We start from the raw sequence: 72,089 nt of genomic DNA on the forward strand, positions 1-72,089 counted from the left end.
GAAAGAACACAAAAGAAGTTAATGTTTTTGCTTACATGAGAGCTTGATATGGGTATTCAGTGATTAGCTTTTCATGTGATAATGGGAGGTACTAGTTTCTTTCTGTCTTGTGACTCCATCATCCTTTAGGATGTTTGACCTCTCTGCATTTAGGCAGAAGGTAGCAGAGAAGTGTAGAGATGACATACATTATTTCCACTCTCAATCTATTAGAAGAGCTAGTTACAAGACATGCTGAGATGCAAGTGTTACTGGGAAACACAGCCTCTGTCTAAGTAGCTGTCAACAACTCTGAACTATAGAAACAGGATACAACTCTATGGATAGATTGTTTTTGGTGCCACATATGAATTATTTTTGGGGGATGTAAAATAAAAAGAAAAAAGATTTTCATTGGTCTAGAAGGTAATTAAGGATCAATGAAAATCCCATCTCCATTGTTTAATGATATAAATTCATATTATAAACTTTCCTTAGGAAAAAAGGGGAAAAGATGGAAAATTAACAAAGATGTTTCTGTAACATGGAGAAATACGCTTAAACCAAGGAATCATCCTAAAACTCTGTCACAAATTTTCAGGGTAACTTAGGTTTGGTGATTTATATTTATTGGCACTTACTTTTTAAATTAAAAAAAAGTAAATCCCATAATTTTTAATTCAAATGCTGGAAGAAAACTTAAGAAATAATTTAGAGAAAGACTGCACTCAAAAAATAAATATACTTAAACTTGTATATAGTAGGGCTAATGGAATAACCAATGTGGACCTATGTCATGGGCTAAAAAAAGATTTTGGAGTGGAGCCTTCAGGATGGGCCTAAGCAACATGAACAAGAAGAAAAGAGCCACTAGTATTTAAATGGTCAATGGTAAAGACCTTATGATCAGCTCGTCTTGCAATTCATAAATAAAACTTGCTGATTTTAGTGCTGACCATTGGCTATAACAATGGGAAAACATAACTAATTTGTGTTTGTTTTCTTAATAGTGGCTGCTTTTAGGAAAATATTGAGGTATCTATATCTATATCTATCTATCTATCTATCTATCTATCTATCTATATATATGACATATATCCATATATTTATGGAGGACAATAGAACTACTCTTTGAACATTAAACTTTTAGGTCATAAACAATATTGATATATATTAAAAAAGCAATTATAACAGATGGTGTCATTTTCAGCCCTTTAAGACTTACATGTATCTCAGTCAAGTATTTTCAGATCTCTAAAGAAAGAATATGTTCATTAAAATGGAATTGGTCGCACGGAACCACAGAATGGGACCAGAGGCAATGTGGAACAGATTCCAACAAAGCCCTGGCCAAGAGCAGAGCCCTGTATTCAGTGGTTCCAATGGGCAACGATGCTGCCTCCAGCCTGTACACTTCCATCAAGCCCTTCTAGCCGGGCCAACTTGTGACTCTACATCTGCCTTCACACTCAACGAGAAGTGATCTAAATAAGAGTTTGCCTTCTAGGTAATTTATGAGAATGAAATACACTGATCTGCTGATGTGCATATTGTAGGCTTGGAGACAGTCATATTTCTCATTATAAAATGATAGATTTTTTTCAGACTTATAGATCAGTCTTGGTTGATGAATGCATTCTTAGTGTGCTGAGCAAATAAAATCCAACCCTACAAGTTTGAGGTCCAGATTCTGCCTGGAGATATATTGATTAAGTTAATAAATGACAAATTCCCATATAGGTGTTCTGGGCGATAGTATACTTATAGCTCTCTTTGAGCTTATTAAAATCTTCTTTGTATCACTACAATGGCTTAAACATTCATTTTTATTTTTATTTCTTTTTAATTTATAAGTTTTAGAGAAGTCTTAACTCTCATTTAATGCCAAGGTCACTTTACCTAAATGAAAAAAGAAAAGCCAATTTAGTCATTTCAATTGAATAAGAATGCCAATAACATATGTTTCAGACTTTACTCCTTATTCCATTTTAATCTTTAGAAAAGTGTAAATTGCCTCTCGGCAATATTTACCAACGAATATGTTCATGAATATATTTTGTACAGTATGTCAAAGCAGACAGCAGCGATAACTGTAACATTTTGCCCACTTTAGTCTATAGAGAAAAGTTTAATTTATTGCCAGTTACCTTGCTTAGTGGCAATACACCAAATGTATTAAATGAAGTTGCTAATTTTTAACAAAACCATTATTGTATCAGTGAAAGTACACATTCTTGTAGTGGCCCTCATTGTTGAAATAGAAGTGTCCCTTCTGAGTTATAACAGAATTTGATTACAGACACCTCTAGCTGTCAGGGACCTCATGTGGTTTAGGGACTACTCTGGATTCTGAAGCCTGAGTTCACGTCACAGAAGAGGGAGAAAACCTGAGCAAGTACGGTGTAAATTATAAAACGCCTGCACGTGAGCTGCAAGCTCTCACGTCAGCAAGTGAGTGTGTGCTCCAGACGAATCATGAACCTGTGGCCCAATCCAATTATCCTATCGTTAGTGGGAATCCAACTCCCTCTGACTTCTCATCACTCCTAGTCACCTAGGAGACCCACCCAGGTTCTCTTGCCAAGAATGTCGGAGCTTCTATTTTCACGATGATGGAAATCAAACAGTCACTATCCATTCCGTCAAAAACATTGGTGAGGCTAATATCAGAACACTGGTGGTCAAGGTCCCACATGGCTCTAATTTCCATGACCTCCATTTTAAAACTCCACATATAGTCTTAACTGTATGGTAAACATAGCTGTGCAGCTTTCAGTTGAGTATGAAGAGTTGCGAGTTCTATTCCCGACTGTGCCTTTCTTGTGTTATCTATAAAATTAGTTACAAATTGATTTTGGTTCTGAAAATTTTGACCATTAAGAGTTTCTGGTATTTCCCTTCCTCCATAGTTTATAGAAACTGTGGGAGGTGAGAGTTGGGGGAGTAATATTTATTATCTGCCACACCAGACACTGTACATATCTATTAGCTGTTTTTATTCCCATGGTTACCCAATGAAGTAGGTAGGCTTATCTTCATTTATAAAAAAGAAAACTAAGTTTCAGAGCGGTCTCAGGATAAAAAGCTAATAAGTACTCCCGAGGCTTTGAAATTCAGAACCCATATTCTTTCCACACTACAAATTTGAAAATGAACTATTAAGTAATTGTCAAATAATTTTATATTTCATGATAAACATCAGTGATTACCATGATTTAGAATTTCTGTACAGAATGTGATAATGAACTGCATGATGAGAAGAAGGCCTAAATGACTGCGCGAGCTATAAAACAACCTTGTTAGGTCTAGAACTATTGGAGGGTGAAGATAAATAATCTAAGGGAAGGAAGGTGTCATGAATGAGTTTAGTCAAAGGGATGTCCTATTTCAAATGGAGTCATTCTAACTTTTGAGTGTGAAATAGATCAATGACGTGATCTGATTAGTGTTTTAGAGAAGATGCTGGAAACTAGAAGGCCAATAATTAACCCTCTAGTTCAGGGCAAGCAGTAATGAGATTCTCAATAAATTCTCAACCTATACAAACATATCTGGGGGAAAACGTACTCATTTAATTAGGTATTTGAAACACTAAAGTAGCTTACAGTTGGGGCAATTGGGTAAGGCACTGCAAAACACTATTATAAGATAATTATAGATCCAGAAAAAGTTGTGAGGAAGTGTACAGGAAGTACTGTAAACCCTTCACCCAGCCTCTCTTAAGGTAAGCACATTGTAAAACTAGAGCCAATACCTTTTTGAAAGAAAAATATGTTTATCCATGCATGCTTTACACTTATACCAAGTTTATCATAATTCAAAAGTAATCATAATTTTAAAATAAACAAAAATATTATAAAACTACTAGGAGAAAATAAATGTATAGTCTCTTGAAGAACAGTTCAAATGTTGTACAAAAAGCAAACACTATGAAGGAAAAAATAGATTATAATACCAATATTTTTGGAAAAGTTCTTTGTGTTAAAATGCAGATAAACAAGCCAAAACCTTTGTGTGATATTTTCAGACCCTACCATAGGCAATTCCAAAGATCTCAGGGGGTAAGATGGCCCTCCACACACCAGACTTGGTTCACAGACAATGCATTACAGCCTCTGAAGGGAACTGCAGTCAAGGGCTTAGGCTCCCCTGGCTGGTCAGGTTCCTCTGGACCTTACATTCCAGAAGTAAAAAATCAGTCATTACCTAGAACAATCTGCAAATTGCTAAGGTGCTATAGAAGGGAATTTCAAGTGTTGAGAGGCCGGGAAGCGGTTGTTACCAAGACAGGGAAGTCGAGTATTTTCTCTCTGAGAACATCTTCCACGTAAGAAACTTGACGTGTCATAGTAAACAAGAAGAGAGGAGGAAAGCCCATACCGAGCAATAGGGACAGAATACAAAGGCCTGGGGTTGGGAGGGGGCGTGGAGACCAATGGAGGGCCAGTTGATGGGCTGGAGCACAGAGTGGGGGTAGAATAAAATTTCAGCAAGGGCAAGATGGTGCTCAGGAGGTAGATAGTGGCCAAATTGTGTAGCTGAAGGGGAAGAAATAGGCTATGTTTAGAAAGGATAGATCAAAAGTCCCAGCATTTCCCAGGAGGTACAAATTTAGGATTAATTTTGGCCATTTGAGACACCACACAAGGGTAACGTCATCAGCTCCACATGCGTTTCCAATAATACCTTATGGACTCCTGCTGCTCTGGATCGGCAATCTCAGTGATCAGATTCTGTTGGTTTATTGCAAACAGTAGTTCCCCTTTATTCATGGTTTCCCTTTCCGAGGTTTCAGTGACCCAAGGCCAACTGTAGTCCAAAAATAGTAAATGGAAAGTTCTAGAAATAAACAATTTATACATTTTAAATTGTGGGCTGACCTGAATAGCTTGATGAAATCTCACGAGTCCTGCCCTGTCCCACCTGGGATGTGAATCTCCCTTTTATCCCGCGTCTCCATCTACAGATGCTTCCTGTTTGTTAGTCTCTGAGTAGCCATCTTGGTTATCAGATTGGCTACTGCAGTTTTGTGGTGCTTGTGTTCCACTATCCCTTATTTTACTTAATAACGGCCCCAAAGTGCAAGAATAGTGATGTTGGCAACTCGGATACGCCATAAAGAGGCCATAAAGTGTCTCCTTTAAGTGAAAAGGTGAGTACAATGCAATAAGATATTTTGAGAGAGAACATGTTCAGCTTTTATTACAGTATATTGTTAAAATTGTTCTGTTTTATTATTAATTGTTAATCTGTCACTGTGCCTCCTTTATAAATTAAACTTTATTATGGGTATGTGTGCACAGGATAAAACAGTATATATACGGTTCAGTACTCTCTCTGGTTTGAGGAGCCACTAGGAGTCTTGGAATGTATCCCCTTTGGATAAAGGGGAATACTGTAATCAAGTGTTAAGATGTGGCTTGTTATCCAACTGCAGATCAGTTTGTGTCTCTCCCCTGCAAAGAACCAATTATTGATTCCTTAGCAATCTCAGAGTAAAACACTTTTTTAGCTTGGCATGTATGGCTCTAATGATGTGTCCCTGCTTACTGCTTTTGAATCATCTGCCACTCACTCTTTGCTCCATCCGTACCAAGAATTTAATGTTTTCCCAGTGTGTCAGTCTTTTCTTTTAGGTAGGGCACTGAGCTTTTGCTCATGTGTCCTTCATCTGACCCCGAAGCCCCTCCCTGCTTCCTCCTAAGACATACTTAGTCATCCTTCAGTAAATCTACTCTTAGAAGCCTTTCTATAATCCACTTTTCACCATGACACCAAAACTCTACTTCTATTTTCTTTCTTTATATATTGTATCTAATATTAAAAATGTTTTTTTCTCTCCCCAAATCTGTGATAACGTGAGAAAAAAATGTATATTTTTATATTTATTTCAGTGTCCATGCTTAGCATGATAGTTGCCTTATTTTGAGTGAATGAAGAGTATCTGTACATATATATTACATATTTGTTCCTCACAATTTTCAATTCAACGCACTCCCATTTTATTACTTTTGGAAGTGGAGAAGTTCTGATTAATGTACTATTAATTGTTTTTGCATAACTACATCTAAGTATATTTTAATCATTTCATTCTTAAAGTGTTCGTATGGGTATTATGTTTTTATGTACATGGTCAGATTTAAGATGCTGGAGGAAAACACCACATCAACTTCATCTCTGTATTGCCAAGTAGAACCAACCTGATTATCACATATATTTCATGCTTTTCAACTATTGCTTTCTTTTGAAAAATACAAAGGTAGAGATTTAAGTATGGGTTTTTCACATCTGATATTTTACAAAATTCTTCTCATATCTTTTGCTCTTGGGTTGAGTCTCCACACCAGAGCATTTTTTTCCTCTTTCTACAGTGAAGCTGAAATAGAAATTTAACTCAAACTTTTTTTCTTGACATCCCTACTTAGGCTGTTCTTAATAAATACAGTTGTTATTTCTAAGCCAGTTGTTGTAATTATATTTTTGTTGGCTTTCTTCATTATGTTTCTTCTCCAGATGGTCCACTATTCATATTTTTGGCTTCCTTCCTAATATCAAACTATAGGAATATTACACCATCTTCTTTTAAAAACAAATCTCAATTGGTTTCTTATTTGCCAATGGCTAGACCTTTGAAAGTCCTCCTTCTGGGGCCCTTCATATCTCAATGATTTCATTATAGAAGAGAAGCCCATGGGAGATCCTGTTTTTCATTTCAGTCTGAACAAGGTTCTGGCAAAACTCTGATACCACGGATTAGTTTTTTGACATCCTTACTTTTATATAAAGCATTACAAAACTATTCTCTGAAAATCCTGCTGAATTGAAACTCATGAACTACCTGACTCATGAACTACCTGACTCATGACAACATTCACTGGAAAACAAGGCCATCTTTTATAAAAAAGAGCAAGAGTAGGGATGTGCAGTGTGAGAGCCTTTGAAGAGTTTGCAGTTCAAACAGTGAGAGGTGTTTTGAGGACATATGTCAATTTTAAAGGACATCCAAGTCCATGTTTATTTGTTGAACACAGAAAGGCCAACACACGGGTATCCATTCTCTGTACTTCAGTTTCCTTTGCTTTTAAAATAGAAATAATTATAGCACATATTATCTAATTATTTCCCCTGAAAATGTAGTAAATTCATCAATGTAGTAAATGTAGTAGTAATGTAGTAAATGTAGTAAATTCATCAATGTAGTAAATTCAACAATACAATTAATCTTAACTATTAGTAGTAGTAGGAGTATGTATTTATGCAGTATGCTAGCATTAAATGTTGGCCATAGACACAAAATTATTAAGTGTTTACATGTCATCAGTGGGATTTGCTTTGGGTGATACCTTCTTGCCTCTCTTACAGAGAAAATGAATAGTCAGAACCACAATCACATGTAGTTTTTTACATGTTCAGCTCATTTTAATCTTAGTTCATGCATTCAAGTTTAAGTGCTGCTCTGGGTAAGCATTTCAAACTTTAACAATTTAACAGTGAGGGGCTAACTGGGAAATAAATAAAAGTTCCTGGCAGGAGAAAGAAAGAAGGAATTGGGAGGGTAAAGTAAGAAAAGCTCACATGGCTTATAAGGAAAACACACATAAAAAAAAAAAAAAAAAAAACTGGGAGAAGGATTTCTTGTCAGTGTGCATACCATCTTGACACTCCATGATTTGACTTCGGACAACTGTCTTTGTGACTTGAGGCAACTTCCAGTAATTCAAAGAAATGGTTATCTGAGAGTTGTCACATAAGGAGATGACAGTGTCATTTTGTACAATAGAAGCTACTGTAGGTACCTATAATGATGAATATCATTGTGGTGAGTCCACACCAGTTCTATGAACCAGCATATTTCCTGCCATTAGAGTGGTACCTGGCCCATTTACTGAGCTGGTGATCAATACTTGTGGAATGAAAGAGCAGAATAATGAATGTAAAAAGGATTAAATGCCATATAATTCCAAATATTTATACACACTTCACAAATTAAAAGTGGTAAATATGGAGACGGTGGTTAAACTTAAAAAAAAAAAAATTCTGACGGTCAAGCTGTGCCCCAGATTAAGGAAATCAAAATATCTGGCAGTGAGATGCAGGTGTCAACGTTATTTTCAATAATCTTTCCAGGTGTTTCTGCCAGGTTGCTTAAATTAACAACCATTGGTATAGACCAAGATCAATTGAACATGTGATCCAAAGAATGACTGACAAAAGGAATAAAAGACTGCCTCATGGATCAATACTATTGAAGATGATTGTAGTTTCAAGTTATTTTACCAAATATTTTTATATCTGAATGTCCACGTTCTAAACCTCCATATTTTAGGAATGATAGTGACCATTTAAAGATGTGTTGAAACTTAACTCCGGTAATTAACGAACTTAACGCACAACATTGAAGTGACAATAATTTGTAATTAGCATGATGCATAAGTCTTGCTTTTTTCTATCCTTTGTATCCAAGGGCGTCTTAGCTTCCAACCTTCAAAGCCTGTTGGAATAGTGGGCCATGCTTTGCTTTCTTTGGTGTTTTCTTTTCTAACAAATTAAACAATAAGCACAGGGCTAAATAATAAATAAGAAATAAGAAAGCAAGCATACAAATATAAGAAAAAATTGTCTTTGTTTGCAATGATATGATCTTTTATATAGAAAATCTTACAGAATTCACCAAAATGCTATCAGAACTAATCAAAGAATTCAGTAAATTTGCAGGATACAAAATCAATATACGTAAAACAGTTGCATTTATATACACTATCAATGAAATATCTGGAAAAGATTATTCAGCCATGAGAAGGAAGGAAATCTTGTCATTTTTGACAACATGGATGAACTTAGAAAGCATTATGTTACATAAAATAAGTGAGACAGACACAGATCAATACTATGAAATCACTTTTATGTGGAACCTAAAAATGTCAAACTCATAGAAAGAATAGAGTGGTGCTCACCAGGGATTGGGAGTGGGATGGGGAAATGGGGAGGTGGTTTTCAAAAGGTACAAACTTCCAGTTATAATATGAGTAAGTTCTGGGAGTGTAATGTGCAGCATGGAGATTATACTTAATAATACTGTATTATATACCTGAAAGTTACTAAGAGAGTAGATTTTAAGTGTCTCACCACAAAAAAGAAACAGTAATTATGTGACATGATGGAGGTGCTAACTAATGCTATGGTGGCAATCATTTTCCAATATATAAGCATATCAGTGTGTGTACCTTAAGCTCATACAATGTTGTGTGTCATTATATCTCAAAAAAGGTGGAAAAAAAGTATTGGGGCAGGTGGTAGTGGTCATTGCAGAAGAAGCTGAGGGAGGCATCACTAGGGAATACAGTATTGTAAATATCTGAATAAAATTAGGAAACAAAAATGTAGATATTTGAAGAATGAGCATTTTTGACAGAAGTAATAACAAGTGCAAATCCCCTGAGAGAGGGCTGAACAAAAATAAATGAATGCTGAGGCAATCAGTAAGGAAAAGACTAGTAGGATATATGTGAGAGCAACAAAAGTGAAAGAGCAACTCATGTAAACTTTATAGACCATTGTAAAAGGACTGAGGTTTCTACTCTGGGTTAGGTGACAAGCCGATGGAGGTTTTGTGTGTGTTTATTTTTCTTCCTAGAAATAATCACTGTTTTATTACTAACACCAAAGTTTAATTTCCCCTGTGTTTATACCTATATAATTGGGATTATATATGATATGCTTTTTCGTATCTGGCTTCTTTTATTCATGATTATGTGTTAAATCCATCCATGATATTGTGTGCAGTAGTATTTTCATTCATGCACATTACCTTATATATTCAATTGAATGGATATACCATCTTTTTTTGTATGCATTCTAATGCATTTGATTATTTAAGTAGATTACAGTTTGGCAATATTGGGAATATGTACTGTAATGAACCTTTTTTGGTGAACAAGTTTCTGTGAAGTTTATTTGCTAAGAGTAGGATTTCTGATTTAGAGATTCTGTACATATTTACACTTTCGTCGTACATGCAGCTCAGTGGCACCAAACCAATGCCTGGGAAGTCTAAAATTTGAGAGACGACACTGGGCCGGTAGGCAGGCAGGGACTGTGATGTCAAGGAGCCAAGTAGTCTGATTTACTAAGTAACGGAGGGTCAAAAGAGGGTTTTAAGAGTTGAATGACATAAGCAGGGTTATACTTAAATAGATCATTTTGGCAGTTAGGTAAAAGAAGTATTGAAAGGAACAACTGGTTAGGGCACAGCTGTACTTGTCTAGAGAACACAGGTGGTAGAGAAACAAAGGAAGCAGCAGCTTTGAGAAAACCTTAGAAGGTAAGATAAGGGCCTGGGTAACTGATGGAAGTTGGGGAGGAGTGAGTAATGGAAAAGAGACTCCCTATCCTGTATCCTGAGTAGCTGGGCAGGCTCAGGGTCTAAACAGATGCAGCCTATAGAAGGGAGTATAAGTACAAGGAGAAATTAATGAGTGCAAAGTTGGACACATTGAGTTCAAGGTGTTAGCGGAATATTGTTGAAGTCTAGCAGGTTATTTGGATATAAAAGTTGGAAGCCATATCTCATAGACTGGCTAGTAATAGAGGGTTTAGAATCATCAGTACAGGCTTGTTTCAGAAACGACGAGGGTGCTGAGGTGACTTGAATGATTGCACAGAATCAGAAGAGCACCAGCCTAAGAGTAGAAACCTAGGGAACCACAGGGTTTACTGGGTGGGCAGGGGAAGAAGCATCCACAGAGATAGAAAGGCAGCTGTGGGGAGGAGGTAAGAGGGTAAGCTGAGCATTTTAAAGAAATGAACATACTGACAAATGAAGCAGAGAATGGATTCATGAAAGATAAATAGTACACAATAGTCATTGGATTTGACATCTAAGAATTTAAGGCTGACTTTAGTGACAGCAATTTTGCTTGATTCGAGGGGTCAGTAACCAATTTAATGGCTGTAAGTGAGGAAATGATGAAGTGGAATGAAGTAAACTGATGGCCTTTGCATGAGAGAGGCAGAGGAGAGTTCGGATGTCATTAGAAGGACATGTGGGATCAAGAAAAGGTTGTTTGTTATTCTTTTATCTTTATTTTAGACTTAGGATGGTGGACATGAGGGTGCTTAAAAAAATGAAAGGAAGGCAGGACCAGAATTGCATGAGAAATACAGGAATGATACTCGGAAGGGCTGAAGAAACAGTCATGAAAAGGAAGTCAGGACAGTTGGTGTTCCTATCACTGTTCAGTTCATCCTTTTATGATGATCTCCATCAATCTCATTTTTTAAAATGTATTGGGTGACAATTGTTAACAAAATTACATAATTTCAGGTGTACAATTCTGTATTACATCATCTATAAATCCCATTGTGTGTTCACCACCCAGAGTCAGTTCTCCTTCCATCACCATATATTTGACCCCCCCCCTTACCCTCATCTCCCTCCCCCCACCACCCTTACCCTATGATTTCACTGATATGTGGTATATAAACCAAAAACAACAAAAGAACAAGACAAACAAATGAGAAACAAAAACTCATAGGCACAGACAATAGTTCAATCTCATTTTTATACGAGACCAACCTCACTCATGTACGTTACCTGACCTGGCCCTTGTTAGACCATATAATGATAAAAACATTGACAAGAGAATAAACTGATTTAGTACACCTTGGATTCCAGGTCCTGTGCTACATGTTTTATGTATTATCTATGATTAAGAAATAACCATTCAACTCAAAAGTATTTAGCCAAGTTACAAATGGGAAACTGAGGCTCAGAGAGTACTATAAATAAATCACCTCAGGCAACATTGAATGAATAGCTACCAGGATTAAACCCAGTTCTGTCTGTGTTCTGTCCAAGAAATCAGGCTGACTTGCCTCCCATAATGTATATTTTTAAATATATGTATGCCACCTGAATAAGGATCTGGCAGTGGCCAGTCCCCTTCTGAGCTGGTGAAGGAGGGAAAGCTAGGTGTATCGCATGTATCTGCTCTATAGCCTGAAAAAGAGAGAGATCTGTAATGTTCATTGTTCCTTGATGCACTGAAACAGATTTCACTTAACTACATCTAAGAACGGTTCCTCTGTCCCTTTCAACCATCCACAGCAAAGGACTTGATGCATGTCTTTTCTGAGCTTTCCTTATTACTAGCTATTAAAGAGAACGGCAGAAAGATTGGCTATGTGGGGTGGCTTTCTAACATAAGACTCTACCAGCCTTAAGATACAATAAAGCATGGCATTACATTTATGGCCTTAGTTTATTTGAGTTTGGCTTGGCTGAATTTTAGCTAATATACTTTGCAAACAATCTGTATTTTAAGTAAGTACCTTTTAAAATTTCACTGCTGCTGCTTTATAGAGGCATTTGGAAGAGCAAAGGGAGGGCTGTGTATATATGAATCATGTCATTAGAGAGATTGTCCTCTGACACAGGCAAATTGTACATACTGCAGCGAATGGCCCTCCCTTTGAGGGTTACTGACATGTTTTACCAAAGATGCTCCTGGGGAAATTAATGGGGCCAAATGCACTCTCTCTGGGAAAGGAAATCATGCTGGGGAGATCCAAGCGGAATATAAATGTTGACTGGTCCCCTTGAGTAGCAGATATAGCAGTCTCCCAAACCCCCTACTATGACAAGTTGTGTGGGTGGACATGCCTGGCCCTTGTGACCCCAACAGCATCTTGATGGCCTCCATTTCAGCTGCACCCTCTCCAATTCACTTTCAGAGCGTGTTTATTGATTTTCAAAGAATAAAGCTTATCAAGTGAGATATTGTTCAGCTCTGGTTATGATGGTCTTTAAAAAAATAAAAGCATATCATACCTTAATACTTTAGGTGAAAGGATGCATAAAAACCCTCATTTGCGTCTACCCTGATCTGACACTCGAATTGTAATATATTTTAAAATGTTCTTTAACTTATTTAACAGATATTTGTTGTCTCGTGTGTTAGACTCTCGATGTACAGTGCTGAATGAAACAGATTGAGATCCTTTCCTTGTGAATGTGGCATTCTTGTTGGGAATTAATTTTAAGCAAATGATTGTAAAAATATGTATGACATCAGAAATTGTGATCAGTGTGGTGAAGCGTAGGAGGCCAAGAGAAAGTAAAACGGGGGAGAGACAATTTTTATTAATAAAGACCCCCTGAGGAAGCTGGCATGTAGAATGAAACCTGGAGTAGGTTAACCAGGCCAATAGTAACTGAGAACTTCCTGTACCATGTGGCACAAAATTCAGGAGAATCACATTTTTAGTGCAATGAGGCGTCGTGTTTTGAGATATTCTCTTTGAAGGAGTTCGATGTAAGATAGAAATCAACATTCGTTGCGGGTACTATTATGTGCCAGAGTCTTGCCACATATTATCTCATTTGTGCTTCACCTTAAGCCACTGTGTTGGTGTTATTATCCCCATTTTCAATACAAAAAGAAAAAAAAGAAAAAGAAAAATTGAGGTTCAAACTGAATAGATTATCTAATGTTAACATTTTTAGGAACTGATTGGGAATGCCAACAATTTCTTTATGTTACCAACATAGATCAAAATGTAGTCTGGTAGAACTTGTTTCCTTGTGAGTTAACATTACACATAAACACACACACTCACTCATTCACACACTCACTATCGAGCACACACATACATACACATTAACACTTTGGTTTTCTTGGGCATTTCGAAGGTAAGCAAAGGTAACCCAACATGTGGCACAAACAGGTAAGCACTGTGGATCTTCAAGAAGAGTGTTGGAACTTTAACAGGGTCAATAAAGAACACTGCATTTCCCAATTCAAGTTCAAAACAAATTGAAAGCTAGACGCCAGAGGCATATAGATGGCAATCAAAATATCAGCTTTGCTACGTCAAAAGCTGAATAAGAGGACGTGGCTTTAGATGTGAGGCCCTGCTGGTCTTGCTAATACTTTACCTCAGAGTTAGACAGATTTATCCAGCCAGTCTACAAGTAGGCCACGCCTATGAGGCCCAGCCTATGTAGAGACCAAGACCAGAATGGATCTTTCCAGCAAAGGTACATACGGGAAAATAGCAGAGACAAGGGGCTTATTTGAGAATTATCAGCACCTTTTCCCAAACACATTATTCAGAAAGTAATTATTTACCCAGAGACTAAGGAGGCAGAGGCACAGAGAATCTAGGAGTGTTGTTTTATTGTTAAGTTCGTCCATGTAGAACAAAGTAGAGGGAAAGGAGTGTTTCTACTTACAGGAGGTAGAGTGTGTACCCCAGATTTTTTAAAACAGATTTTATTCTTAGAGCATGTTTAGGTTCAAAGAGAAATTGAGCAGAAAGTATACCTCCAGGGTTCACATTTTTTTTCTTCTGTATTTCATGATAAAAACAAACATTTGAATACTTTGTGCTACACACCATTTTATGCATTAGTTAATTTAATACCCAGAGCCTTATAATAGAGATACTATTATTCCAATTTTACAAATAAGGAAACTGAGTCATGGAAAGGAGAATTAATTCAGGGTCAGATGGCTGGTAAATAGCAAAACCAGGACTTGAGCCCCATGAAACCCAGGTCCAGAGCCCATACTCTCAGCCAACACTACCCTGCCTTTTTTCTGGAACTTAAAACTTTAAAATCTTTAGTTTTGATGAGTTTTTTTTTTTAATCATTAGTTTCATAATTTAAAGAGTCCATGACCATAGATAGACACCCACTATTCAGGTATCACTAGCCTGAACCCAGATTGACTGTCATAGGGGTGAGTCTCAATAGATATCACCCTTGTGTGTTTCTACCCTAGATGTTTTATGATGTCATCCTTTTTTGAAGGCAACTTTATAGTCTTTGTTAAAGCATCTTAAGAGACATTCTAGAGGTTTGAGCATAATGAATGTCTGTCTTACTTCTCCAATGTTCACATTACCTGTCTCCTGTGGTACTTTTTAAGTTGTTTCTCATACTTCTAGTCTGATCCTTTTGAAACTGGTGATGACAACCTTGGCCAAAATAAGAAAATTAAAAAAAGCATAATTTTGTAGCACAGGTTACTAAATTATTGTACATCCATTTTCTCTAGGAAATTTAATTAATTATTGAATAAACATGGCTTCCTATTGATTCTATGTTGATTACTTTCTAATGTGAAAAATGGATCCATGCCATAATGTTATTTGAGCACAGCAGATTGGGGGCTCTATTGCCGAACAAATGAAATAAAAGATATTGACATTTCTGTAGAAGGAGGGTGTCTGTCGCTATGTGAAAGAGGCTAGCTCTGTACAATTTCAAAAATAAACAAATTGTGATAGGAAGGAAAAGTCACATTAGCAACAAGGTTTGGATGACATAGAGGAAGGGCTTCATTAGTCATTGATCTTCCTGGTGATAGTGCAGTACCCCTTAACTATTATTAAAGTCTATTTACAATAAATGACTACTTGGAACCAGCTGTAAATGCTTCATGCAACCTCTGATTTTCAAATCAAGGGAAACAGAGAGTAATAAGAAAGTTTTACCGTTATGCAGATTAAACAAACTCCTTCAGAAATGTATCTTGTGCAGCAACTGCCCCTCTAGCATCTGTGCTTCTGTGTGTGTGTGTGTGTGTGTGTGTTTTATAAGGAAACTTTATAGCACAACCACATGAGCACAAGGCTTTACCAAATGCTTTACCAAATTGAAAAATAATCCAAAAGAGTGGATCCATTGTAATAAACATTTCAGGGAATGTTTTGACGAACTTTACACACAACTCTGCATTCACCTCTTAAAAGAAAGAATCCCCTAAACTTATTCTGAAGGCCAAACCTGAAATGGAAGAAAAAGAGCATCAAATGGCTCTTATGGAAACATACCTTGAGCATATAATTATAAATCTAGCAAAAATGCATTGATTCACTTTCCGTTGAGTGACTAGGTCTGCAGTTGCATTTTATTCTTTCTTGAAATTAAAATGTCAGGAAAAGTCTGAAGTGTTCATGGCTGGGACTTTATTTTTATTAAGAACTGTTCAGTACACTTGTATCCAAAAAATTATTGCTAAAACTTCATGGTTTATATAAAGTAAAGGGGGATTTAATAATTAAAGTAATTCCTTCTAAGCTAAAATGTGCTTTATTACCCAAGTCCAGACAACATAGGTATATTTTTTTACACATTCATAAGAGTTTTCAGGTTGAATATTGAGGAATGTTATTAAATTCAAAACATGATTTGGAGTGAATGAGTAGTGATCTCTAAGTTGTACAATTTTAAAGAGACACTACTTATTTGTAATGGGAACCAACCAATTTTCCTTCTCTAAAAATATTATTGTTTTGTAGGGTAAGAGTAACACAGCAATATGTATGTAAAATAATTTCATTGAAACTACACAAGCAAGATCCAACAAATTTTATATCAAGCATAACAATTAAATTAAAATAGATTAATAATCATTAATAATTTAACATGCGAAAACTCACATTGATATTATCCTCCTTTAATGTGTTTTGATTTGCTCTTTTCCCAGCTGTTTATTTATTGTTAATTTTGCTTTATTGTTATTTTTTTTAATTTTAGTAGTGAGTGGAACATGTTTCTATTGCTTTAACATCTTTAGTATAGATCAGAGTCCCTTATCTTTATTTTTCCTGGGGGCTTCAAAGCTTATTAATTTTTTTGTTCCATGTAATTTTCTAATACATTTAGTTAGTGTGAACTTCTGACAATTCAAAAACCAAAGTGCTCTTTCCATGGTATGTAGGCCCTGCCTTCCCTTCATACCTCCCTCCTCCCCCCCCCCTTTTTTTTTTTAGGAAAATGAAGTAGGTTTGAATTCTTAAGCTTCTTTATCTCTAAAATCATAATTCCCTCCTTTCCTTTTTGAGCCTTATTCTTTTGGACCTGTGAGGAGGGTTTCAGCTGACAACTCTTGTTAAAAAATGGTTAGCACTAAGTTGCTGGTGAATAGTTACTCACGTGGCCTAGGTCCTTTGAGTCTGCCAGAGGTACTAGCATTGTTCCTAGGGGCATGCTAATGTATATTTACTCATTGATCTACAGTCTCATTATTACTTAACACAAAACAGACACTGTTGAAGCATTTGAAGTCATTCAAGGTTACATATTTCTGATTTTTTAAAAACATGGATTTGATATACCTGGAGAAAGAAAATTGAAACATAATCATTTAGACAAATAGAATAATTAGAGTCCACAAATGAAAATAGTGGTGGTTATTTTAAAGGTAAAGCACATCATTTAATGATTGGGGAGATTTAATCTTGACCAAGGTCACTTACAAACTCATGGATAAATTACTTGAAATGTACCCATGTTAAATCAAATGTAAATAGGTACTGTTTAATATTAGTAATATTAGTAACATATGAGGTGTACAGGTCTGTTTTTTCATGGTGACTAGTAAAGGGTTGACCAGGGTAAACTAGACTTACCTCATCTAAAAGCCCCCCAGTGTTTAAAAATTAAATAAGAACTAGAGCATCAACTCCTTCCTTGTGTTTGAAGCTATTCGAAGCACTGATATTCTGACTTGACTTAAAAGCCAGTGTTTTTACTGTTAACTAATTAAAAGGAAGGTAGAGTCACAAAGAATGGTCACTTTTTATTCTTATACTTCTTTGTACCATCCCAGAGGAGTTGGAAGACAACTGAGTCTGGTAGCAACAGTTCCCATCAGCTGGTGGACAGACGGACCAGGCTCAGTGTCCCAGCCAAGGATAGTCGAGTTCCATCTTGGTTCCCTGGCTGACGAGTTGGGCTTCAGGATTGTAACACACTATGTAAGAGATGTTAGTCAGTTTCATAGTAATGAGGAATTAGTGTGGCTGACAGTAGCAATATTACTTATCTCTTTGGGTCTCTGATCCATTATTTGTGATTTTGAAATAATCAATATTGGCTTCGTATGCTTAACAGGACTTTTAGGAGTATAGAATAAAATGATAGAATTGAATGTATTTTGTGAGAATTAAAATATATGCCATAAAAAGCATGCAATTAATCATTGTACTGTGATTAGCACATCCCCAAAAAGCTTGCAAGGTATCTCTGGTAGATGCTGTCTTTCAATTCCAGGAAGAAAGGAGCACTGATTTTGCTCTCTTAACATGTCTTCATAATCATTTCTTATCCTTCAATTTGTTTTTGTTGGTTCCATGAAACACAGGACTGAAAAATAGATATCATTTTATTTATGACCACATTATGCATAAGCATCAGCTAATCTTGGAAAAAATGAGATTTAAACAAACATGGTGGCATTGGTGGAGTGGTATAAGTTAGGGATATGCCTTTTTGGTTTTGGAAAGGAAGGGTAACTTGCAGGTTTCACTGTCTCCTTAAATTATTATGTCCTTGAGAATGCATTAAAAGTAGGAACCCAGACTGTTTAGAATTGATAGCTAGTTTGTGACGGTGACAATTTCAAAGCTCTATTTTGCTCTTCTCATCCCTTACTTTTGGGTGGATCAGGGAGGTATTTCAGCCATAGTGCTGGCATTTCACTGTGGTTACAATGAATTGCAGCCATGATTGCAATTGTTTTGTGATGCCTGTGGTGTCATTACCAAGATGTGATTACCAATTGCTGTATGAAATTAGTTATGCATGAAATGAATAGGAAGCATAAGTACTAGGAGGGAGAGTCTGAACACAGACTTCATCCTCATTGTCTTCCAGACCCACTGATGCTTATGCATAATGTGGTCATAAAACTTTAATTTATTTTAGAGTCATAGGACTTAGAAGGGATCTTTAAAGGTCATGTAAGGACATGCCCCTGTTTCCAGGCCCTTGAGCAAACCTAAAAAGATAATGAATGAGCCCTTTTTCCCAGGAGCAGATTAAAATTCTTCTAATTATTATAAGTTGAAATGAGGCAAGTGGTGGTAGTAAGAGGAATTTCTACCATGTAATAATGCCTGGCATTCATTGGGCAATGATTGCAATGTATTTTATATTTGTTATGCACCAAATTAATGTACAGATATATCGACTGGCTTTTAAATATTTTAATGTTAGAATACAATTTTGGCATAAAACTTTAGGAAATTGTCATTATATGTCATGTTCTTTTTAAGGAATGACATGTTCTTAAAATTTTGTATTAATTGAAATTTCCCAGTAGAATAGTTAAAATCTCAATAGGAATAGTTTAAAAGCTTTAGAGGAATATACTGCATGCGCACACACACGCGTGTGCGCACACACACACACACACACACACCTCACACACTTCAACACAGTGAAATTGCGCTGTAAAGTGAAGCAGTTTAATAAACTTCCAAAACTTCAATTTTTGTGTATTGAATTCACTTAAAATAGGATATACCTGTGTATATTTCTGAGATGAAATAATAATTCTAGTATTCTGCTCAGTGGAACAAAGTAGAGATTTCCATTTCTCCTTCTTGGATATTTGCTATGGAATTAAATTAGTATGGTTAATGGTTTGGTGTGGAAAAACCAATCATGCTCCATATTTTATCACCCAATTCATGTCAGTAATTATAAAAATAAATCTCTTTGAACTCCTACTGTAAGATGATGTCCACCAGAGCCAAAAACCTTTGAAATCATACCATGATGCTTCTTTCCCTTTGTAAGATGACTGCCTTTGTGTGATGGAGCAAACATTGGGCCACTGTGACTCAGTGCTCTGCTTTATGTCTCAGTGATGCTATTAGACTTCAATAGGTCACTCTTCTCTTGGACTCAGTTTCTTCCCTATAAAATGGAAGCTGTAATTCTCTCTCCTCTATTGCAGTGAGCATTAAATAAAATAACACATTCAGTTTTTTAACAAATTGTTGAATACATAATCCATGGTCTACAAATGTTAGTTCACTTCCTCATTTCCTCCTTTAAAATGGAAGACTACAAAGGATTCTGATATACAAAAACTTGATGATTATCTGAGCTCTTTACTTGGGGCTAATGGATATAATCAAATAAAGAAGTGTCAGGGCAGAAATGTGATCCAGTGTCTCAGCTTCAGAAACTGGTGTACTGACATAAGTGTTTGGGGGAAAAACAAAACAAAACAAAACAAAAGAACTATGTAAGAGACAATTATTTTTCATACTTCTATATGCATTATATTCATCAGTAGTAATCCAGAATCTTAATATAATTATATATTGAATGCTGAATCATACAGTGTGCCAGTATTTATTCACTCTCCATGGTACATCATTCTTCTACTCTACACTTTTTTTCTAGAGAGGTTAAACTATCGTCCAACATCTAGTCTCCAAGTTGTGGAGTCTTTAATGTTAATATCCAAACTTACATTATTTTCCTCACTAATAATGTTGAGATTCACAGAAAATTCTTTCAGAGACACATATGCAATATTTGCTACTTCTTATTAACATGAGAATGTTGTGGCATTGACCTTTATCTTTAGGAGTTTAGCATTGGTATTTTGAGTGCTGATTGTCAAATGATTGAAATTGCTTCTTACTGCACTTACATCCCTGCTTTGCTACCGTGGAATATACAGATGAGGATGAGGATGGTGAAACACATCTGCAGTGTTTGTGGAAGTAACCTTTAGGGAAACCAAAGGAAACATTGTTGGGAAGCCTTGGACACAAAGGACATGAAAGGGTAGTGAAAGGATAAACAGCTGCTGAATAGAATAAGGAATAGAAAAATGATAATGTATGGTAAGACAAAGGACAAATTCATCCTGTTGTAGCTCTATTGGGACTGAGATACTCTGTAACAAGCATATTCCTTAAGCCAATCTTTCTTTCTGAATAATAAGACATGCTAAGTATAATGGGGAACAACTGAATGGTTGAAAGCAGGCGAGTAGCATGTAATCTACCTTTTAATCTACTTCTACTGCATCATTGAAAATAGACCAAAAAGGGCAAACGTAGAAGCAGGGAGACCAATTAGGAGACCCTTGTGACAGACACTTAAGAGATAATCATAGTTTGAGGTGGAATTGTCACAGAGGAGGTGGTCATAAGTATCTGGATGTAATGTATATTTTGGAGTATTGACCAACAGGATTTGCTATATATTGATGTTGTGTGGAAGAAAGAGGGGAGTGAGCTAAGGATGGCCCCAATGTTTAGTATCTGTGCAGCAGAGTAAGTGGAAATGCCATTTGTGGAAATAGGCAGCGCAGATGGAAGTACAAAGTTGGAAAAGGAAATCAAGAGTTGTATGTGGGACTTGTTGAGTTTGAGAGGATGACTGAATATCCAAATGGAGATGTCATGAAGGCAGTAGAATGTGAGCCAGCGTGCAAAGGAAAGGTAAGGGTTGAAAATAGATATTCAGAAGTCATCAGGATACTGATAATATTTAAAGCCAAGGGGCATATGAGATCCTGGAAGTCAGTGCAAAAGAGCAAAGTCCTGAAGACAGTGTTCATGTCAACATCTATACATCAAGAAATTACCGGACCTAGCAAAGGAGACTGAGGAAACGAGAGGTCAGAAAAAAACAGGAATGGATGATGTTCCAGAAATTGAGTGGAGAAAGCATTTTAAGGAGTAGATGATAAACTCCTAAATACTGCTGATAGAGATTAAGATGAAAGGTAGGAACTGACTATAGAAATTAATAATTTGGATGCCATTAGTGACTGACACAAGTGAAATTAGGCAAAAGTGTTAGAGATGAAAACTTAATCAAATATTATTGAGAGTATTGGTGATGAGAATTGGAGATGATGACAAATATTTTGAAGAGTTTTACTATAAAATGAAGGAAGAGGGAAAGAGCAGGGATAGTTGATCTACTAAAACAAATAAAACAAAAAATCACCTCTTGGGGATGGAGAGTTGGTGGGAAACAATTAATCTACTTTAGGTCTCTGTTCAAATTTTGCTTTATCCCATTCAGTCTTTTTTCAATGAACACAGTTTTCGATTCATTTTCAATTATAAAAAGTCGTAAATATTTTTTTGTGTTTCAATTTGAGACAACATTTTAGGACTTGGAATTGCTTTAAATCTAATCTCCAAAAATGCAGAAAGTAAGGCAAATCAACTTTTAATTTATTGGTCATAGTTATCCTAGAATCTCAAAACAAGCACTAGAACTAAGATCTAGCAACTTTTTTTCTAGTCAAGCAATCAAGTATTGTTTTTCAGTGTCATGATTTTAAATTTGGGGCTACCAGACCTATTTTTGAGTGCTTTCCTTCATTAATGCAAAAACAAATCTGAAGCTACTTAGGTATGAGTTGTGTCTGTTTTTTTATTTTTGCTTGAAATGTTAATAAAATTGTTTAAGTGCATTAGTAACTAGTCTGCCTGTCTGTCTATCTGTCTGTCTATCTGTCCACCCATCCATTCGTTAAATCCACTGTATACCATTTAAGGCAAGTGTCTAAGGTTTTCTGTTTTTCCCTCCCATCATTCTCAGAACATCTTTTGCATAAGAGTGTCTCTAATGACACATTTAAAACTATCTTAAAACACACTATCACAACGTTCACTGTGTAGTCTTTTGACTTGAAATCGTCTATGATTTTAAAGCATTTAACCCCTTAAATGTCACCCCTTTATATGATGCTTGTTCTGGAAAGTAAATTACTCTCCTATCATTAGAACTTGTCTAATTTCTTAAAAAGTAGCCTAAAGGTTGTATGCTATGAACACACTTGCAGTACATTTGTAAAGAGATTGCAGTATTTCTCAGAAAGGTAGGGACTGAGTTTTATGTGGTTTGCTGCCTCTCGATTACAAATACCTTGATGGTGCTTCTGTCTAGTGTACAAATTGTGTATCCCTTTCATTTAACCCATTAGTGACGGAATATATTTCTCCCAAGACAGTCAAGCTTGTAACCAAAACAACATCCCTTGAATTGGTACAAGTCAAAACACCTTTTAAGGAAAATCTGAGAAAGAGAAGTGACAATCTCAAATTTTTGACCTGTCATTTGGAGAGCACATTTAAAGGGATTCATTTACCAAGCTGGCATAACATGATATGTTGTGCTGCAAATTTGTGTTGTGCTGCAAATCTGTGTGAGAACAAAATGTTCAGACAATTATAATTAAAAAGAGAATTCAGCAATTATAATGATGCAGTCACTTTAACTGTTAAGTTCTTTCCATGAGATCAGGTATTATATTTCATAAGGTTTCCGTAAAGCTTTTATTTTGGACAGGAACTCTTCTAAACAGTTTACAAAGATTAATTCATTTAAACCTCATCACAATTTTATGAAATATTAACATTACCATTTTAGAGATGAGGAAACTGAGGCAGAGAGAGTGAATAAAGTTTTATAATGTTTTATGGTGTGAGCTTTTCAGCATAATGGCCTGGGTTCAAATCCTCTCTGGGTTGTTACTAGCTTTGCGATCATGTGCAATTTATCAAATCTTCCTGTGCTTTAGCTTCCTCATCTGTAAAAAAGATGTTAATATATGTAAAACATTAGAATGTTAAGTAGCATATAGACAACATTTATAACCAGGAGTTTTATTATTATTATTATTATTATTATCTGATATTTGGCTTTAGCTTGAGAAAATAATACATGACTGATTAAATGGTTGAATTTTCAGACATGTATTTTGACTTCCCGTTGATATGCCTAAGAGGAATTATGTTTGGGGGTTTATAGTCTAGCTGTGGGGAATGACATCACATTTTTAAAAAGTGGAATATACAAAGATAACTAGCCTTTCGAATATCCCTTACAGTGTCCATTTTTAATAAGCCTTCCTCTTTCTTTAGGACAGGTGGTGAATTTAGAATGTCTAAAGAGCTACCTCACAGGTGATTCCAGTATCTGTGAAAGGGCAGACCTTTGTGTTCATAGAGTCTAATCACAGCCTGTTAGGTAAGGCTGGAGGAATGAGTTGCAGGAGACCAAAACTGGTCTATTAGAATGTATTTGGCGTGCTTGAGCTGCGGGAGGTCAGGTTAGAAAAGACCATAGCCTCTCCGAGTAAGAGGGATATGGAGTTTTACGTGGGGAGATAAACAAGACTGTTCCTCTTCAATGCTTCTGGGGCTTTTTGTTGCATTGTTTATAGTAACTGAGGGTTTCAGGGTGTGGCAATGTCCTCTTTTCCATATCCTGGTTCCCCTGCAATTGTCCGGGAATGTTCAGGTCTGTTGATCACGGACTCCTGTGAGAAAAGTGCAAGCCAGCAGGTACGAGCAAGCAGGGAGCAAGACAAGATGGCTTCCAAGATAAGATGGTTTCTATTCAGCACATTTGGGCAGTTGCTCTAGGCCTATGGTGGTTTCTGCTGCTGGCCTGCTCCTGGCCTAATATAGCCTAATTTAGGAGTTTCATTTTTTTCTGTTCTAGATTTGATGGTTCCATCCCCAAGACGAGTGAGGTTGCTGCCAAACCCTCTCACGATTCATGATCCTCATCAGCTTTCCATATCCATTATCATAGTATATATACCCACATATTATATATAACATTTATATGTATATATGTATGTATACATGTATTATATATAACATATATATGTGTATATGTATATACACATATACACATTATATACATATATATGTGTATATGTATATACACATATTATATACACATATATATGTTATATATAAGTATAAACATATATATTCCCAGTAAAAGAAGATTGTTGGCTATTTATTATGCAGGAAACACCAGTCTTCTAGTCCTTAAAATGCATGCAATGTAGAAATTCTTGAGCTGTCACTGTTTGGGGTTAATTTACCCCTTGTTCTGAAACAAACTTCCCAAAACTCTACTCAGGATGAACTTGAAGGCTTATGCAACCTAACTTATAGGTAACTTTAAGAAACATAAATATCTAAGGTCTGTGAAAGTATCTTTCTTCTGTAACATAGATTGTAATAAGTCTCTCTGAGGGTTTGTTATTGCCTCACCAAGCACACCTTTTAAAAAATTGCTCAATTTTGTAACTTTCTTTACTTTCACATTTCAGGCTAACTTTTCTGTCAATTGCTTTTCCAAGCACTTCAATTCAAGGAATATTTTTCTTTTATGCTTGCCCTACTTCAGTTTTATCTTCAGTGAATATCCATGTCTTTGCAACAAGCAAACATACAAGGTACAGGCACCAATTTATGGGCCGCCATAAGCAAAATAAGTCCTACATTGAAGAAACAATTGGGGCAGCCCTGTAGTGTTATTATTTAACTTTAGCTGGATGTAGTGAGAGATTTATTTTAAAAGAATACTTTTCTTTTTTGCTGAAGTTAATTTTCTTCTCTCAACAAATGCAAGATATATAAAACTTGAGCCCATTCATTGCTTCTAAAATTTAGTTTAACAAGCATACATAAACACAAATGTGTAAAATAGTCTGATAGAAATGAAGATACCGCTTTGATTAAAACATGAACTCAATCTTTTGGGAACTTAAACTCTCATCAGGGAGTTTGCTGTAGTGCAAAACAGGGGATGGGATGGTTTCTGAACAAAATATTAACATCAGGTTGCATAATGATTAGGCAGATTTCTGACTTAAGGAATAACAGATGAAAAAGCTACTCTGGTTTCTATGAGAATGGGAGATTTGGAAATTCAGACATATTCTGCTTGACATGCAAACCTTTCACATTATGGACCTGAAATAAATTCCCGTGCAAGGAAGAGAGAGAGAGAGGCAGGTCGGGAGGAAAGATCAGCAGGATAAGGAAAACAAGCAGAGAGGGAATCATGAACCGAGAGAGAGCTGAGCTTCAGTTATTATTATTATTGATATTATTATTATTAATTTTATTAATTATTTTTATGATTAATTATTTTGGTTGAAAATTTGAGACAGGTCTAACTGTTTTGTTTAAATAAGTTTCTCCTGGGATGATCAGGTCCCTATGCATCAGGAACATGGAGACTCTGGAGCCAGAATCCCATACCCGGCTCTAACCTGTGAGAGACCCCAGTCTTCTGCTCTCTATGCAGGAAGCACATTGCTCTTGCTTTGTCCTGATTTACTTTATGTGGTCAATGGATTATTCACAGATTCCCTGTGCCGAATGGGCAATCTTTTCCTTTTTTTTAAAAAAACAACAACACTGTTTTGGTAAACAACCCTTAGAACTCCCACTGGCCTCTTAAAGCTCTCTTCAAGCATATGCATGCTTGCTAAAGCTTTGAGTCAGGGTTTAACCAATTTCAAGGCTGAGTTCTGATTTCTAAGTAGTCAGAGTATGTAAAATATTTTTTGTGACTCCTGAGGCACACTGACCAAGAAAAAGAAGCTGTACACAAAGAGTACACCTATGCCCTGACTTGCCCTGAGTTGGGGTCCTGCAGTGCCTAATGTGTATAGGTGAGAGGACCTGGAACAGACTCAATACTCCCTAATGAAGGTCTTACATTACTTCAGAGCATTTGTAGGAGGTATCTTTACTCCTCAAAAGCCGTTTGGCCTAACTCTAATTAATACTTCACCTAATCTTCCAGTAATACCACTAATTGTTCACAAACCGGCAATTTAATCAACACTGTGCTAACAGGCAAAGATTTTTTTTTCCTCTCCACTTTTTTTGTGCTCTGACACAGTGAGAACTTAGGCAAGTATGTCCCAATTGCTTTGTTTCCATGCAATTTAACAGCAAGACATTATTTTCTCATAAGAGGTGCTTTGAATTTTTACTGCTAATGAATAAATTAACTAAAAAAGGTTAATCTGCCTACATGTTTATGAAACATTATGCAAATCGTTCTCCAAAAGGTTTAATGGTAATTGAAAGCAATTGAAAACCATGGTACATTTCCCCCCAATTTTCATCTTTTTTTTTTTTTAAAAGTATACAGATTACCCAGATTTTTACATTTTACAGATGTGTATGTAGAGGGGATTTTGTGATATTGTGACATCTCTGTGATGTAAGTACATTAATGAAAACATGCAGTGCCTTCATTTTTGATCAGAAATGGCACTAACTTTGATAATTAATTTCAATGCAAAGCTGTAAAAATGAAAAGAATCTGTGTGATTAATATTATTATAAGAGAGCAGCAAAGGAGGTAATTATGTTTAGATACTCATTGTAAACCTTTTACAAAATGGTTCTTGCATCAAGTTCAAATTGCATGCAGTTTATGACCTGCTCTTCATTCTGGAGGTATTTTACATGAATGGCACAGGTGTTGAAAACTGAAAAGATGCAGATGACTAAGTATTTGCATAAGTGTCACTTTGTAAGGAAACTTTTGCCTTAATAAAGGGCCTTTTTCCCCCATCTCATCTTCCCTCCCACAGTGAAAGTGGACTGTCTAACAGGTTGGTAAGGGCATTTATTTGAAAGAAAAATGGACACACATACATGTGTGTGCACATATGCTTGAATGTGTCTGGGGATGGGGTGGGAGAGTATCAGAGGGCATATATTGGGGATTATATACAGAAATATAAGGAAATAGAAATTTTCCTATTTTCCTCTGAAATGCTACTTGTCTGAGAATCCTAAGGAATGAATAAGTGACTCATAAGTCTCTGTCACAATTGAAAAAATGTATTATATAAAACTGTGTGTGATCCTCATACCTTTCAGTCTCAGGACACTTTTACATTCTTAAAAATTCTTGAAGATGACAAAGAACTCTTGTTTATATATGCTATTTCCTGTTGTGTGATGATAAATATTTAACAACAGGTTCTCCAGGGGGAAAAAACAGCCCGATAACATACAGCATTTGCTGATATCTACTATAAATAACACCCATGATGACCAATTTCCAACTACCAATGTGAGGTGACTGAACAGGAAGTTGTGAAGAGATTCACACAGCTCCATAAGCTAGTACAAGCCGACTGCAGCACACAATTGTTACATATTAGAAGTTAAACTAAAAAGTTTAAAAATATTTATTGGCTTATTTGTTGTATAACCAAGGCCAGTTACATAATTTGAGAGCCCTGGTACAAAATAGAAAAAAAAGTGGGGCCATTGTTCAAAGAGTAGGAAAACTATTGTTTTTTAAAGCTATTAAAATAAAAAGCTTTATCCTTTCTTTTGTGGTCTTATCCTTTTTTCCCCTCTTTTTTACCCCAGCTTTTTTGAGATATAATTGACATAACATTGTGTGCATTTAAGTTGTATAGTGTGCTGACTTGATATATGTGTATATTGTAAAATGATTATTGAGATAAAAAAATTATAGGCCATCAGGAAAATGGCTGCTGTAGATGGGATTAAAAAAGAAAGCATAAAAAAGCCAGAGGAAATAACGGTATTCAAGCTGCAAGACCATCACTGCAAAGCCTAGGTATAGAGGGGAAGAGCCAACCAGCTTGTAACAAAACCAAGCTAAAATGCCTGAAAAAGCCTAGGTACAGGGGAAGGGACAATCAGCTTGTAGTTAACAATTTAAAGCAGCAGAGGACTTGTGCAGTCTGAAGAGATAAGGTAATAGCCCCTTGTCAATCACAGGTGTCAATCAAGTGGTCTCGCACCTGGAGAGGAACAGCCCATCTCAGGCATAACCTGCAGGCTCCTGTGAGCCATGCCTTTTATGAGCCTTGTCTTTGTGTGGTGCATGCCCCAAACCCTGTGTAGTGTAGTTTTTCTCCTAATAATGCCGTCTTTGAGCCTTTGGGTCATTGCCCCCTTTTTGCCTTGTCTTTCCTTGGGCTGTGCTCCAAACTCTTTGGAATGTACTGTCCTTTTTAATAATGGCCCTTAAGCCACTGCTTTCTGCCTGGGCCCACTTCTATTTCTTTGAAGTGCACTTTTTCTTCTAATAAACTACTCTTTTACTACTTTACCTTGGTATCTCGTTCAATTCTTTGCTCGAGATGCCAAGAAACTGGACACTGCATCAAGGTTGGCCCATCCTCTGGTAAGCTTTCCAGTGTTGTTCCCCAAGGCCCGTGTTCAACCCCTGGGTAAGGGAGCCAAGCCTGGATGTCTCACTGAGAAGGGCCCACCCTGGATAATGTCCAGTAACATTATCATAATGAAGTTAACACCTTAATCACTTCACAGTTACTTTGTATGCGGATGGGGTGGGAGTAAGAACAAATATTCAGATCTTACTTGTACATGGACTCTAAAAAAAAAAAAAAACACACTCATCCATGTTTTCACAAATGGTAGACTTTCTTTCTTTTTGATTACTGAATAATATTCATATATATATATTTATATATCATATTTTCTTTATCCATTTTTCCTCTTGTCATTTAATACCATTATAAATAAAGAACAATTAAAATTGTTAGCATGGAATTTACCCTTTATATTGTGCAACTTCAGCTTTACATGCCAATATAAGAGCACTTAGCTTCTATGTGTAATGACTGAAATTACACAATTGATATTTCATAGGTCATGTATATATGTATTCCACAACAGCGGAAACCACAAAACTAACTCAACTGTTGTTATTTCACCTCTTGATGTTTGCACAGTCCACCAACACTGTGTCTTCCTTTGCCTTAATGATTTGTAGAGAAGGCTTGAAAGGAAAAAGAACTATAGATTACTCCATTTTCCCTTTGCATACCATCATTTTCAGAGTTAGTATTTGGCTAATACAAGGAAGTAGTAAAAGTAAGAAAGGATGTGAAGGGGAGTTCTTTGGCTGTTCGTGGTTCTGAAAATGCCATTGCCTTTTGCCTGCATTTAAAGCAAATTTTGGTTTGAAGTGAAAACATGTCTTCTCAGAGCTATCAGCCAACAGCCTCCCCAACCCCTAGTCTCGGATGTCATGTCCTTCCCTGGTACTTGCTTTGAATTTCACTGAACTCCCATGCATTGTGGGTCCACCAGAATTCTGTACTCCTGGGGCGTTGTGAGTGTTCTGTACCAATGGGGTTACCAGGAATGGTGGCCATGCATATTGTGTGTATCTCTTCCTCTCAAGCGCATGCTCTATTGTCCCACTGGAATTCACTTATAAAACATAAGTTCAAAGATAGAATTAAGAATTGTAAGATGATGACAGTAGAGTATTAAACCAAGCAAGGAGTCTTTCTGAGTATGGGGCTCAGGGCCACTGTATGAGGCCAGCCTTGAATATGGCAATACCAAAACCATTCCTGATCATTTCAATATTTTCATGAAAAATGACAGCATTTTCAAACGAATTGTGAGGCAAGTGACATTGTTTTCCACTTTTGCAAACATCTGTAATGTCTGGTTTAATAGGAGACAGCTGTATTCTCATATCTGCTTCAGTATTGGATCTATTACAATGTATGGTTTGGGTTGAGGTATTTAAGACTCTTTGGCTTCTGATAAATAGTTTGTACAGAGTAGGATAATTTTAATAATCTTTTTCAGAAAATCGTGGATATTCTTATTTGAAATTATGCTAAAACTCAGTATTAGTTGTAGTAATTGTAGTAAGTAAGTAGTTGTAGCAAGTGGTAGTTTCTCATAAGTTAATTTCAATATACAATCTGATATTGTATTAATACACATCTTTGCTCCTTGGGATTTTAATCCATTGGTCCATCATGCACTTTGAATAAATCCTTACCCATTAATGATTTTTGTAAAATTACACATTTTTTATTGAAGAACACTAGCTCACTGAATTATGAACACTGGCTCGCTTAAATATTATAACTTTTGACACTTTTCATTGTACAGTAGGGCTCAGACTGTTTATTAATATTACCTTCATTCTTCTCAGAAGCTGTGAAACTCACAGGGACTGATAAAAGTTTTGAAAACTTACAATAATTCTCAATGAAAACTCAAGTTTTGTTATTGACAATAAATGCTGTCAATTGTTTTCATTGAAGTGGTAGGATAAGACTTCATTTATTTCCGGGGGAAAAAATCTGCCTAATATCTAAGTCTGAATAAGCATAATTTGTTAATCATTTTCTTCCAAGTGAAAATTCTGTGCCATGAAAAAAGAAGATAGTCAGCTGGCATCTCAACCTATTACATACTATAATTTTTTTCGGAGAACTATCATGTGTAGATATGCATTAGAAGTTCTTCAATCCCATATTCTATTTCATCACACAGAATATGAATAAGATATAAGTGGGAGGTTCAAAATTTAATAATATTAACAAGCTTTATGGATTCATGACAGATACATTAGAGTGAAACTTGCTTTTATCGTTACCCTATTTGTGTAGTGGTAAAGAATATGATGAATACTAATGTGATTTGGTGTCACAGTTTTAATTTGTGTCCAGGTGCCAGCAGTTAAATTCACCATTGTTTTTGTAACACTAGTACAAATGTCAACACAGTGAAAAAAACAGATTATATTTTACAGGTTTTTAAAAAATTGTTTTCGGCATTGTGAATCTCTTAAATGGATTTTAGGAATCCAGAAACCACATATTGGGAACTGCTGGTAGGATAATTCTGAAGTAGCAGATTTTCACTCTGCCACTTAATAGAAATGTCCCTCTAGTCTGTCACCTGCCCTCTCTGAACCTTAGTTTTCTCTTCTGTTAAGTGAGGGCAATAACACTTGTTCTGTCAACAATAGATTTACCCTAAGGATCAAATGAAATCATGATGCTGAGTTCTGAAAGAATAATAGCTTCTCTATTTGTCTTTGTTTTCTTGGAATCATTATTTGTTTCTTGTTAATACTAATTTCGGCCCAATCTATGTTTGGGTCTCTATTATGGTCCATAAACAATATTAATGACTTTTATACTTGTTATGCCTTTAACATTCATCATAATTCCTAGCATATGGTAGTCAGATCTGGTTTTGACCCAGAAGTCTATATTTTTTCCTCTGTGTTATGATCCTTTTCTTAAATGCTGAAATCAATGTAGAAAGAAAGCAGTTGGGTAAGAACTGGTTTGACTGGTTAGTTTAAAGAATTCCCATTCTTAAAAATGACAGAAAAATCTTTGAGAATCTGTAAATAATAATTACAGAACTACTTTTATAGGAAGAACGCTGTTGTTCTGTATATAGTTGTTTTCAAGAAGTTATGCAAATAAAATATGCTTTAGATGGAAGAAAACAGGGTAAAGTTATAACGCACTGGAAAGCTTTGGTAAGAGGGCACTTGCTGTTTTGATTTGGGATTTCTCTAAGTCCTGTCTGTATGATTTCTATGGGAGAACAAATCTGGAATTGTTTTACTACTGAGTAGACATAGTTGTTCATGGGTAACATAGTTTTGTTTTGTTTCTTCCCCAATAAAAACATGCCCCTCACTGCCTGTGAGCAAATACTGGATTTTAACACTTGCAAACCCACCAGTAAATAAGAGATGTGAGGAAGAGATGAGGCATAGAAACTAGCGTATCAAACACAATGCAAATGCAATCTTTGGCACAGCTGAGTTAGGCCCAAGGTGAGTCACTAGAGATTTAGGGAAATTTTTCCAAATGTAATGTAGAGATTCTTACTGTCGTCTATTCCACCTGAAATAACCCGTCTCCCTGACGTGCAGCCTCCGCTGCCACTGTCCAAATGACTTGTTTGTCATCATCATAGCTCTTATTACCAACTGAAATAGTTTTCTATATTTCATTGAATCTGTAAAATCTTCAATTATAAGACTTTTCATTATTTTTCATATACTAAAGAATTATTCATTAAATTACATATTTTGTATTTCAGTTTTTAGTATTTATTTTATTTTACAATAAGCTTTTCAGTTTGATATTTTATGATATAAGTAAAATAAATATGTCTTTTTTCCAAACAATTTTATCTTCTTGTGTGATCACATCACATCACTGGTTTTTAAAAAAATAAATTTCACCTTTGTCTCTGGGATTTTTTTCAAGATTTTAATACGGTTTTGATGATGATGATGCTAAAATCTTACCAAAATGGTCAACAAAAGATTTTAAACACTAACTAGGACTCGTATTCCATTTTGAAATGGTACTTAAATGGTTCACGGACTGATATATCAATGGGCTATGGTTGTTTTCTCATGCCACTAGGAATGACAGCCAAGTTCACCCAAGCATAGCAATGACAAAAGGTTACCAATGCCATCTGGACTGTCATACTAATTGAAAGAATCCATCCAAATTTCAGAGATGTTAAAATGTGTGTGTGTGTGTGTGTGTGTGTGTGTGTGTGGTGACATGCAGACCTATTTATTTTTTAATGTATATAGTTTCTTTCTTCTCCAACTGGAATATAAGCTTACTGTGAGCAGGACTCTATTGTTCATCCAAGCATCTAGGTAGAAAACTTCTCAAAACATATAATAAATGCACATGATTTAAATGAATGATGAATAAAAAGCTCAATACAGACATGAAAGACTTATACAATATGGAAATATGGGATACTTGAATAAAGAAGGGTTTTATCAATATGAAAAACTGTGACTCTCTAACCCTGCTTTGTCACTGGGCATGTGACATATCAGTGCTCTAACCTTCAAAGTGAAAATAGAAGTACCTACCTTGTTAGTTATGATTTTATGAGTTTTGACTAACAGAGTAGAAGGTTAACCTTAGTGTAGGGTCTGGATGTCGTTTTGATTCAAGAGGAAGAGTGTCCTTCTCATCCCTTTGCATCCAGTGTTAATTTCAACCTTGAGATCAGAATTCTTGTTGTGATGACCTTTTTCTTGATTCTGAGTTTACACAATTGTGGGAAAATAATCTGGAAAAACAGATCTCCTTAGATGTCCACATCTGGAGTTTGCTTTCTTTCTCTCTTTCAGTCTAGTACTGAAACCTGGAAAAAACACAAGAATGCTAAGAGATACAAAGCACAGGGAAAGGAGGAATAAAGCATAATTTATCCATTCTCTATAACTCAAAACAAAAAGTATGTTGTTATCATTTTGATGAGTTGAAAGTTCATGTTTTATTTTATTTATTTGTGGGGGGCTTTGGTAATTGTATCAATGTCTTGTGGTATATGTTAGAAAATTTAAGGTTTTTCTTAAATTACATGTGTTTCTTTTTTTCCTGCAATTTTATTAACATATATCTTTTATTTTTTTAATTAAATTTATTGGGGTGACAGTGGTTAGTAAAATTACATAAGTTTCAAATGTACAATTCTGTAATACATCAGCTATGTATCATCACATTTTGGGTTCACCACCCAGAGTCAGTTCTCCTTCTATAACCATATATTTGACCCCTTTTACCTTCTTCTACTATCCCCTTCCCCCCTTACCCTCTGGTAACCACTAAACTGCTACGTATGCCTATGAGTTTTTGTTTCTTTATTTGTTTGCCTTGTTCCTTTGTTGCCTTCAGTTTTATATCCCACATACAGGTGAAGTCATATGGTTCTTGATTTTTTTAAAATCTGACTTATTTTGCTTAGCATAATAGTCTCAAGATCCATCCATGTTGTCCCAAATGGCAATTACCACAGATTGTTCTGCTGGCTGGGTAATATTCCATTATGTATATATACACCATATCTTCTTTATCCAATCATCCATGGAAGGACACTTGAGTTGTTTCCACATCTTGTTCACCATAAATAAAGCTGCAGTGACTATGGAGTACATACATCTTTATGGATAAATGTTTTCAGTTTTTTTTTTTTTGGGTAGAGAGTCAGGAGAGGGATTGCTGGGTCATATGGTAATTCTATTCTTAATTTTTTGAGGAACCTCCACACTATCTGCCATAGAAGCTGCATTAATCTGCATTCTCACCAACAGTGTATGAGGGTTTCTTTTTCTCCACAGTCTCTCCAACACTTGTTACTATTTGTCTTGTTGATGATAGCCATTCTAACAGGTGTGAGGTCAACACATATATGAAAAAGTGCTCAACTTCACTATCTATCAGGGAAATGCAAAGCAAAACCACAATGAGAAAGTTCATGATGTTTTAGAACACAGAATTCTCCAAATTCTTTGCTAACAGATATCAAGGTCAGGCTGCTATTTGTTCTTTGAAGAAAGGAGTCAGGGGGGCTAAAATGTGGAAAGAAGATTTAATATTTATATTTGAACTATAGTAACTCAAAAAGAGGCTATATTTTCTCCTTCAACATAGCTAATCATGAAGAAGTAGGCTGATTTTCCTTTCCAATTAAATTGAAGGAAGGAAATTGAGGCAAAGGATGTGAGTGCATTCTACATCACTCAAAGAAAAAAATCAGTGTTGGATTGGGATGTGAAACAATTTTCAGATTTTGTTATCTTGCCATTTGATATTTAGCCACTATTCCCAATATGTTATTTATGTGTACATGTTTAACTTGCCAATATATTCCTTGTTTAATTTGAAGAATTTTACCAATGTGATCGAAAGTAATATTGTATACACATAATATTTTATAGCCCTTTTATTTTCCTAATAACTGCTTCATAAAAGGAATGAAGTTGGAGATACTATAAGTTTGAAATAAGCACAGAAAATCATATTATAAGTCAGAGTAGTTTGGTGAATTCAAAATTATATCAATGATGCTGACACAATATGCAAAGAAGATTGTGAATTTAGTAGTGTTCTGAAACCTTAAAAGAAATGAAAACATTTCACTTAAATGTCGACACCCTAAAGCATAGAAAACAACCTACGTAACCTCAAGAGAACAGGTATCATTGTTGCTACTTTCAGTGAATTGGATGGATGGCAGTATTGTCAAGTCACTCCCATTGCATTTACTTTTGACAGCTAGAATTGATTTTAAGTTCCGAACTGAGATAGGGCCTCCACATAATTCCCTAGTACATGTTAAATTCTGCATTCGGGTTGAAATAATCTCTAAGTCACATACCATAAAGATGTGAATTTGTGAGAAGTGTCTTTTATTTTATTGCTTTCTCTAAAGTTAATTCTGTCACAGGAATATTTGGAAAAGCTTTTGTTGATTTTCCAACATGCCTTTGCAGTTCTTAAGTCACGGTGGTCTCCAAATCCAAACCATTCAAGTTTCTGGTTTTATTTTCACCCAACACATTGGACTGTGCACAGTCTCATGATGTCAGAGAATAGACTGGATTCATGTCTTATATCAAAATAAACTCATTGAAAGAATAGGAGTTTTATTTAAATAAGAAAAATTACAATTTTCCATATCTTTTCCTTTTAATTTCTTTCTCTAACTTATAAAACCATGAACCAATTTGAATGTTTAGCTTCCCTTCTGGTTTGATTTCTTTTATGCCAAGTGATGCCCAAGGGAGCATTTCACCTGGTGCTATAATGGGAAACTTGGCAGAACTTAATATATCACTGCAATGTTTTTCTCAATTATATACTTTTTGCCTTGTATTTTTTGGACATATTTCAGGAATATCTTGACCATTAAGTTTCTGTAAATGAATATTTTTTAGAAAGTTACTTAAAAATATCCTTGTACAGCAAGTTAATAGCCTCATACAGACCTTATTATCTGGATAGACAAGATTTCTGGTTATTTAGTGTGTAAAGGTGTTATGTAGAGATGAAGTTGGTTACATTACTTGATGTGAACATGGTAGTTAAAACAAACAATTAAATTTTTCATTCCTTGTCTACCTCTGAACTCAGTTGTTGAAGGAGTTTAAACAGTGGAGTGAGATGTTTTTTGAAAAACAGAAGGACAAGAAAAACCAAGGAAATGGCCAATGGTTACTTGAAGTCCTATGAGAGATAATGAATAATGGTTTATGTGAGTTTTATTCGTGGTTATTTTATAAATTGCTTGTTTTATTATATCAGTCTGACATTCTTGTTTGATGTCTTGTTCATTCATTCTTACAATAACTACTCTGAGTATCCAGTACGTGCCAGGCATTATTCAGTTTTAAGGAGGGGAAACAAACAATAAGTTAACAGGGTAATTAAAATAAGCTATCACAAATGCCAAAAAAAAAAAAAATATGCACAGAATATGGGAGCATTGGAGTCAAACAGTTAACCCAAACTTGGTAATAAAGAATGGTTCCCTGCAAGAAGTTCCCTGCACTGAATTTCAATGTCTAAGGAATGTTTAGGACTAGTTGCAATGAGTTAACATGGGGGGACTTTTAATCACACATAGGACCCTTTGTGGGAAAATGAATAGTAAATCAATGCATTAGGAGGATATGGCCCAAAGTATTTCATTATGCTCTGTGCTGTCAGTCACTTTATTTTAGCCACCATCATAGACAGCAACTAATCCGACAAATTGCAAGTATCCTTCGATTGCCTTTGGAAATATGTATAACAGAATACAATTAGTTTATATTTAAAACTGCCCGTGACATTTTCTGCCTTTTAAGAAGAAGGGAGGAGATGGCAAGTTTCTTTCATTAAAAAATGATTATATATTACTCCATACAAAGAGATTGGTGAGTAGTAGACTGGAAAGGCTAAAACTTCTATTTTCTACTATTTTTTTCAGTGCTGTTAAATTACCAGAACAAAAAAAGCAAGTTTTATTGAAAGCACATTGGAAAGATAAAGATAGACCCAGAAGCCTAAGCAATAGGAAGCTGAGGAGCTAGGCATAATCCACGGAGGAGAATGGGGGAGGGAAAGGAGTCTTAACACAGGAAGCTAAGCAATTTAGAAAGGTGGCCAAAGCCATTCAAAAATCGAGATAGCTATTATTTAATTTTTATTTGTTTGAGTTTTGTGATTACAGACCTTGATATGGCCACAAGCCTTAAATAAGGCTGTTAAACACACACGTGTCTTGCTTTTGAGGTAAATCAAAGAGCAGGGCTGAGTTTCACATATGGTTTAGTGTGGAGCAGAGCAAAGCAAGAAATTGGCAGATCACGTGGTATTCTGTGAAGGAGAGAGGGCATTGCAAGGGACATGGTCAAAGGACTCCAGTCAGTTTTGAAGAAATATCAAGGGTAAGATGACTTCAACAGCCATCTGGTTGTCATAGAACATTTGAAAAAGTATAAGGCAAAGTTTTCACATATCTAAGACAACAATAGAGGGTCAAATTTTAATTGTTTGTGCTAACGAAGGGGAGCAGCAGCAGCCATAGTCTCAAACTGTTAATACCCATTGTAGAAATATATATTTTTTATGTTTGGTTTTAAATGCATTTTTCAGCTGATTTAATTTCTTAATTATATTTTGCTTAGGTTTTTATTAAAATGCACTTATTTCCTATGCACAGTCTGGCTAGGCAACAGGGAAACAAGGTAAACTATTTTACAAACAGTATATTATCTTAATGCATGTAACTGAACATTAACTGTATTTTGATTATTGTATTTTATTCTTGTAGATTCAGTTAACTTCGCCTAAATTAAAAAAAAAAAAATCTTTGATCAGTCATCCCATGCATGTCCTGAAATCAAGTGCATATACTATATTTTGATTTTCCAACTAGTACATAAGAGTTAATATTCCCTAAATAGTTTTTGATTGCAGGCTACAATGATACAAAATGCAAGTATAGCTATAAACTTTAAACTTACTAATGTGTTGAAGAATGCTTAATTTCTAAAGAGTTCAAAACACAATTCATTATTTTCTTTCATTTTTTTGTGTGATTCTTTGTTTGCAATTCTTTCAGGGTTATAGAAATAGGAACAAATATTTGTGTTCCCTGACTTTAGAAAACCGGGTGCTGGGCTCAGGTTCTTGTAGAAACATTGTCTAATCTTCTCACTGTGATGTCAATAGCAGTCTAGGCTCCTAAAAACAACAGAAATAATGCCATTTGTTTTTTGGCCTTCTTGGTGCTTTTTGGCATTTCATTTAGTTTGGTCAATAAAAGCACTCAGGTCTTTCTCAGGGTTGTCAGTCTTTAATTTCACTATTTTTAAATTTTAGCATGAACACAAAACCTCTCTGAGTGGATCTCTGTGATGGCATTAAAAGGTTTAAATAAAACCAAAATCTGTTTTCATTTAATGCCAAAAAAAACCTCATGAAGTGATTTTCTTCTTATTAGGTTTTGTAGCTCTTCAATCTCCCCTCTTTTGTGAAACTGAAATTATGGATCAAAGCTAAATAGTCAGTGTGTTTTTAATTTTGAAAGCATGCTATGAAAGCAACTGACCTCCAGGCCATACAGTTTGGGTATGATCATCTCATTTAGAAGATACTACTTACTGTACCAATTGCCCATTGATGTATTTTAGAATGAGAGATGTCTCCAAGTTCATCACCACAGTGCTATCTGCATGCAAATGAAAATCTTGAAGAGCTCCCCTTGTATGAAAGTTAAGTCAGCTTGATTCTTTTAGAACTCTTTTCTTTCCTTTGTTTAGATGGGTTGCTTCAGAGCAAAACTGTTTATTATGGCCAATAAGAAATGAAAAGGAGAAAGGAGGAGAAAATGCCTCTTAATACATTAGAATGGTGTCACATTTTTCTGGGTCCATGTATTTCCTAAGGGTCTTTAAGAAATTTCGGAGTCCTGAATAACTGCTGGCCACTTTAGTTCAGCCTTGAATTGTATTTAATTGAAAAATGGAGTGGGGAAAAAGCAAAAAGCAAAACTGATGAGATTTCTATGGTCAAAGAATGTTAACTCATTTGATTTTCCTGAAATTCTAGACACAAAGCAATTCCACACATATTGCTAGCTGTTGCCTGTGGCTTATATTGGAAACGTCACTTGGTTGAAGCCCTTTGAGGGTATTACATATGTGTACAATATAGCCTTGTTCTCTAGGGTGGAGGATTTTATTGTGGGATAAACAGCCTGAGGACTCCTGCACTGAACTTGAAAAATGTTGGTTTGTCCAGTGGCTGTTGCCCTCTGCAAATGTGTGTGATCCAAATTTTATTTTCTCTGAATTCTTGCATGTCTATGATCGTCATATTTTTGTCATGGTGTTCATTGAGACAGCAACATGTCTCTAATTTAAATGCAAAAGAAGAGATTTAATTGGAAAGAAAAAGCAGAGTCTGAAAACCATTCACTGACCCCTGCTGAATATAAAACAAAGCTACAAGGCACACGAATAATTTGGAAACACAGTTGTGAATGTCAGATTCTAAAGGCTTTCTTTGTTCTCATATGTTATCCTTTTGTTTGCCCTACTTTTTCACTAACCCAGCTTCTATTTATTGAAGTATCTTCTATCTGCCAAAGCTGTGCTAAGTTCAGTGTATAAATCAAAGGAGTGAAACACACTATCCTAATTGTTGAGAAAGTATAAGCTAGTGTATATAGAGAACTGATCACCGTATAAAACCATAAACAATGAGAGTTTTATAAGCGGCATTAATGCCTCATGTATGTCAATATGTTTGTCGATGTATATGCAAAACATATGTATTAGTGTATAATATATTTGTCCTACCCAGTGATGTAGATATATATATGCATAAATAAATTAACATTTCATTTTATACACATAATTGTGAATAATGATAGAACCATGGATTAAACTATTTGGCCTCCCTATCAAAGTAGGATAAGTGTAAATGTGATCTGCTTTTAAAGCCATAGCATCCAATTTTCTATACTTTATATTTAGTTATACCCCTCAGAGTGGAATCAAGGGTAGATCTATCCATTGTGCCTTTTGAATTTTTCATCTCTTTTTGCCATCTGCATTAAGGCATATAGTATTATGTTAGCTGGACGCATGCAGTGTAAATATTTCTAGTGATAGGCAGGTGTTAATTCTCTCTGGATTCCTGGAGTACCTTTCTTTCTGTGGGAATAAAAAGCGACAACTTATAAGCTTCCAGAGAAGAATCAGTTCTGGGAGAAGAGAGGACATTCAGATTGCCAGGGAAGTTATAATTTTCCATTTGGGACATCCTGACAATGTGCAGGGAGTGTGGGAAGAAAATTAGAATGGGAGCGTCAAGGTATATAGTTTGTCAAGAGATGATCCTGGCATATTGTCCAATAGGTACTGACACTTCACTATGTGGGAAGGTGCCACCATGTTGTTCTTGGTCCTTCTGGGAGTGGCTTTGTTTGCAGACAGTGCTCTTTTGAAGTTATCCATTAGGCAAATAAAATATTGCCAATGGATACTAGTTGATCTTACAAACAGGTACGTATTCAGATTGCAGTGATAGACTGTAAATTTTTTAAGATCTGTTAATGACCAAGACACACATTCTTTACTATTACCCTACTTTTGTACCAACACCTCCCCTACATCCCCTTGTCAAAGCACTGAGTCACTTACACACTACTTATTTTAATAATGAAAAGACAACCATGATGCCAAATGAGGATGTAATGAAAGAGGGATTTATGCTATAGGGATGGTTAGCAAGCCATTGAAATACTGTCATGTGCTAATACAAAGTCAGTTTGTAATTCCCCAGGAAAGCAGAATGGCATAAGCAAAATCACCAGAGTGAAAATTATGAATTATGTTCAGAAAAGGTCAACTTGTTCAGAGCATTGCATTTGAGTAGAGAAATAATGGCATGAAATGGCAGATCTAGTCCCAGGAACCTACCTCCTACCTCCTCACCTCACCCATAGCTCTTTCTAGATTCTGGAGAGATCAACCTACATTTTTAATTCCTTTTCTGCCACTTAAAAATATAGCACTTGTATGCACCTTTCTCACTGGACATTCATTGGGAACGAAACAGTCATAGATGCCTGCCCTCATGAAATCTCAGGTCTAATGTGTGTTTTTAGGAATGGGGGGTGGGGAAAGAACATGGGAACTGACAATAAATAAAAAAAAATAATTTAAAAAATCCATAAATAAATTAATAAATAGCACATGAAGGATACTATATTTTGAGCCATTGTGATTCTGAGCATGAGAATATTATAGTTCCTATTCTCACATTATTGGGTAGCCTTAGATATGAGTATGAGAAATAGAGGTGGGTTAGAGAGTGTTTAGTGGTTAGAGAAGTTTACTTATGAGTTGCAATCAGCAGCAAGTGTCATCTGCTGACCTGAATCTCAACTGAGGAAAAAGTAGTGTGGAGACACAGAGAGACAGGCATCAACTTTAAATATTTATCGAATGCCTAGTATGTGCCATACAGTCTTTTAGGGTTTAGCAGTGATATTAGTAGAAAAATCCCTACTCCCTGAGGTTTACTTTCTGGACAAGAACTACGGTAGGATAAATAAACAAATCAATCAAATAAATAAGTAAAATATGGATGACGTTAGTTGTTAAGTGCTCTGAAGAAGAATAAAGCAGGGAAGGGTGTTGGTTATGCAGGGATGGGGGTGGTACAATTTTTTAAATAATAGTTAGAAAAGATTTCACTAATGATGTGACGTTTAAGCACAGGCCTGAAGATATAGCCATGTGGATATTTTGGGGAAGAAGGTCCAGGCAGAAAAATACCAGCAAAGTGTACAGTTTCTTGTTTCTGGCATCTTCAAGAAGCACAAGAAGATCCAAGTGCAGGAGGAGTATGAGCAAATGAGAAGTTAGTGGGCTGCGATCAGAGAAAACTGGAGAGCCAGATCACGGTGAATTTTGGAGTAAAGTGTGTCTATTAAGTAGTTGTCACATTAGCCTACATACGTGGAAGGTATTTTTAAGGGTAATTTATTTGATACTAAGCGATGACTTCTTGGTGGGGCCTGACCTAGCTCCATCCCCATGCTAGTGCTCAGAGTAGAAAAATGGAGAGGTAATCCATGAGATGGTATAATCTGTTAAAATGTTAGCTGAGGAGCTAAGAAAAAGGAAGGGAGAGGTATCTAGTGCTTTTTCTGTAGAATTTTCCTGGCTGTGTTAAAGATACCATATGGATGATAAAAGGAAAGTTATAGGAAATTCACTATTTCCTTCCAAACAGCCACAAAGTGTTGTGATCTTAGTATTGAGTTGTGTTTTAACTATGAATGTGATACACTCATCTCATGTGTTGTACAGACAGAGTAAGGGACACTTTGTGGATATTTTGATGAATATTCAACAATGATTATGGAGATGGCTAAAACTCGAGGTTTTGATAAGTGGTTAAGAGATTGCTTTCAACCCTACCCTTTTATCCAATTGACCATCTACTCATTTGGCCTTAGATGCTGAAGCTCCCAAGAGAAAACCTCCCAACTCTTCTAGTGTCTGGGTGCTTAGTAGAACACATCATAGGAACTCAATAATACTTGGAGCATGATTCATAGGTGTACATTATGGGTCCTGAACTATTGCCTGATTATTTCACTTAAATATATACTAAATGAATATTTTAAACAAATATAATTAATGGAATGTTGTTTGCTTTAGATATAAACATAAGTAGTTTTATGAAAAAAATATATGAGATAGCTGAAGTATGGGCATTCATAATAGTGGAATCTGAAGAGTTTTTAAGATTTAATTTTTAGTCTAAAGACCAATTGACTTACCAAACTATTTGGATGCATCCTAACTATATTAAGCTAATAAAATCCAAATGAAGCTATAGCAATAGCTTTTCCAAGAGGTATTTTGGCTATTATAAATGAAAGTAAGTGAAATATTTTTACATATCATTCTATGGTGTGATGAAAGAAAACATTAAACAGGATGGCAGAATTCTGAGTTCTGACTTTGATGATTTTGTTAAACAATTTATGTGACCTTTGGAAACACTAATATTTCTGTGCTTGTCTCCTCATCTATAAAATAGCTACCTTTACAGAGAGCCTCTACTAGATCCACATTATTCTAAGCATTATATATCTATATATCTATCTATATCTATATTATACACTTATTTAATCTTCCCAATATCCATTATGTAAGACAGCCTTCTAATGAGAAGTTTCAGCTAAGTTATCATGCTATTTTGAGGTTTTTCCTAACTCTACAATTCCAATTTATTCAAATCAGTTCATTTATTTCCCCAATGAATGAGAAAATAAATACCATACATGCAATAGAACATGTTGGTAGCTGACCAGGAAAGAACCTGATGTTCTTTCATCACCTGTCTTGCCATCTTAATAGCTGTATGAATATTGAACTGAAATTTTGATGCATAATCTAGGTTTCTCAACCTCTGGCTACAAAGTTGGGTATTAGTACATGAAATATGACTACTATCTGTAATAATAGAATCACTGGGGGAATTTGAGTTAATTAGAATATCGCTGCAAAACCTTGGGCAATAGCCCATTAAATGTCACAACTTCAGCAAACACAGATGGTGGAAAAATGCTAGTTTCTGGGAATAAGTTCACATTATCTTGTTATGGAACAACTTATAACTCCTTTCACCACCATAACCCCACCAAATGGTTGTTACTGCTATTCTTGAGGGAACAGAGGTATGTACTACAGCAACAGAAAGCAATGGGCCATGCAGTCAAATCTTATTCCATTTGCATGAAAACATGGACCAGATGATTTCAAGAAAATTTCTAAACAATCATGATACATACAACAAGTCACATACACAAAAGGATTTTTTGTGAATTTGTTTTCTTTATCAAAAATTATAGTTGGTTTTCAATGGGAAATATTTTTCAGGTAGTTTCAATATAAAGGAGCGATTGCTATATTTGTGTCTATTACTGGTAAATATTCATATGTCTCTACAAGGAAGTCAGGAAGAAAAGAAATGTTTAAGTAGATATAAACACGATAATTTGTTTAAGTATAAAGGGAGAAGTGAAAACAAATTCTTATTTAATAAAGCTTTGAGTCCAAGCATGTTTCCTGTTACTAGTAATTATTGCCTAACTTGATAAGCCAGCAAGTAGTTATTGGAAAACGTTTGTGAAAATATAGTATCACTTTACCACTATCGGCCTGTAAGTGCTTGCATGAATAGCCATTGCTCTTTATCACTGGTATTACTTATGTCTCTGCTCTGATTGGAAAGGCAAAACTGTGGGTACCAAATTCTGGGAATAGTGGAGATCAATTACCATTTGGACTGATTTGAATCCCGTAGGACCACACCACATTTAAATGATTGATACTGATTCAAGAAATAGCCCTCAAATGAGCTAGTGTGGCAGACATAAAATTAATCTGTTGAAATGTGAGTGATGATGGAAGTTGGCCAAAGGTTTGCCTAATAACAATGGGATCACCAAGATCTATGATAATTTTTTAATATGTACCCTGATAATTAACCACAGAATTTTATGTCAAGAATGCTAAACAACAGATACGTTTAGGGAAACAGGTTGCATAGAACAGATGGAGGGAGAAGTCATTTAGTATTAGAAGAGTGTCTGAGTATGAAATGTCTGGAAGTCCTAAAGGTCAAGCTTTTGAGTTACTTCAAAATATTGTGTTTTGAATAATCTGTTTTCTGTACTATGCATTTTTATGAGATAGCAGTGCTTGGGAAACTGTATCTATGGAGAAAATAAAAATATGAATGTGTTCAACCAGTTTTGAAAAACACGAGGGGTTAATTAGAATCAGGAGAAAAAAAGAAGATAGAAACTACAAAAAATAATAAAGGAAAATTAGAACAATTGTTAGATTCCCTACATTACTATACTAGAGTCACTTGAGTCAGAGGAGGTTTATTATCTTATGTTTGATATGTTTGATAAATTGTGCTTTGCATTAGGACCCAGATTCATGAAATTTTGGACATCTAATCTTCGTGTGTGTATGTGTGTGTGTGTGTGTGTGTATGTGTGGTAAATTTTTATTATTTAAACATATGTTCACAATATGTTCTAATTGTTAATGGTTACTTTTTCTTATAAGAGTTTTTCTTTATTAAATCTAGCTAGAATTTACATTGCTATTAGGTATTATCTATAGATATAAATTGATTTTCTTGCAATTATCTTCATATTACTACTTTTTATTGAATAATCAATATACATCCCACTTCCTCTAGATTTTTTGCAATCATATATTAAATTGTTTATTCTGGCTCCATTTTTCTCTCATGCAAAAATTTTCACATCCAAGCTTTTTATGTCTGACTTCATGCATTTTGAGTAGCAGCAAGTGAGTAGTTATCTGGCAGATGGTAGTGACGCAGCCTTGTGCTGCCACCAGGGGGCAAACTGAGAGAAGGCGCCAGTGTGACACCCTTCACATTACACCAATGGGATGGATGGTGTTTTCATAGTTGGCTGAATCATTGCACTTTAGTATAGATTTGAGAACATGGGTCTTTGTTGATAACAAGGATAGAGTACAGCTTAGTTGTTAAAAGGATTGAGTTTTGTACAAGAAATGAAGAGAAAGCACATGGGAAACATTAAAAACGTACTTTCATAAAAATAACAGTTACAGACCTAGCATTAATCTTTGGTCAGTTCTAATCAAGTCAATGATAATACTTATATTTAGCTATCAGAACTATCCTAAAAGTAGGGAATGCTTTCCGTCATGCCATGCCTAAACTATGACTCTCAAGTTGGTGTTATTGGTGGTGGCTCAACTTTTAGTTTAGGAGTTTCATATAAGGGTAACTTACTTTCCAAAGGTGGACTCTGATTGTCAAAAGTTAAATATTTACGATTGCACATGACTCAGATTCATCACTGAGTTACTCTCAATCAGGAACTTGAGGCAGGGGTACCCAGCAATGGTACCAACGACCTAGAATACAGGCTGGCATGATTCAGAGCTAAGCTTCTCATGGCATGTACTAGAAACAATTGAAAATGGCAAAATACTATGGAGGGCTTTCAGGTCAGTGTTACTGAGGTATGTTCTCTGAAGTCTGTTTATACAATCCAAATAGGGCAAAATGGGTTGCTTTAAATTAATTACTGTGAATGTCAGAACAAGGTAGAAAGACAAGACCCGGATGAAATCCTTGGAAAAGAGAAGATAATTGCACAGGCATTTCACTATGGTTTCCATGCCCAAGGAAAGGGGTGTAGTGTGGCCTTTAAGAGTTCATCTTAAGAGGAGAACAGGCCCTTGATTCCTACTGAAATTTCAGGGACACTGTATTTTCTTGGTAGTTATAGATTAAACTTAATCAATTCCTCATGACAAAGTTATTTTGATAAGGCAAGTTTATGATAATTAGGCCTGCCTTAAAATCTGCTTTTCTGTTAAGTCTGGGCCAGTTTGCCAAAGAAAATTAAATCATTGTAGTCTCTATTTACCATCTTGCCAATCCATATATATGGTCTGCAATGTAATTTCTATACAAAATCTCTAATGTTCTAATGTTTTAATAAGGATCAATATTCTTAAGTCCGTTATCTTATCCAAGATCTCATGGGTCAAGGAGAGTCGAATAAATCATGCTTTTAATTTAACATAAAAATGTCTTTGGCAAAAAAGAAAATAATAATTTTAAAAATAAGCAAAAGATCTGAACAGACACTTCACCACAGAAAATATGTAGAAGGCAAATACACATATGAAAAGATGCTCAAAATCATACATCACTAGAGAATTTCAAATTAAAGCAACAATGAGAAATCTCTAAATATCTAATAGAATGGTGAAAATTCAAAACACTGACAACTCCAAATGCTAGCAAGGGTGGGGGAGGGCAATAGGAATGTTCATTCATCAATGGTGGGGATGCAAAATGGTACAGCTACTTTGCAAGATCGGCAGTTTCTTACAAAACTAAACATATTCTTTTTTTAAGTTAAATTTATTGGGGTAACATTGGTTAATAACATTAAATAAATTTCAGGTATACAACTTTATAATAAGGCATCTGTATACTCTACTATGTGCTCACCACCCCAAGCTCATTTGCCTTCCATCGCCTTGTAAAGATCCCCTTATGCTCTTCATCTTCCCCCAACTCCTTTCCCCTCTGTTGTCTGTGTCTATGAGTTTGGATTTTGTGTTTGTTTGGTTTATTGCTTTTTGTTTTATATCCTATGTTTGAGTAAAATGATACAGTTCTTGCCCTTTTCCATCTGACTTATTTCACTTAGCATAATACTCTTAAGATCCATCCATGTTGTCACAAATGGCAATATTTTATTTTTGTTGGCTGAGTGGTATTCTGTTGTATATATGTACCACGTCTTCTTTATAAAATCATTTGCCAAAGAACACTTAAATTGTTTCAATGTCTTGGCTATCGTGAGTAATGCTGCAATGAGTATAGGGGTACATATATCTTTATGAATAAGTGTTTTCAAAAATTTCTGGTAGATACCCAGAGGAAGGATTGCTGGGTCATATGGTAATTCTATGGTTCATTTTTTGAGGGACCTCCATGCTGTTTACTATAGTGGCTGTGCCAATTTCCATTCCCACCAGCAGTGTATGAGGACTTCCTTTCCGCATATCCTCTCCAGCGCTTGTTATTTCTTTTTGTTGATAATAGCCATTCTAACAGGTGTGAGATTGTATCTTTGTAGATTTACTTGCATTTCTCTTATAACTAGTGATATTGCACATATTTTCACATATCTATTGATCAGTTGTATGTCTTCCTTGGAAAAGTGTCTATCCAGGTCTTCTGCTTATTTATTTGTTTATTTTTAATGGAATTGTTTTTTTTATTGTTGCTGAGTTGTATGAGGTCTTTATATATTTTAGATATTATCCCCTTGTCACAGGTATCATTTGCAAATATCTTCTCCCATTTTGTTGGTTGTCTTTTTATTTTATGGATGGTTTCTTTTGCTATGTAGATTTTTTTAGTTTGCTATCATCCCATTTGTTTATTTTTTTTACTTCTTTTGCCTTTTGGGGTCAAGTTCACAAAAACCCATCTGAGACCAAGGTCCGTATGTTTAGCGCCTATGGTTTTGGTATTTTTTTTCTATGTATTTTTATTGTTTCACGTCTTATATTCAAGTCCTTAATCAATTTTGAGTTAATTTTATGTCTTGTGTCAGATATAAGACTAGTTTCATTCTTTTACATGTAGCTTTCCAGTTTTCCCAATGTCAATTATTGAAGAGATCTTCCTTTCCCATTGTATGTTTTTGGCTCCTTTGTTGAAAATTAGTTGTCCATATATGTGTGGATTTATTTCTTGTCTTACAATTCTGTTCCATTGGCCTGTGTATCTCAAATTAAACATTTTTACCACACAATTCAGCAGTCATGTGCCTTGGTATTTACTCAGATGAGTTGAAAATGTGTTTCCCCACCAAAACCAGCACGTGGCTATTTATAGAAGCTTTAGTCATGATTCTCCAAACCTAGAGGTAACCAAGATGCCAATCAGTAGATGGATGGATACCGAAACTGAAGTACATCCATACAATGGATTATTATTTATTACTAAAATGTAATGAGCAATCAAACTATTAAAAGACATGGAAAAAACTTCAGTATGTATAGCTAGGTAAAAGAAAGCAATCTGTAAAGGCTAGATACTGTACGAATCCAACTATGATATTCTGGAAGTGGCAAAACTTTGGAGACGGTAAAAGAATCACTGATTGCCAGAGGTTGAGTGGAGGGATGAAAGGAGGAATGAATAGGTAGAGCACAGAGTATTTTTAGAGTAGTGAACTGTTTTTTATAATCATAAATATACGTCATTATATATTTAACACTCATAGAATATGAAACACAAAGGGTAAACATTAATGTCATCTGAGGATCTTGGCTAATAATGATGTGGCAGTACTGGTTTATTGATTGTAGCAGTTGTATCCCTCTGGTGCAGGATGTGGATGATGGGTAACATGCCCAAGGACAAGTTCTTGACCACTGACTACTCTGAAAAATCAAAGTTGCATGAGGTTACGTTTCAGGTTGATCAAGATTTAAACTTACAGGATCTGGTTTCAAACGTTAGTTCTATAATCTCCTAAGTAACTTTGTGCAAGAAACATAATATCTTTAGTCCTCAAATGTGTAGTCTCATGAGATTGTTATGAAGATTAAATGCGATAAAAAAATCTATTGTATACTTCTTGATGCTTGAATGTTGGGTTTTCTTATGATTGAATGGTTAAACAAATGGTAGCTGGGCACAGTACACTTTTCTGTATATATTTCTTTTCCCATCCATACCTTTCATTTCAGGTGTCAATCTGTGGCAAATGAACTCAGATTTTCCATGTTTAGGTCAAATTGGTAATATTTCGTACAAGCAGATGGTTCATTGATAAGCTACCATGTTTCCCCAAAATAAGACTTAGCCGGACAATCAGCTGTAATGCATCGTTTGGAGCAAAAATTAATATAAGACCCAGTATTATATTGTATTATTATATTATATTATATTATATTATATTATATTATATTATATTATATTATATTATATTATATTATATTATATTATATTATATTATTACAGTATATTATATTATAATTATATTATATTAAAGACCCTGGTCTTAATACTAATTTTTGCTCCAAAAGATGCATTGGAGCTGATTGTCCGGATAGGTCTTATTTTCAGAGAAACATGGTAATTAATTAAAAACATGTACCTGCATGCTGGGTTTAGATACAGTCCATTCAGTTTCTTGATCATGGTGTCTTCCCTGCCAGGTAAGCATGAGTCCACACAGTTTCAGACCATAGGCTTAAGGCTCCTGCTATAAGACGTTAGCATTTTCCTTTACTTTTTTTTAAAAACAACTTTATTGAAATAAATTCATATGCCATGCATCCTCACATTTAAAATGTCCAGTAGTTTTTAGTATATTCAGAGGTGGTGCAAACTAAAATGGATCTCAGTAATCCATTTTAGAACATTTTCATTCACTCCAATTCCCTCTAACTCCTCCACAGCCCCAAATCAAACACTAACATACTGTCTTTGTAATATAATAGATACAATTATCTATTATCTATTGTACTAGTGCTATATAACCTGTTGTCTTTGAACATTCCATATACATTGAATCATAAAATATGTAGTCATTTGTTACTGGGTTCTTTAATACCATAAAGGTTCATCATGTTTTAGCATGTATCAGTTTTTTGTTCCTTTTTATTGCTGAAAAGTACTTCATTCTATGGATATACCACAAAATGGTTTTATTCCCATTCATTAGTTGGTTGATTTATCAATTGGACATTTGGGGTGTTTCCTTTTCTGACTGTTTGAATAATGATACTATAAATATTCATGTACAAATATTTCTGTGGTATTTGTTTTCAATTATTTTGTGTATATACTTGTACATACCTAGGAGTAGAATTACTGGTTTATTTGGTAACTCTATATTTAACCTTTTGAGGAACCACCAGACTGGATTCAAAAGTGGCTACACCATTTTAGATTTCTACCAAAAATGTATGAGGGTTTAATTTCCCCATATTCTCACCAAAGCTTCTTGTTATCTCTTTTATTGTGGCCATCCTAGTGGATGTAAAGTGGTATCTCATTATGGTTTTGCTTTGAATTTTCCTGATAACTAATGTTGTTTAGCATGTTTTTATCTGCTTATTGGATGAACTCATGATCTGTTCTACATAGACTGTATTTCAGAAAGTAGTATTTTAAATTATGTCTACATTTAAATAATAACTATTTAAAATAGTTAGTGTAATGCAGTGAAAAGAGGCATGTGAGTTTCCCTGGCAGCGTTAAGAGGACAGTTTCTTCCAAATCAGGAAGGAGAGGATTTAGGTTTGAGCTGGACTGGTGGTATGAGATTAGATGGGTAATAAACATGAAAGAGAACAGCCAAAAGCTTTTATAATTTTTTTCATTATTCTAATTCTCATTTATTTAACATGCATAATATATAGATAAATGTTATATGCTGTATGTAAGTGTAATTTACATATTTTATTCTTTTTATTACGTATTATATGATACACTTATGTTTTATATGTAACCCACATGTTATATTTTATGTAACATGGTATGTACAATTACTAGAAATCCTTTCTCACAATTAATCAAAATAGAGATGTTAAGTGACCTAAATACATATGTGAAATCATTCTTATAAACTTTCAACAAATAATTCATGTTCTGTATATGTGACTGTGGAACAAATAGTTTCCTCTATTATCTACTTTCCTCTTTTATCATAGTAATGCAGGCTTAAATCTACAATTCTAATACTCCATTGCAGTTAAGTGTGGTCACATATCTAAGTTTTGGTCAATGGACATGAGTGGAAATATTTGAAACTTTTATGTCTTACTCTTGAAATGAAGGAGTATTCTTTTCATTTCCACTTTTTCTTACCTCCTGATAATGGGAGGGTAGAAGTGAAGGTGGGCACTGAAGTAACAGTTTTGAACCAAGACATGGAGAAATTTTGTAGAGTATGGGAGAACAAGATAGAAAGATCCACAGATCCGCAAAACCTTGAAGCTGCTACATCAACCCTGCTTAGTTCACATTCTGTTATTATGTGCCTCTCTTTTAAAATAGCTGAATCTGTATTCTATTAAGGAGACTGCCTCATCCTCAAAAAAGTTTTTGTTCTCCATGGCAACCCTTCAATATGCAAAAGGTGCTGTATTGTTTGTCTTAAGTATATTCTATTCTAGAAAATTTTCTTCAATTCTTTCAACTAGATTTCATATAACACTATTCATAGACATCTCATTTTGTTGGACCCATTGTATATCAACATTTGTCTGAAATTTTGTTACTTAGGATGGAAAACACTACTCTAGATGTGACCTGAGAAGCATAGAACAGACTGATTACTCTCAAGATAAGAAGGCAGTTTAATTGTGAATTAGCTTATCTAAGAACCTCATTTATTTATTCAGTCACTCAGTCATTAGGCTGAGATTATAATGCATGATAGACTATGGGCAGGGAGCTGGTGCAATCAAAGGTTGGAATGCTCTGAATACTTACTGAGTTTGCAGTGAATTAAAACATGTCTTCAAAACCTGTTCCTCAGTCAACTTCCCCATGCTGTATCAGTGACATTAATAAATAAGAGACTTCACATGCGTTTCAATTTGTCAAATTTCTTTGTGTTGTTTGTTTACATGGGTCCAACCTGTTGGGTTAAGTTCAAGGGTGGGTTCTGAGGCTCGAGTGTGCCCTGGAAGATATAAGGATGTTTATTGCAGTCACTATTTCTGGAACCCAGAACTTTATGTCCAGACCTTGAGCAGAGGAGTAGGCAGGGGATGACTTCATAACTCTCCCTTTCTCTTCCCTATTCCTGCAATCATTTGATCATTTTCCTCCCAGATTTATGGCTGTGGTCTTCCGACATGATCTTCACCAGTGTCCAAATTCTTGGTCCATACATGACTCCTCTTCCTGCGATAGTTCCAAAAGACGGGATGCTGGCAAGCACGTTATGGGGATGGGGTTATTTTCCTTGAAACACTTACTATTCTAGCCTGCTTAGTTTTAGATTCCTTTTGAATTTCTCCCTTTGTCTGCCTGTACTTTCCCCTTGAAAGCCCCTCTGCCAATAGTGTCAAATAACATCATTCCCAATACATCATTCCCTTTCATTCCTTTATAGGGGAACTAGGGTGAGAGGTGGTTAACAACTGTTAGGCTCCAACCATTGAACAAAAGCAAGCAACTGCAATGCTTCTGTGAAGGACCTTTCACCACCAGCATGTGCACAGTGGGAGCGACTGTACGCTTTCTTTGGCTCTTAATTACCCCCACACAAAGGGCAGTGTTTGCTCCTCACGGGCTTTACCCACCTACTTTTCATTAGTGTTAATGGGGGTCTCTATGTATAAATCCTCTTCCTTTGCCCCAGTATCAATGGTAGCATAGATGCCAGAGAGCTTTCTGCATTTTTGCTCACTGACTGGTTTCAGGTGGAACACAAAAGCAAATCTCTGAGTGTGAACACACTCATTCTTCACACACACACTGGCTTTGTTAACACTAGTGGGATTTGTTGTCTCATTTTGCTGTCCCAGGAGTGGCCGGAAATTATTCTCCTGCTGGGCCCCCTTTAATCCTCTCCCAAGCCATTGAAAATCAGTTTTATTTTTTTCATCCCAGCTTGACTTGTTTAATTTTCCTTGATATAAGTAGATCAATAAAGGGTCAAAAGCCAAACATACACAAAAACGCAAATTTCTCTTCCTTAGGTCCTGCAAACACTCTTCACATTTCCATCATGTCCTCTAGATTCCCATTTCCATTTAGATGACCTGCCTCATCTGAGACTATTCACTGGATAGTGATGTCATCTCGCTGGTGCATTCATCTCCCCAAATCTATCTGTGTGCTTTTCAGGATTCTCATATTTATATCTTAATTAGTTTCAGGATTCCTGGAATCTCCAAATCTTCACCCAAATTTAGCTCTCAGCTTGTCAGAATAATATTCATTAGTAGGTAGGAACTGGCCAAGTTTCCATTAGCCACACACAACTCTCCCCACTGTTATTCATATTGGCCTTATATCATGTATCCTATCTACAGTGCCTCTTCTTTCTTTAGTTTTCTCGGTTGGCTTAATCTTGAATATACGTAGTGATGAATTTTCCACTACCCTAGTTGTAATGCAGTGAGAAGAGGATCCTGAGTTTCCTTGGTAACAATAGAAGGACAGTGTCTTCCAAATCAGAAAGCAGAGGATCATCCCAAATTAGGACGCAAAACCCAAGGGTTTTATTCAGCTACTTATTATAAGTAATTGCTCCTTTCCTTTACTAACTGCAAGAGTGAGAAAGACAGTGAGGACGAGCACATTGGAAACAGAAGATGTAATATCTTGGACTATTTATGAGTGTCATCTCTCTTTTTTTTCCCCCGATAACAAAAGCAAACAGCAGGCTTTTTAGTAAAATAGTTCAAATCTAGAATTAATGTGCATTGAATTGCAATCTCCCCCTAAGCCAAAATGAAATCTTTGTATGTTAGGTTTGCTTGAAAGAGCTGATAAAACGTGAAAATTTTCAGAGATGAAATTTCTTATTTAAGCAATAAATTTTTATTGAAAATGTGACCCATGCTAATGAATATGCTACTTCACAATTTTCCCAATGTCATGTATATTTTTGCGGTGGATCCTCAAGAAAACGCTGTCATTCAGGGATCACTGTCCTTTTTTTAATAGTAAGGAATCGACCTATTTTCTTGAGTACCACTGACACACATCTTTTTCCATGAATCTACATTTTCTTTTCTCTAAATTTTTTGATGAAAAGAAACTTGGTCATCAAGGTAATCAGAAACATCCTCTGCTTCTGCCTGTTCCCCTTTGGGGTGCCTTCTAATTTCACTTATTTTCCAAGCATTTCCTCTTCTCTATTCCCTAGCTCCAAAAGTGTCAAATAAGGAAAAATATTAAGTACAAAATTAATATGTTAAAGACAAAGTAACAGCAAAAAATTTCTCATTCTTATTATCTCAGAAAGTCTCTCCTCTTAGACGCCAATTTGGTATGTGACGTGTGCAGTGGGAACATTCCTTCCTGAAGAGGTCTAGATGGTGAAGGTCTACTGGGCCTTGGAGGCTATTGGTTTATACATTCCTGGACTGATGTTTACAAGGGATAGGTTATCCACATTAGGTATGATTTCACGGTTTGGGGGTGATCTGTTAATTCCTCATGTTCTAAGATGATAGAATATTTGTACTTGTTAATTTTTCTAAGACTCTAATGCATTTGAGGAAGTAGTAGATCTGATTTACTGACAAGTCACTTGACTCATTTCACAGAATTCTTAGTATGTCTTTGAAACAATGTCCACCTCCTTGCCAAGAGCACGGCAATGGCTTGATAATTAAGAACAAACAGCCTTGCTGACGAGGTCTATGGTACATAATACATTTTCCATGAGTAGGAGCTACATTGAAAGATGAAGGGATGTATTTGGGAGAGGAGCCTCCAAGCCTGACTCAACATGGGAGGGTATGAAATGTCAATTATTGCTACTGATGTGGACCTGGTGGGGCTTGGGGTTTTGAGGGACTGTAGTCATGGGACATTCTGGTTGATTATGGAAAAGTGATAAATGCCTTAACAAAAACATGCATCTGAATTAGAAATGAAATAATTTGAAAGTTAATACAGGATAGACTTTAAATTGCTTTTAGCCTACAAGCTTAATATACTGGTACACTTGCATAACAATTAAGCTTGGGAGTTAAGTTCTTAGAGAGCAAAGTGATCACTCTTCTTGGACAGGCAGGAAATCTGTAATCCTTATATCCACACAGGTCTTAAAAAAAAGGATAAATTGAAAGACACTCTTGTGTCTTAAAAAGTCCAACTCTAGTGTGTATGTGCGGGGGACGAAGGAGTTGAGTGTGTGTGCCTGCTTATAAGCATAACTAGCTTTCCACACAAGCTCTTCATTCATGTATGGAAATGATTAATGCTCAAGAGCCAAATCTTTACATGCAGCAGCTCCAGAGGATGTGATTTGATTGGTTGTGGGTTCAGCGGTCATTGTTTTCCATATGATGAGAAAGGATCTTGCATATTAAGAGTCTGCCCACTTTCCTCCTGTCCACCTCTAATGACACCCTCGCTGGATGGTTATGAGGATTGAAATGAAGAATGAAGGTAATACTCAGCACAACACAACATCTTCATCTGGAAAAAAGAGCTCAGTTAATGGTTGTTGCTATTATCTTCATCAAAATGATGAATAACTGTGATCAATAGACATCTGGGGCCATGATTGGACTTGCTCAAAAGGACAATTAAATCAGTAAAGGCTTGATCTGTTTTTTTCTTTTTAAAAAACAACAACACACACAGTGAAAAAAAAAATCATTGAATGCTTATTATGTATGCTCACAGTAAGTAACAAAGAAGAGTAAAACACAATTCCATACTCAAGATAATGCAGGCTTCTGTGGAAGTCAGGAGAGGAAACTCCATATAGATAAATGGTAAAAGGGATAAACTAGGGGACAGAAGAGAATGGGGAGCAGAGAGTGAGGTAGTGAGCCCAGGAATAGGCCACCTCCAATTTCATTTTGAAATAGGGTTATAATGCTCCTATTAAAACATATCCTAGTGACTTTGTTGGGAGAATACTAGATGGCCTAGAAGTGGAAAAAGAACATAATGTCTGTCTGGTATTATATCCTGCCCCAGCTCATGGATAAGAGGAAAACTTAAATTGGTTTAGGGCACTGTTGGTCAAATTATGGCCCAAAGGCCCCCTGCCTCAGTTACTTGTAGTGCCCACTAGATGCATATCTGGATTTACCCTGAGTATTCTAATTGGAATCTCTAGGAGGAAAAATCCAGAACTGCATTTGAAACATGCCCACTGGAATATGAAAGGAGACCTTCAGGAGAGAACATTATTGTAAGAGTTTACCAGTGATTCCATAAAAAGTCATCGTTAGGTGTGAAGATATTAACGGTGGTCTCTTTTCTATCACTATACTCACCAAATTAATTAAATGTAGAGTTGATTTAAGAAATGGGAAAATAATAGAATAAATTATGGAAAGAAGTGAAACAGAAAGGAAATTATCCAAGAATAATTTTGTAACTTTAAGAGCTCTCTTCTTCACTCAACTGCTGAGGAGTCGTTCTAACTGTGTGTCAGGGATTTATGGCAGAGATGGAAGATAACTAGCACGTGTGCTCTTTTCATACCTCCAGTTTCCACAGTAGCCATTATTCATAGGTAACAACACTTTTCAGTCAAGCCCTATCATTGTCTCACAATTCGTTCTGACATATCCCTCCAAGTAACTACCTTCAGTCAGCTGGAATTGCTATGGGTGATGAAATCTTCATGCCATCTTGGAGGACACACATTAATCTCTGTTTCTTTAAAAGAAACAAACAGTTCAAAAACTAGTTTTACAGGAAGTGCCTTGTGAAGAACTTCTGAGGGTATCTGGTGTCATAAGGTGGGAGTGGGCTCACATCCTGTGTGCGATTACATTTCCTAAAAATACAACACACATTCTCAGAAGGTTATCAGGTTGAGTGGGCTCTGGGATAGGGAAGAATTTTGTGTCTGGTTTAGGCAGGTTTTCTTCTAAATCTTGGTGAGAAATACTCTTACACTCTTGTATAAGTGCATGATCCAGAGCGGGTTCTGACACCAACTACATGGATCATGTCCCTGCTCTGTGCCTTTCTGATAGTGTGGATGGACAAGGTCATATGCATCTTTGATCTCCTGTAAAATGAAGGTGAGGATAGGAGATATTATACTTCACTGAAATACTGAGTGGATTAAATGAAAAAGCATAGTGTCCGGCACATGAATGCTAATGATTTAATTCCTGTTTGTACACCTATGTGTGCTTCTCTTCTACATTAGAATTTTGAGACCCAGAATGACTAATCAGGAAAGGGAGCTGAAAATAGAGTAAAAAACAAAACAAAGTATTTGGTATTGTTTTTGTGCTTGATTTTAAACTTAAGTTACACACAGGATTCCACTGAATTCTCATAAGATCCCATCTCACTTATCAGAACAGGAAAGCACCCATGATTAGAGTTCAAAGTCAAGAATAGGAGGACAGGAGGGCCTGTTGAGACCACTGGACTATCCCAGAGGGTTTAGATTGAATGATCATAACCACGAGGGGTGGCTGAGTGACAATTTCAAACAAAACTGACTAATTAGACATAGAGCAAATTTCTTGGAAGGCATTCATGCATCTTTTAAGCAATACACTGAAAAGGAGAAGGCTGTTGTAATTCTCACACTGCCTCTCATCACATCAGCAGCTTAACATGCTAACATTCTCCCATACTTTCCTTTATGGGATTTCCTGCAATCTGACTTCCAGGCCCACTTTCTACTACAGTACCTGTGCTGTACGTGATCATCAGCCAGATTCCTTCCTTCCCGTGTTGGCAAAGTAATGACTGTTGGTTATAAACAGTTGAACACAAACATTGGAAGGTCATTGTGCTGCTAAATTTTGATATATTGAGAAATGTGAATGTCAGCAGAGCTTCTCACATTATGTCATGCAGGAAGTGGTGGGGTAAGTGGATTCATCTGTCACTGGTGAAAATATGGGCACAGCAGCACTGGTTGATCATGGAAATGCTCAACCCCAGTGAAATGGCCATAAGTCCTTAAGGTTGTGACATGGTTGGCAGGCATGGGAAGCTGGGGCCTTCAAGTATAAATTGTTGGAATGTATAATACACCATCAGTCTGTCAGGGAAAAAAAAAGTGTTGGATTCTCCCTAAATTTAAACTATTGGATAATTATTTTAGTATTTTTCAGATGCTGACTTGCATATGTATTTCGATGGTCAAAGGAAAGTTCCATATATTTTTTTCTACTTAGAAATGTGAGCATATAAGCATAATACTTAATGTTTCTTTAAAACCTGTGCTGTCTTTGATAGCTAGGGTGATTTGCTAAGTAGCATTATCTTAAAGTACGGATTGTGATAATTTGGGATGCTGTACAGTAAAACTATCCTTGTAATTTCTGACACTGCATTGCAGAGATGAAAAATCAACTGGTGAATGCATGTATCTTCATCCATGAAGAAGCCTTTCCTGTATACACTGTACTTATTTCAGTTCTTTCCAATAATAAGAGAACATACAGGTAACTCATTGGAGCAAGAAACTAGGCATATGTCTGGCACTCAGAATTGATGCTTGGGTCATGGTTGGAATGATCTTGAGTCACATCCCTAGAGGTCAAGTCTATCTCAGTGTTCCACCTATTTTATAGTACTTGGCATATATATACAGCAGTAGTGGAAAAATACTAGATAAGAAGAGATCTGAGGAAGAATATTAACATTATAAGTCAACAAAAGTCATTGCTGACGGGGATTTGAAAGGGATTTTTATTGCTCTTAGACATGTCTGGTCAGAGCAAAACATATTTATTCAGATCTCATTATGTGCATTGCTATGGATCAGGGGAAATAGAGCAGAAAAACATGGAGTAGATTTTCTTCAATAGCTTAACATCTGGGGAGACAAACTCAACCAAATAAGCATTAAGTATGTATATTTCTAGGCATAGGTTTGTTGTAGTAGAGAGATGGGGTCGCATTTATTCTGAGAGGGGAGAGCAGTACTGGCTTGGTATTTTGGGAAGCTTAAATGGAGTAGGTTGGCCTTCAGAAGGCCCTTGAATGATGACATTTTTTAAAGTGATGGAATATCCTTAAGACCAGAGTTTTTAAAAGTAAAGGTGCTCTGAGCCCATGCATGACATTAAGACTCTTTCTGTATTTGCTCCACATTTTATTATATTCTAAACTTTCCCTTATTTTCCCTGAAACTCCTCTTTGAACTTCTTCCATCCTCAGGAGTTAATTCAGTAGTCTCTAATCTGCATTTCCCCGTAGGTCCCTTTTTCTTGATGAAGGATCTAATATGTGGTCCCACCATAACCTGTCTCTACACAGTTTTGCAAAGTTTCCATCAAATACCTGTTCATGTGACAGCTACTCCTAAGGAGGTCGATTTTCCCCAACTATTCTCTCTTTATTTTTACACTTATATATGTGTCTCCCTTTCTCCACTTCTCATATTATGCACCCTTGGTGTTTTAGCCAGTTTGTATCCCATAAAACACCCAACATAGTGTTATGCTTATGATAACAGTAGAGTAAGTGTGGTTGGACTAAATTTCCAGCTCTTGATCTTTCTATAAATAACAGAAAAGTTACACATAATGCTCAGTGAATGAAAATGGTAAAAGCAAATGTCACCTTCCTCAGGACTGAGCATATGACTGCGAGTAGAATGGAGTCCCTTAAAGATCGGGTCTGTCTGGTTCATCACTACCCTCCCAAGGTTTTTGCAAAGCTGGGTAGAGTAGGGGCTGAAAATGTTTGATGAATGAATGTACATGGGTGGCCATGATGCTATCTGTGTACTTTATGGAGCTCACAAGTGTGTTGTCATTGTACCTGTCAGCACTGGGTTTGCCATGTTCCCACAAGTGGCTCTACTAAGATCGGTCACCAGTTACCCTGATAGAGGGTACACAACTAAGACCCAAGTCTCTGTCCCTTTTACTCCTGGAGACAGTTTTTCATTGACGAAACTATAAAAGGGTAAGAAGCTACCATGGGATTAGACAGACATAAACTTTATGCCAGATCTTTATTCTCATAGTCAAAAGAGCATGTTCTACTTGCAATGAGGATATATAACAAAACCCAGAATCTTTTTCATTTTTCTCTTTCTCTCTCTTATTTTTTTTAGTTTCAGATGTACTAAACAATGTAATAGTTAGACATTTCACCCCTCACAAAGTGACAACCCCCTCTCCCCAATCTATTGCCCCTCTGATATCGTACATATCTATTACAATTCCATTGACTCTATTCCCTATGCTGTGCTCCATATCCTGTGACTATATAATTATAGTTGACACACAATATTATTCAGCTTCAGCTTCAGGTGTACAATACAGTGGTCGGGCATCTACACCATCCATGAAGTAAAACCCAGAAACTTTAACTTGTGACTTAAGTCAAAAATGACTGAATTTTTTGTGATACATTTATCATAAAAAAGTATCGTTTCCCTTTTACAGGCTAGGAAAAATATTGCAATGGCTTCAGTAATCACATTAAAGCCTGAATATTCTGTAGCTACAAATAATATATTTTCTGTATGACTTGTGGGTCTTCCATGTTATAGAGTTGGGAGAGGCATACAGATCATTTTTTTCTGGGGATATGCACTTTAAATGACACAGATGCCCTGATTGTAGAGAAGCATGACACTAAGGTACTTCCTGTAAGATCCAAACAAACAGAAATACAGTTTTTAAATTTCTAAATGATAATGCAAGTGGAGATGACAAATATCATTTAGACCAGAGTTATCCCCCTATAGAGGGAGAATTCTAGAGAAATCTAATGCTAAATGAATCATAATCATAATGATCAGAATTATAATCACGTTAAGGAGAGTATTTAATTTTGAAAGCCCAGTTCAGCTGTATCTGTTGAGAACCCTGAATAGCTTTAAAAAAGTATGTAAGTTCTTTTTACATACACATCCCTATTTATTTTGTGGATGTGCCTTGGCATTTTTATGCAAAGGCCTTGTGCCATATCTCGTCATGTGGATGAAGCAAGATTTCTCCCTCAGACTTGTAGATACTTTTGACATCTCACAAAAGGATAGACGATGTAGGCGAGTAAGCTGGTGCCAGCATTTGGCCTGGTTTTGTTACACTGAACCCACATAAGGAATTCCATTCAATGGTGAGGGTATCTCTGAGTAGTTCAAAGTGATTCATTAACACAAAGCAATAGCAGAGTGGGAATAGTTCTCAGAGCCTTTGGCAAGCATGTTAAAGCAGACCCATGACAGATGAACTCAATGAACTAACAGCTTAAATAGCCGTTGGGAACTGGGAGTGCTGAGAAATGAATGTGCTGACCTTACAATAGTGAGCAAAACTTCATGACTAGAAAACACAAACTTTCAGGTCCTTGTGGGAGAATGTATCCCATTATGTAGTGTTTAAGGGGAGAAAAAGGGGACTATGCAGTTATACATGCCGTTAGTTAAACTTAGCATAGAGAGGCCATGGGTGTCTACCTTACTGCCTGATTAACATTGGGTTAAGAGCGTTAGATATTTACCAATTGTTTTTGCCTCAGAAACTGTAAGGGAAATGGCCCCTCAGCAGTGCATCTATAATTCATAGACCAAATCAGAAGTTGTTCATGTAACCTTACATTGCTATGCTTTCCTCTCATTCAAATGGGAGCCAGCCATGCAAAAAGAAGGTCTTGCCGTGCTGCGCAATTCCATTTTTGTGTGTGTTGTTTTCAAGACGCTTTGGATATCCTGAGGCAAGAGTAATGGGAGAGAGTGGGATATGTAGGTTAAATGAAAGGAAGTTTATTTTAGCAGGTCTTTCAAAAACTTTCAAGTATCTAATTACCAAAAAAAAAAAAAAAATTGTAAGGCTGGAATCTGTAAAGATGCCTCATAAGAACCACCGTTAGATTAAATTGTAAATACATATGTGTATTTTATCTCTTTGATACGTCATGATTTTTTAGTATAGCTATTGCATTAGCCATTATGGTATTTTTCCCTCCAAGTGTTTATATTAGCATCCAATTTTATAACCTGCTGTACAAAAAGTGGGTTCCTTCTATAATTTTTTCTAATATTTTGGAAAATACGTACGTTATTGATTTTTAAAAAGTAATATATTTACTTTGAAATTTTGAATTAAAATCTCTGTTTAGGATTTTTCTTAATTAAATGACAAGGTACACATTTTGAAATTTTTCTTACAAAACATTACAATTTTAGCACACCGTTAATAGGAATTAAGTGAACAAATGAAAATAGCTTTCATATCTCATGGAATTTCTATTATCAACTGCAAAGTATTAAAGTGGGGATTATAAGTCACTCATGAGGACTGTGTAACTAACCAGTGTCACAATTAGCAGCTTAGAATTATTCGTTCCTAAGCCCCAGCCTGCCTGTCTCACTAGGTAATTAAGGGGTAACCACATCGCTAGCCAGGGTTGGGGGTGATGTGGGTAGATGGGTGATTGGAAACTTGAATCAAACATAGGAATAAGTGGTGGAGCCTGGCATCAAACACCGACTAGCACTATGCTTTACTCATGCTCCCTTCTGAATTCATTTTGGTGTCATTAGTTTGAAAAGATAACAACCATCACATCCCCAAACTTAAATTAAATCCTAAAATACATACAAATTGAAAGCAGCCTGTTTTTAATAGTATGTCTCAACTTTCAGTCTGTTGAGCCTTTCCATGTCTAGGTCAGCAATAGGACTGCAGAAAAGATAAACATTATGTGTGGTTTATTTTTGCCATGGATGCTATAAGACAACATGGAATTAGTTATGTACATACATTAAAAAGACTCTGTTTAACCTCCGGTGATTGTTAGGTGTGTAACTTTGTCTCCAATGTTATATGATTCTTTGTTCATAGCAGTTTCCATCCCCATCAGCCAGGTCTTGCCTCGTTTTCTTTCAATGAGATTATTTCTTCCTAAACATGTTTGCAAAACTGCAGTCTAAACCTGCATTTCAGCATGATCACACCACCTAATATCCATCTGACTTGACTCCATATACTGACCGAATCTCAAACCCTCACTTTACCCCCACCACATTGAAAATCCCCCTCAGTCTGTTTCCATCAGCCTGTAAGCAGAGTAAAGACATAGGTCCAAGAGATGTTCAAACAGACTAAAGGCTCCTGATTGACCACATGGAATTGGGTACACATTCAAAGGTGTCTCTGTCTCTGCCCAGGATGGTTAAATGTGGGTAAATCGGCACATCTGCAAGCCAGCTGTTGCCTTCAGCTCAATTCCATCTGATGTAGGAATCCCAGGAGGTCAAAGAGAAGAGCTTTTCAGTTCTCTGCTGTGCCGACATATGGTGGTACAGGTGGAGCCTTGCCCAGTCCAAGTGTCAGAATGCAGAGAAGGAAGGGTGGCCATATTGACCCTTCTTCCTATTGTTTTCATCTGCATTATGTATTTATACAGTTGTGTGTATTAGTTAAGACAAGTACCCTAGAAACTGGAAGACTTTGTTCTTTTTCTAACCAGTTTAAAATGACCAGATGGAACTAGACAATATTTCTAGATTCTTTGTTTATTTTTTCATTTATATTTATACATGTGTAATGATTCATGAAATGAAAGAATGGTGGGAATCATTTTAAGTTTGCAGAAGCCTTGGCCAATTGTATTTGCTTAAAGAGATGAGAGGAATTCAAAGTTAGATTACTCGTTTTGAGGATGGAGGTCACCTTTGACTTCTATTCTGGTGTGACCCCTGGAGAAAGCATCAATCAAAATGGGAGCTGATGGTGACATGGAAAAACAGAAAAGAATTAAAGTCAAAGTGAAACTTAGATGAAATATGTGGGAGTTAGCAAAAAATATTAAGGTTATTAATAATAATTTAAGTGTTTCTTTAGGAGGGTCAAGTATAATATGAAAGAAGCAAAGACAAATTTCTTTTGCAAGACAAGCAATCAGAAAACATGAGTAAATCAGGCACTAATGAGCAGATTGAGAATCTCTTTGGGGATTTTTAATTTAAGAGTTTCCTCTAAAATCAACTCCAGTTTCTTATATAAAATCCTTGAACAGACATGTGCAAGAAACAAGCTGTACGGTTGCCTGCTCTAACTTCCATCTTCAATCATGCTTTCAGAAGAGCCTAATCAGGCATTCTACCTATAAGGAAGGAAGTAGTAGTGCCTCTTTCCCAAAGACTATGTTTCCTCTTTCTGGGTCTTTCTTCTATTTTAATTTCTTCCTTTGCCTATTTGCTCACCACCACTCTCAGTCTTTTCTACAAAAAAGGTTATAATCAATTCACTTGCCCTATGGAATTTATGATTATCTTTTCTTCCAGGGATAACTGTATTATCCCTGTATGCCTGAAAATACCTTTAGTCTTATATAAAAAAATCTGGACATCCAGATTTTTATAGCAAAATTTCAGATGTGTTGGTGGCATATTTGAGGGCTTGTGACATGTTTGGAATCACTCCACATATCACCCCTCTACTTTGTTTAAGATAAGGCCAGCCATGTGTCTGTATTGGTCTTTGGTCATCTCATTTAAAGGGGGGGGAGTCTCATCATCTATCCTTTGGCCTATGTCATAGTTGTGGTACAGACACAAACAGGAATTCAAAGAACAGTTTGGAAAAGGATGGAAAAGGTTTCCATTACGTTTTTACTAAAACCATTTCTCTCTTAAAGAAGTCTTGTTACACCAAAGTGATATTTGCTAGATTCTTTGGGGAGTGGTAAACAACTTGAATTATCGATATGCTCTCCAGCTTGCTTGATAAAACCAAGGGGCTATTCTCTCATTAGTGAAAATTGTAAAACTATACAAACTTATGTCCCTGTGGGTATGTACGATCTGCTTCTCTCTTATTCCTTATTTCTTCCCTGATTCTACAAGACTAGTTATGGATAATCAAACAGCTTCCTCATTTTAATTTTCCTCCAGATAATAGTTTGCTTTCTTAATTAATGCTGTGAAAACACACATTATGATCTTTACCTGAAACATGTTTTGATTAACACCGGTACCTATGGTTTCGGTTGACTAAAGTACTCTTTTCCCCTGCAGAGAGGCTGTGTTCTCTTAAGTAGCTGTTTCATTTCACCCCAGAGGTTGCTGCATTTTGCTAACTGTAAAAGTAATGCTTATTTATGACAGAGTTTTTTTAAAGTTCTTCCTATCAAATGAAAACAAAAATTTCTCTAAGACAAAGATCTCTCTCTCATTCTTGCCCTTTCCTTTGCTCTCTTATTTTGTCTCCTCCCACACAATCTCAGCATCTCTACAGCTTCACATAGTATAATTCCTATGAGCATTCTTGAAAGACCACTTATAATAATAATGATAATAACAGTAGTGACAATTTATTGAGCAATTCCTATGTATTTGGCTTTAGTGTAGAGTTTCTGAGTTCCATTAGCTCACTTGTTTCCACAAGAATCCTTTAAAGTAGGAAGTATTATTATTCCCCTTACACAGAGGAAAGCAACTGAGGTTCAGAGTGGTTGCACAGTGAGTGGAGGAGCAGCTGTACCACACCTGCTCTGAACCTGTGCATTCTCAGAGTTGAAATAAAGCATTCTAACTCTGCATAACTACTGTTTGCTTGAAATGAGACACCGAGAGACACTAACAAATCTCCATATGGCCGAGATTTTGTTCTAAAGGGTAATTCTGATCATGATTCTCTTCCAGCTTAAAATTATTCACTTCATCCCTTTTTCCCTCAAAATGAAGTCCAGGTTCTTTATCATGGTGTTTGCAACCTTCATGACTTGGCTTTGGCTTACATCTTGGATTCCATCTATCCCTCATGCCCACCCTCCTCTTTAATGCAGCCTTACTGCCAAGGATTTGCATATTTCCTTTTTTCTATTTGCAACTTGCTTCCTTCTCTATGCTGGCTGAATCCTACTCAACTTCAAGTCTCATTGTGGGCCATTCTACTTCTGGGTGGCCTTCGTGACAACCTTTGCCTTCCCTGTTTTGTTCTCTCTCTGTGTTCTCATGGCACCTGGAGATTTCCTATCTCTCTATTTACCTACTGGCTTTTCCTCTCATCTACTAGATGGAACAATCCTTGAAATCCTTGAAGGCCACGACATTTCTATCCAGTGCCTGCACCACGTAACAATAAAACAATATGTACTCAACAAACTGAATAGAGAATCAAGGCTAACCTAAAATAACTCTGTGACAAAACTTTAAAGAATTAGTATATGTTAATGCTTCTCACTTCAAACTCACTTATGGGGAAATGATTCCTATCTCCTTTCAGATCAGTACGCAATGGGTGGTTTAGGGATGAGAAAAAAAATGAGTCAGGTTAATTTGTCTAGAACTATTGCGAAGGACTTTTCCTTTTTCAGGGGAATGCGCAGCTGGATCTGTGAATGACCTCCAAAAGAATAAGCTCAATTAAAGTGTGTGTTTGTGTGTGTGTGTGTGTGTGTATGTGTTTGCGTGTATTATGTGTTTAATTAATTGATTAATTAATTAATTTGCCTAAGCCAATTCAAGTTGGGTTTCTATCACTCCTACTAAAATAATCCTAATACCCTGTCTCAATTAATAGTCTCATAAACCTCATCTATTCTTCATTCTTGTCAGTTCTTAAACGTTTGCCTGAGTTATTCTGAACAGCAGAGGTGATCATGCTTGCTTTCCTCATCATGCTTTCCTTGCTTTCCTCATCACTGAGTGCTGCAGTATTGAACCAAGCCCTAATCTGCCTACACAGTCTTATTTACAAGTCCATCCATGGGTCACAGCTCTACCTCTTAAATTTGATATTCCCTCTGCATGAAGTGATGTTTCACTCTTCTAGGGCTTGGCATATGCATTTCTCTGTCTGAATATCATTCTCAACTAACTTTATCAATGAATGTTTTTACATTAAATCATCAAATATTGTCCTCTTCTGTCAGGTAAAATTTATTTATTTTATTTATTTTTTTTATTAAATTTATTGGGGTGACAATTGTTAGTAAATTTACATAGATTTCAGGTGTACAATTCTGTATTACATCGTCTATAAATCCCATTGTGTGTTCACCATCCAGAGTCAGTTCTCCTTCCATCACCATATATTTGATCCCCCTTACCCTCATCACCCACCCCCCACCCCCTTACCCTCTGGTAACCACTAAATTATTGTCTGTGTCTATGAGTTTTTCTTTCTCATTTGTTTGTCTTGTTCTTTTTGGTTTATATACCACATATCAGTGAAATCATAGGGTTCTCTGCTTTATCTGTCTGACTTATTTCACTTAGCATTATACTCTCAAGATCCATCCATGTTGTCACAAATGCTCCTATATCATCTTTGCTTAACGCGGAATAGTATTCCATTGTGTATATATACCACAACTTCTTTATCCATTCATCTATCGAAGGACATTTTGGTTGTTTCCATGTCTTGGCCACCGTAAACAAAGCTGCAATGAACATTGGAGTACACGTGTCTCTATAGAGGAATGCTTTCAGATTTTTTGGGTAGATACCCAGGAGAGCGATTGCTGGGTCATATGGTAATTCTATTCGTAATTTCTTGAGAAACCTCCACACTGCCTTCCATAACGGCTGCACCAGTCCTGTCAGGTAAAATTTAAACCTGCTGCTTTTGACATCTGTTGCACTCCATTGTGATTGTTTAATTTTGTGTCTATCACTGAAAGGAACATTTGATTCTTAGAGTCAGTTTTGGTGTCTTATTCATCTTGGTAGATATATTTTGAAATACAGTAAATGCTCAATACGTCTTCATAGAATGGAAACATAAATGGGATCGAGTTAGGTGGTGTTCTTTGTATTTTTTTGTCAGTATAAGGCAGGGGTTGGAAAATTTCTTTCTGTAAAGGATTAGATACTAAATATTTCTGGCTTACAGGCTATGCCATCTCTGTCACAACTGCTCGACTCTGCATTGTGTTGTCTATGGTTGACAACACAAAACCAAATGGGCATGGTGGTATTCAAAAATATTTCATTTACAAAATGAGGAGGCAGGCTAGCTTGTCCCTGGCCCTTGGTTTGCCAACTACTGGTATGAAGGATAGAGACAGATCGTAGTTCTTCAACCGACTATGAATAGTTGTTGAACAGGAGTCCCTGCATGAAATACAGAAAGAGGTGCATAGATTTTGGATTAATCATTCTGAAGTCCACATCCTTTATATAAAAAAAACCTCTGATGTGCAACTTCTTTGGTAAAGCATTTTTTACAGTATGTTTCAATAGCTCTTTTAATGGCATTAAATCCATCTAGTCACATAATCAATAAGTGCTGATTGAAAACCTAATCATACTTTACTTGAAGACATTTCAAATAAGATGTTCAGATTTAACACTGAGTCTATTCTCTGTCACTAGAAAAGGTATTTTGCTGTATCAGTGGATCTGAAAGTTTCTTCTTGAGAAATACAGAACTTCTTTTATTTTTCCTTTAGTCTTTAATGAAATGCTGTTTTTTAAATAATTGTATTCTTTAAACTGTTTCTAGAAACCCCAAATCAAATGAGAGTTCTCCAACCTAAAATCAATCCAATGACATCATTTTTAGAAAGGACTCCCTTTTGCAGATCACATGAGAAGGGCTGACCATTGTAATTTTACTATTTAAATCATTCGATTGTAGAATATTTCATGGTTTTTACATTGTGAGTTTCCTCTAAGCACTGAGCCAGCACAGTTGGAAGCAGTGGGCTTTGAAAGAGATGGCAAAACTCGAATTAGATGACTATACATGAGCAAGCATATGGAAATCATTTAATTATTTGGAGGTCATTTTTTGGATAGTGTCTGCTGGGCCCAGCTGGAGCTAATGCAAAAGCCCCAAAGCAGTACCCTCGATCCCCTTCAGTGCATTTGCCCCCAAATCCACATAAATCTATGAGTGCATTCTAATTAGGTTAAGCTTTTGACTTGATTTGTCCAAACCAATGAAGCGACTTTAATGCAGATATGATATTGTCATATCTGCATTCTGTTTTCTGTGTTTTTCCTGTTTTTTTTCTTTTAATGCCAAATGACACATATTATGTTTTTTGTTTTGTTTTATTTCTGTTTGTTCAGATTGTTAGACCATGCCTTCATTTTGGATACTATGATTTTATAAAGATACCGCTCTATTTAAATGATCTTTTGTATGAATACTATATAATCATAAATACAATATCATAAACTGTCTTAACAAAAAGCTTCGGGAACATATCGTTTCACTGGTGAATTATATCAAACCTATTAAAAAGAAACATCATATAAAAGTTACACAAACTCTTTCAGAAAATAGGAGAGAGGGATGGTTCTCTAACTTTTTTATGAGGCCCAAACAACTCATCCCAAAACCTTGATAAAATACTACAAGAAAAGAAAATTATAAACAAGTATTCCCTCATAAACATAGACACAGAAATATTATTAAAATTTTAGCCAATCAAATCCAGTAAAATGAAAAATAATATATTATAACAAAGTAAAGTTTATCCTACTTTATTTAACATTTGAAAATCAATAAATATAATTCACCAAATTAATACAAGAAGAAAAACATTACAAATTTAAGAAACACATTTGATAAAATCCAAGAGCTATTATTTATTATTTTTCATGTTACATACAAATATATTTTGTATTTATACTTAAATAGATAAGATATTATATGTATATATTTATGTTGATATTATATATTATTATTGTATTCAGGTTTATTAATGTTATTAGCCTTTTCAGAAGCAATGGGACTTTGTTGATTTTATTTTGAATTTTTCCTATTTCACTGACAAACCATTTATTTTCTTCCTTCTACTTATTTTGAATAAAATGTTCTCTTTATTTTCTACGTTCTTGAGGTAGGAACCCTGAACAATAAATTTAAAAAATCTTCTTTAAGTCTTTTAAACTCATTTTTATTAACCTTTGCGTTATATGAAGGATCAGTAAAAGTTTTCCTTAAAGATTCAGATTATAAATGTTTTAGGCTTTGGAAGCCTTCCTGTCTTTGTTACCACTAATCAACTCTGCTGTAATAGTGCAAAAATAGCCATAGACCATACATAAATGAATGATGTGGCCGTTTACCAATAAAACTTTATTTACAAAAATAGGTAGCTGACTAGATATGGCTTTCAGGCTGTACATTGCCTTTATATGCACCTCACAAATTGTGATATGCTGTATTTGAATTAAAATTCATTATCACATATGATTTCTTCTTTGTCAATGGGTTATATTATATATAAGTGGTTGTTTAATGTCCAAATATTTTAGACTTTTCTTTCTTGAAAATTGATTTCTAATTTAATTCCTCTGTGATAGGAGAGCACAGTCTGCAAATTGTAATATTTTGAAGTGTACTGAAATTTTTTTTTACTGCAGATCTATCTATCTTGGTGAGCATCCCACATTCAATTTGAAAAGGACATGTATTCTGCAGTTATTGAATATTTTATAAATATCAAATATTGCAAGTTATTTGGCAGTGATATTCAAATTCAAATATATAACTTTCACTTCTGTATGTATGCTTTTGTCTATGTGTTACCTCGGTTACTGAGAGAGTGTTAATATCTCCAACTGTGATTGCATATTTGTCCTTATCTCCCTTTTGTACTGTCAATTTTGTTATATGGATTTTGATGTATATACATTTAGATTTGTCAGGTCTTCCTAAATATGCTTTCTAGTGTATGGAGGGAAAACAATCATTTCACATATTTGGACTCTCTTATCAAAATTTTGCCAATTAATATTTTGAGTGACAACCTTCCTGTTGTGTAGGAACTTATAAAATATAGTCATACTAACTGGAAAAACCATGGATTAATGATCTACATGTCATTTCATCATATTCACATCATCCTCTAAACTCAAAATGTCGGATGCATGTCTGTGCCCAGATTCTAATATCTAGCAACTAAAACGTCAGTGCCTGTGTAGAAACGGCAAAAAGAGGAAGCTCTCCGGAAGAGACTGATAGTCTGCTGAGAACCCCAATCCAGGAACCTGTCTTTGCTAATATGTATGATAGTCCTGTTAAATATATTATGTGTATTTAGAGCAACATATCTGCTCTTAAGTGACAACATAGTAGGACACTTACTTTTGCTTTCACAAACCTAGAAAGGAGCAAAGCGAGTCTACATGATTTGGAAAAGAGACAATAAACTCAATTTAGATCAAAACTGAATTGGGATCAAAGACCAAAAAGTGAAGGAAAGAAAAGCAGCCCATGACTCCTGGAGGGAGTTTAAGAGCCAAAATGTAACTGGAGAAATAACTTTTGCACACTATGTGACTGGACATGAGCACAGGGCTAACATTAAAGTCTGCTAGGTGAATACCGTGTTTCCCCGAAAATAAGTCCTAGCCAGACCATCAGCTCTAATGTGTCTTTCAGAGCAAAAATTAATATAAGATCTGGTTTTATATTATATCTTGTCTTGTCATGTCATGTCATATCATATCATATCTGGTCTTATATTAAAATAAGACTGGGTCTTATATTAATTTTTTGCTTCAAAAGACACATTAGAGATGATGGTATGGCTAGGTCTTATTTTCATGTATCTCTGTGTATGAGGGACCAAAAGGACTGACCTAGTTAGGGTTTCTTGGGAGCAGGGTCAAGGCCCACTCAAACTAACCCATGAAAG

Source organism: Rhinolophus hipposideros (genome assembly GCF_964194185.1).
Source record: "Rhinolophus hipposideros genome assembly, chromosome: 5".
Lineage (NCBI taxonomy): Eukaryota > Metazoa > Chordata > Mammalia > Chiroptera > Rhinolophidae > Rhinolophus > Rhinolophus hipposideros.